Raw genomic sequence first — 61,532 nt, 5'->3', positions numbered from 1 at the left:
GGTACGCAGCATCCTGGTTACTTGGTGGACATGGGGGGTACTGGATGGTGACCAGCAGGCATACAACCTGGAGGGGCACCTCCCTCAGGTAAGGGTCTCTTTCTCAAGATGGGGTTCTCAGCTACTCCCATGTCCTGGTTATCTTGCTGCCTGAGTTTAGCACATGTGTCCATTCCCATTCCTTACATCAAATATAAATAGAGATCGTATTATTTTTATATAAAAGACTCCACAGGGAGTAAAGCTTAGGGAAAACTGCAAGTGGACTCTGAATTCTAACCCATGTGCATCTCAACACTGATGTCATGGACACTGATACACACGCAGACACACGCTGTCCTGCGCTAACAGTTCCCAGTCGCCATAACCCTGTACGGAGATCAGCTCAGTAGCACGAGGCAGCTTTGGCCTGAGGATGTTGTGAGTGGAATTCTCCTGAGACATTCTGTTCTCCCGGCCCTTTTATACAGTCCAAAACTCTTGGTTTGGAGCTCTCGGTTTGCTTCTATAACATGTCAATCAGTTGAGGTCCATTTGGCCACAGTTCATAACATGCTTTTATCATCTGCCTGGGCAAGGTCCCTTTCTTGTTCATTTAGATACTCGCTTTTATGCCCATTTCTCACTTCTACTCCCCTTATTAAAAAAAAAAACTCTCAAAATATTTTGACGTGTATGTATTCTTGCAAAATATGTGGTATTATTTTGTGAGCTGTACTTGTTTTTAAAGATTTTTTTGATGCAGACCATTTTTTAAAGTCTTTATTGAATTTGTTACAATATTGCTTCTGTTTTGTCTTGGGTATTTGGCCGGAGGCATGTAGGATCTTAGCTCCGCAACCAGGGATCGAAACCATACCCCCTGCATTGGAAGGCGAAGTCTTAACCACTGGACCGCCAGGGAAGTCCCTGTGAGCTGTACTTTTAATTTTCATACATGGTATTATATGCTGGACTTCGGTCTGTTGACTGCCTTTTCACCCAGCACTCTATTTTTAAGATCTATCTGTGTGTGTTATGTCATCTGTGCTTCTAACTTCTGCACTGTATCCCGCTGAGTGTCTCCTCCATGTTATACTCATCCACTTCCCCAGACAGATGGCTACATAGATTACCTCCAACTCTCCACCATGGCGGACAATTCCAAAACGACCATCCTTACACATGCTCACTTTTTTCTTTCTTTTTTTATTGAAGTATAGTTGATTTACAATGTAGTGTTAATTTCCGCTGTACAGCAAAGTGATTCAGTTATACATATATATACATTCATTTTTTTTTTTTTTTTTTTTTTTTTGCGGTACGCGGACCTCTCACTGTTGTGGCCTCTTCCGTTGCGGAGCACAGGCTCCGGACGCGCAGGCTCAGCGGCCATGGCTCACGGGCCCAGCCGCTCCGCGGCATGTGGGATGTTCCCGGACCGGGGCACGAACCAGTGTCCCCTGTATCGGCAGGCGGACTCTCAACCACTGTGCCACCAGGGAAGCCCTACATTCATTTTTATGTTCTTTTCCATTATGGTTTATCTCAGGATATTGAATATAGTTCCCTGTGCTACACAGTAGGACCTTGTTATTTATGCATTCTATACATACTAGTTTGCATCTGCTAACCCCCAACCCCCACTCCATCCCTCCCCCACCTCTCCTCCCCCTTGGCAACCACATGTCTGTTCTCTATGTCTGTGAGTCTGTTTCTGTTTCATAGATAAGTTCATTTGTGTCATATTTTAACTTCCACATATAAGTGATATTATATGATATTTGTCTTTCTTACTTCACTTAGTATGATAATCTTTAGGTCCATCCATGTTGCTACAAGTGGCATTATTTCATTCTTTTTTATGGCTGAGTAATATTCCATTGTATATATGTACCACATCTTCTTTATCCATTCATCTGTCAATGGACGTTTAGGTTGTTTCCATGTCTTGGCTATTGTGAATAGTGATGCTATGAACATTGGGGTCATGCCCAACTTTGATACCATGTGGGAGCTCGCTGAGATGGGTGCCCAGCACTCGGAGCACTGAGTTAAAAGGTGCTCTAGTCAATCTTCCGTTATTCACATTGTGTTCTTGTTAGGAGGAGAAATAGTTCATTGTATACATATATTCATAAGGCAAGTTCAGTACACGCCCTCTGGGCCATTGATATGCCTGAGACCTAGGAATTGAAATTCTCAAACTCACAAGATTTCTTTTGGTTTTGCTGAGGTGAAGGCTTTTATAACCAGTCCATATTTTACAGATTTGTGGAGTTTTGAGGCAAGTACACACATACAGATCAAGACTGTGGGCTCTCCACTCGCCCACCAGCACCAGCAAACATTAGCTACTGGGTCACTACCCATCATTAGGCCTCATTTATAAAGGAGCTGCATGCCAGACTTCTGCAACTTCTTTACAATTTGTTCTCATAATTGTCAGTATTACTATTCACAGTTGTTACTGTTATATGTCAATCCGTGATGCCTCCCACTGTCAGAGGCTGTCAGGATCTTTAGGGGGTTTCCTTTTCTTTAGGCAAGTTGCTCCTCCTGCATCCCTTATCCCTGCCTGGTGGGTTGGCCAGTCTTGAAGGGCATCTCCCTTTGTCATTGTCCCCTCACACCACCTGTGCTTATGACCAAACCATGAAAGATGCAGGACCAGTGGTGGCTGAGCTAGAGAAGAATGCGGGGGCCTACCCCCAGAGAGAACATGATTGGACTTTCCTGGGCAACTTCCTTCCAGGCCCACCATCTCGTCTGTTTCCCAGGAATAATCCAGAATAATCCTCTATGACCTCTAAGGCTTTTCCGCTCTGAGAATCCACCTCCTGCAGGAAGAGGGAGGTTTCCAGTGTTTGGATCAAAGCTGTGATTTTCTCCAAAGGCCTTTATCCTGGAATTGACAAGGTAGCAGGGTTTGGAAGGCAATGGTATTCTACATCCTACACAAGCACAGGTATCTGATTTATAGATGATATTTTAAAAATAGACACTACTGAGGTATAATTTTCATAAAATAAAATGCATCCTCAACATGATTAATATAATCAACACTGGTGTATGTTACATATAAAAGTTGTTACAAGAGCAAATCCTGAGTTCTCATCACAAGGAAAAATTTTTTTTCTTCTTCTTTTATTTTTGTATCTATATGAGATGATGAATGTTCATTAAACTTACTGTGGTAATCAAAAAAAAAGCATCCATTTTAAGGGTACAGTTGGATGTATTTTGATAAACACATACACCTATGTAACCACTGCCACAATCCAGATGTATTTAGAATGTTTCCATCATCTCCCCCAAATTCCTCTGTGATCCTTTGCAGTCAATACCATCCACCCCAAATCCTCAGGCAACACTGATTGACATTTTTCCCTATAAATGAGTCTCATGTGGTCTAGAATTTCATACGACAATATTTACTCTTGTGTCTGGTTTCTTTCGTTCAACGTGCCATTTTTGCCATACATCTGTGCTGTTGCCTATATCAGTAGTTCTTTCTATTTAGTGCTGAGTGGTATCCCATTACACTAATCTTCCACAAATTACTTTTCCATTGCACCTGTTGCAACAGTTATCAATTTGTTGCCTGTCAACTCCAAACCTACCCGCCAATACCTGCTCTGGGATAGTTGGATATCCCCCTTTTCGCGTTTCTCCTTTGCAGTGAGTACAATATTAAGCTGTGTCAGTAGATGGCGCTGTGGAGGGACACTGCAGGAAGAAGAAACTTTTCCTGGATCAAGTGTGCTTCTGTTTGCTTCTCTACCTCCACCTGCACTGCTGCCAGAGGCATGTCCATGGGAGCATCCATTAATGTTATGTCCCAGCTGTGTGTCCAGAACATGCCTGTGAGCTCACAGCCCCAGGCCTAGCCCCGTGTCCACCTCGCTGGAGCTTCCCATGGCGGACTCTGTGCACCTCGGGCACCGTCCTGCTGGTGAGCAGGCCTCTGATTTCCCTATGCACCAACCTGCCAGCCTCCATCACCAGCTCCCTGGAAGGCTGTTTCCAGTGACCCTCCAGACATGGGCACACACATCCTAGGACTTCATCACTCAGCCTGCAAGTAGGTTCCTGACTCAGACTCTCCAAAGGTGCTCCCTGCCAGCCAGTACCCCAGAGGGATGTTTCCTAATTGCCTGGAGGCTATGGACCAGGCCTGGCTTGGGCTCCCGGCACACCTCACATCGCATTACAAATTTTTCAACAAGGTTTGATTTCCTGATTGAAGGAGAGGGCCCCTTCCAGTCTGTTCTTTCCTTGGACACTCCCTCAGCTTTAGAATATTCTGTAGATTTCTCTTTAAAGCTTCTACAGTGATAGAGTTGATAATTTTTAACATTAAAATTTCCTTGTTCACTGGACAGCTACATGTAAAAGAATGAAATTAGAACACTCCCTAACACCATACACAAAAATAAACTCAAAATGGATTAAAGACCTAAATATAAGGCCAGACACCATAAAACTCTTAGAGGAAAACATAGGCAGAACACTCTATGACATAAATCACAGCAAGATCCTTTTTGACCCACCTCCTAGAGAAATGGAAATAAAAACAAAAATTAACAAATGGGACCTAATGAAGCTTAAAAGCTTTTGCACAGCAAAGGAAAACGTAAACAAGACCAAAAGACAACCCTCAGAATGGGAGAAAATGTTTGCCAATGAAGCAACGGACAAAGGATTAATCTCCATAATTTACAAGCAGCTCATGCAGCTCCATATCAAAAAAACAAACAACCCAATCCAACAATGGGCAGAAGACCTAGATAGACATTTCTCCAAAGAAGATATACAGACTGCCAACAAACACATGAAAGGGTGCTCAACATCACTAATCATTAGAGAAATGCAAATCAAAACTACAATGAGGTATCACCTCACACCAGTTAGAATGGGCATCATCAAAACATCTACAAATAATAAATGCCAGAGAGGGTGTGGAGGAAAGGGAACCCTCTTGCACTGTTGGTGGGGATGTAAATTGATACAGCCACTATGGAGAACAGTATGCAGGTTCCTTAAAAAACTAAACATAGGGCTTCCCTGGTGGCGCAGTGGTTGGGAGTCCGCCTGCCGATGCAGGGGACACGGGTTCGTGCCCCGGTCCGGGAAGATCCCACATGCCGCGGAGCGGCTGGGCCCGTGAGCCATGGCCGCTGAGCCTGCGCGTCCGGAGCCTGTGCTCCGCAACGGGAGAGGCCACGACGGTGAGAGGCCCGCGTACCGCAAAAAAAAAAAAAAAACAACTAAACATAGAACTACCTTATGACCCAGCAATCCCACTACTGGGCATATGCCCTGAGAAAACCATAATTCAAAAAGAGTCATGTACCACAATGTTCATTGCAGCTCTATTTAGCCAGGACATGGAAGCAACCTAAGTGTCCATTGACAGATGAATGGATAAAGAAGATGTGGTACATATATAAAATGGAATATTAGCCATAAAAAGAAACAAAATTGAGTTATTTGTAGTGAGGTGGATGGACCTAGAGACTGTCATGCAGAGTGAAGTAAGTCAGAAAGAGAAAAACAAATACCATATGCTAACACATATATAAGGAATCTAAAAAAAAAGATGGTTCTGAAGAACGTAGGGGCAGGACAGGAATAAAGACGCAGATGTAGAGAATGGACCTGAGGACACAGGGAGTGGGAAGGGTAAGCTAGGACGAAGTGAGAAAGTGGCATGGACATATATACACTACCAAATGTAAAATAGCTAGCTAGTGGGAAGCAGCCGCATAGCACAGGGAGATCAGTTCGGTGCTTTGTGACCACCTAGAAGGGTGGATAGGGAGGGTGGGAGGGAGGCAGACGCAAGAGGGAGGAGATATGGGGATATATGTATATGTATAGCTGATTCACTTTGTTATAAAGCAGAAACTAACACACCATTGTAAAAAAAAAATTTCCTTGTTCAAATTACTGTGTGGTTTCTATATTTTGATTGACCCCTCACAGATGCATTAGACATTTGTATTGTTTCCAATTTGGGGCTATTATGAATAAAGCTGCCATGAGCATTTTTGTCTTTGGGTGGACATAGGCCTTCATTTTTCCTGATAAACAGCTAGAAGTGGAGTTGCTGGGTCTTGGGGTAAGTGTATGAGAACTTGCCAAACAGTTTTCCAAGGTGATTAGACTATTTTACATTTCCATCAAATTGGCAATTGTGTATCTTCTTTCGTGACACATCTGTTTAAGTCTTTTGCCCATTTTTTCTTTGTCCTATTAAGTTGTCATCTTATTATGAGTCATAATGGTATCTTTCAGAGAGAAGAAATTTTAACTTTGATGAAATTCAATTTATCTTTTTATTTTTGGGCTAGTGCTTTTTTTTTTTTTTTTTTTTTTGCGATACGCGGGCCTCTCACTGTTGGGGCCTCTCCCGTTGCGGAGCACAGGCTCCGGACGCGCAGGCTCAGCGGCCATGGCTCACAGGCCCAGCCGCTCCGCGGCATGTGGGATCCTCCCGGACCGGGGCACGAACCTGTGTCCCCTGCGTCGGCAGGCGGACTCTCAACCACTGCGCCACCAGAGAAGCCCTGGGCTAGTGATTTTTATGTTCTAAGAAATCACTGCCTACCATAATGTTGTGAAGATTTTTTTCTATTTTCTTGTAGAAGTTTTTAACTTTCATATTTAGGCCTATGATCCATTTTGAGTTAATTGTTTTGTATAATGTGAAGTAAGGGTCACGGTTCATATTTTTCCACTGAAATATCCAGTTGTTGCAGCACCACTTGTTGAAAAGATTATTGAATGACTTTGGCACCTTTGTCAAAAATTAATTATTTCTGCAGTGTTCTGTTCCACTGATCTATCCTTATGCCAATACCATTGTTACTTTACAGTCAGTTTTGCAATCAGGTAATATAAGTCTTTCAACTTGGTTCTTCCTTTTCAACATTGCTTTAGCTATTCAATGTTCTTTGCATTTCCAAATAAATTTTAGTATCAGATGCCAATTTCTTCAAGAAGCCTGCTGGGATTTTTACTGAAAGTGCATTGAGTCTAAAGGTAAATTTGGAAAGAACTGACATCTTAACAATAGTGTGCCCTCCAATCCATGAGCCCGGTATGATTAGATCTCCATACGTTCAGGTCCTTAATTTCTGTCACACTGCATCTCTCTGCCCATCCTTCTGCAATTACATCTCCCTTTGACCACGGCTGGGAAGTTTTCCACTTTTAAAGACCCAGATCATTAGATTGGGCCCGCTCACATAATGCAGGATAATCTCCCTATCTCAAAGCCCTTAATTTAGTCATATCTGCAAAGTCTCTTTTGCCGTGTATTAACATATTCACATGTTCTGGGCATTAGGGTGTGGGCATCTTCAGGGGCTTCGTTATTCTGCCTGCCACACTTCACTGCAAATAATGCTACGATGAATATCCCTTGTACATGTCCTTTTTTTTTTTTTTTTTTTGTGCGGTACGTGGGCCTCTCACTGTCGTGGCCTCTCCCACCGCGAAGCACGGGCTCCGGACGCGCAGGCTCAGCGGCCATGGCTCACGGGCCCAGCCGCTCCGCGGCACGTGGGATCCTCCCAGACCGGGGCACGAACCCGTGTCCCCTGCATCGGCAGGCGGACTCTCAACCACTGCGCCACCAGGGAAGCCCTCCTTGCCATTTTTGACATTGTAAATCACTATTCTGTAATCTGGTTATTCACTTCTGTCCATAATGCCATTCATTAAATAGAAATCCTTACTTTTAATGTAATCACATTACACAGTTTGTAATGTATGATTTGTGCTTTTGAAATATTAAAAGTTCTTCCTTGTCCTTGGTTCACAAAACTATTTCTTTAAAATTTTTCTTTTATTTATTTATGGCTGCACCTCTCAGCATGCAGGATCTTAGTTCCCGGACCAGGTATTGAACCCATACCCCCTGCATTGGGAGCTTGGAGTCTTAACCACTGACCGCCAGGGAAGTCCCTACATTTTTCTCTTATTAACTTTACATTTTAGGGACTTCACTGGTGGTGCAGTGGATAGGACTCTGTGTTCCAAGGCAGAGGGCCCAGGTTCAATCCCTGGTCAGGGAACTAGATTCCACATGCATGCCGCAACTAAGAGTTCACATGCCACAAATGGGGAGCCCACGTGCCGCAACTAAGGAGCCACAAGCCGCCACCAAGGACCCCATGAGCCGCAACTAAGGAGCCTGGCTGCTGCAACTAAGACCCCGTGCAACCAAATAAATAAATATTAAAAAACAAATGAAAAACTTCTATGCCTTATTCCTTAAAAAAAACTTTACATTTACCTTTCAATCTTGGGTCTAAGATAAACTATCTAGGGCTTATCTTTGCATCTTGGTGTAGGAGAGTGTATGATCAGGCCAGTCAAGATGGCTGTTCTCTCTCTCTTTTATTTTTTTGGCCGCACTACACGGCTTGGGGGATTTTAGTTCCCCTACCAGGGATTGAAACTGCGCCCTTGGCAGTGAAAGCGCAGAGTCCTAACCACTGGACCGCCAGGGAATTCCCTCAAGATGGCTGTTCTCTTGCTCTCTGTAAATCCCCTGCTCGACCAGTCCCTGTTCACTCACGTGACTATCCAATCCACTTAATAGTAGGGCTTAATCAGTAACTGCCTACCTGCTTGTCCCTTGCTCCAGCCGCCGGTTTCCCTGGTAACTGATGAGCCAACCTGACATCAATTTCCCCTGTAAATGGTAGCCTCCCTCTTCCCTGAGAAGCGAAGTTTGCTGTCATGGCCTGCCTGCGTACCTGCCATAGTGGGGTGTTGCTCCAGGACTTTTTGCTTCGGACGTGTAAGATTCCCCTCCAATAAGGTATTGATGTCTCTGTCGCTGTCCCCAGGCTCTTCTTCCATCTCAAGGCTAAACAATTACAAGGCTTACAGGCCTGCGGGGCATAGCCCAACAATTGGTGAACCAGTCAGGAAGCTGATGAAACCCGTGAGTGCCAGGATGTCCGGAGATAAGGATGGGGAATGGAACATTGAGGGGGGTGATCCTGGTGGCAGTCCACTAGCATGTGGGGCCCTGTGGCAGCTGACTACCACGAGAGATGTCTTTTTCTTCCATTATGTTGATGATATTCTGTTAACCTCAGAGTCTCTCTCCAGTTTAAAAGTAGCAGTCCCGTGCTTGTGACTCATCTGACTTCACAGGGACGGCTGGTGAATACAGACAAAACACAAGGACCTGGATTATCTACAAAATACAAACATAACCCTGACCCACCACCCCTAAACAACTACAGACACAGGCTTTAGGGATATTAACTCAGGGACAGGCTTGCAAATTGGACGTGGCCAGTTACTCAGAAGAGTTTGGTAAAGGCCTGTGGCAACGGCAAAATAATGAGAGTACCCTTGGACTGCTGGTCCCAGCTGTGGAAGGGTGCAGAGCCACCGTATAGTGTGATGAGACAGCAGCTATGTTCAGTCTACAGCGTGTTACAACAGGTGGAGGACATCATAAAAAGCCTACCCAAGTCTTTGAATGATGCAAAAAAACCTGTTCCGGGTCTAGAACAGCTGTGTGTGACATCGATAGCAACCAAAGATCCCATTTTCCTGGCCATGAAGTTCAGGAATGGGCCAATAAAAATGACATACGCTAGCATTTCCACCTACCCTACAAGCCCACTGCTGCCAGGCTAATTGACTACTTAAAACAACAATTGAGACGGGATTCCTGCTCTCAACATGTGGACCAGGAGGCTAACTCAAGTCCTACGATCTTAACAACGCAGGAGCAATCATTCTAGTGCCCAAGCCACGTTAACCCAGAGGGAACTAGTCAACACCATCTGAGTTCAACTGTTGACCACTGAAGGACTGAAGGACCATTGCCAACTGTTGCTCAGGACAATAACTGACCCAGTCACTTTTGCCCTTATCACAGGATCTACCCATAGTGGGGGAATATGTTATAAAATGGCCCTGGGACTGGCAGGTAAGCCCCTGGTGGTTTGGGGTTGCTGCCCCGTGGGGAACAGGATTAGAAAGGGACTTACAGATTTCACCTGTCTTCTACCCAGCCCCACCTAAGACCACTAAGGTAATTAACCCAGGCCCCATACTAGAGAAAGACATCATTATATTAACGCTGTGGTTCGTTGTTATACCACCTCTCCAGTATTCGGCACTGGCTTTGGGGACAGAGGGTGGACAGGTGATATGGCAGACCAGGACAAAAACCACAGGCAGGGGTGGTATTAGCTCAGAATGCTCTTACTGCTTTGATTTTGCATGATGGTCATGATCTCCCATGGTGCCTGTTAAACATCTCACATTTCCTCCTAGCCCGAGTGGAGGGAATCAGTTCACGGACTGGGTGACAACCCACGTAGGGGCAACTGAAGACTCTCGCCTTTCTCCTGTCTTGCATACCAAGTGCCTGGCTCCAAAATCGCCCACCTCTTGGCAAATCCCTTTTATTTTATGGCCACATGAAGCACCGCATGGCATGTGAGATCTTAGCTCCCTGACCAGGGATTGAACCTGTGTCCCTCTGCAGTGGAAGCACAGAGTCTTAACCACTGGACCACCAGGGAAGTCCTGCAAATCCCTGTTTTTGGTGTAGTAGGTATCTTACACCTGATACTCTCTAGCTGCTGCTGTATTGCATTTGTGGTATCTGGTTGCAGTGCACCTCTACATACCTGGCCTCTACATACCCAGGGATATCATGGAAGAGGGGTGGACCAAGATTGTAAGGATTGTACAGGGTATATAGGGGTGGAGTGTATAGTCAGGCCACCCACGGCTGTTGTCTTGCTCTCTGTACATCCCCTGCTCAACCAGGACCTGCTTCACTCACATAACTATCCAGTCCTCTTAATTATAGAGCTTAGTCAGTAACTGCCCACGTGCTTGCCTCCTGCCCCAGCCACTGGTTTCCCTGGTAACTGATGAGCCAACCTGACATCAATTCCCCCGTAAATGGTAGCCTCTGTCTCCTCCCAAGTAGCGAAGATTGCTGCCATGTCCTGCCTGTCATATACAGTGGGGTGTCACTCCAGGACCTTTTGTTTTGGACATGTAAGATCCCCTGTCCAATAAACTGTTGAGGCCTCTGGCACTGTCTCCAGGCTCTTCTTCCCTCTGAAGGCTAGGCAACTACAAGGCTTGAAAGTCTGTGGGGTGCAGCCCAACAGTAGGGATTTTTTTTGTCCGGATAGTGAACCAGTTTTCCTAATACATATTTTAAACAATCCACTTTTCCCCATTGTTTTAAGGTGCCCCTCTTGTCATATGTTAATTTCCTAGGTATACACATGCCAATCTCAGAGTTTTCTCTTCTTTGAACAGAAGTTGATCCAACCATTCGTAGACTTATATTATTGCACATAAGTTGTAGAGTAAGTTTAGTTAACATACCAGCTGAAATTTTTAGATTATGTTGAACTTACAGATTAACTTGGAGAGTTAATATCTTTATATTAAACTGCCTTATCCAAGAATAGGGAATGTCTCTTCATTTATTCAGATAATCAACTCTTAGAGTTTGAAAATTCTCTCCATAGAGGTCTTACATATTCTTAAGTAATCATTACTTAATAATTTAAATTGCTTTTGTGGATAATATCTCATATTTGCTGGTTATAGATGTTACAGAAAAATGCAACTTATTTTTGTAGAGTGATCTTGTATCCAGCAACTTTGCTGAATGCTCTCATTAGTTCTAAAAATTTTTTCTTACTTAGGTAGAAATCAAATTACCTATACATGATAGCTTCATCCCTTTTTCAATCCTTTGCCTTTTTTTTTGTCTTTGTGGCTTTGTACAGGATTCCTAGAACTATTTTAAATGGTAATAATGATAATGGGCCTCCTTGTATTGATCTTTTTTTCCCCCTAAATATGATATGCCTAGGTATAGGCTTATTGGTATTTATCCTAATTGATATTCTCTGAGCTTCCTAGATCTATGGTTTGGTGTCACTAATTTTGGAAAATTCTTGGCCATTACAAATTTCAAATATTTCTGCTCCACTTTTTCTCCTTCTGGTATTCCCAATATGTACGTGGTACACTTTTTAGAAATCCCCAATAGTTCTTGGACGTTCCAGTCTGTTATTTTCACTTTTTTTTTTTTCCCAGTATGGGAAGTTTCTATTGCCTTATCTTCAAGCTCACTAGTTCTTTCCTTGACCACGTCCCATTTGAGACTATCAAGGGAGTTCTTCATTTCTGCTAGTTTATTTTTATTTTTACCATGTCTTTTGTTTTTAGAGGTTTCCTCTCTGTGCTTGCATTACTCACCTGTTCTTGCATGCTGTCTTTTTCATTAGATCCCTTAATATATTAACAATAGCTATTAACCGTAGCTATTTTAAATTCTCTGCCTGACAACTCCCCATTGTGTATAATATTTGACTCTGGTTCTGCAGCTTTTTCTTTTCAGGCTGGGTTTTTTCCTTGCCTTTAGTATGTCTAATATTTTGTTGAAAGCTGGACATCATGTATTGGGTAACAGGATATTGGTAACAGGAACCAAAGTAAATAGGCCTTAATGTGTGATTTTATTTTAGTCTGGCTAGGAGCTGGGCTGTATTTAGTGTAACTATATATGTCATAGATTTCAAATTCCTCTGGTGACCTTATTTTTATCTCCCCTCTTTTTTTAAAATAAATTTATTTATTTTTATTTTATTTATTTTTGGCTGTGTTGGGTCTTTGTTGCCACACGTGGGTTTTCTCTAGCTGCGGCAAGCAGGGGCTACTCTTTGTTGCGATGCATGGGCTTCTCATTGCGGTGGCTTCTCTTGTTGCGGAGCAGGGGCTCTAGGCACTCGGGCTTCAGTAGTTGTGGCTCGAGGGCTCTAGAGCACAGGCTCAGTAGTTGTGGCACACGGGATTAGTTGCTCCGCGGCGTGCAGGATCTTCCCAGATCAGGGCTCGAACCCGTGTCCCCAGCATTGATAGGCAGATTCTTAACCACTGTGCCACCAGGGAAGCCCCTTTATTTCCACCTCTTGATTTGGGGCTTCCCTCAGAGGCTGTGTCTGGGGCTTCTCTCAGAGGCTGTGTCTTACAGCTATTTCAACTGTAAGCCACTAGGTCCCTGTTCATATGGGGATAAGCTGTGGGGCAGAGGAAGCATTCTATAATATGATTGCACCTCAATTTTTTTTTTTTTTTTTTTTTTTTTTTTGCGGTAGGCGGGCCTCTCACTGTTGTGGCCTCTCCCGTTGCAGAGCACAGGCTCCGGACGCGCAGGCTCAGCAGCCATGGCTCACGGGTCCAGCCGCTCCGCGACATGTGGGATTCTTCCCGGACCAGGGCACGAACCCATGTCCCCTGCATCGGCAGGCGGACTCTCAACCGCTGCGCCACCAGGGAAGCCCGCACCTCACTCTTTTAATGGGTCTATTTCCCTGTGTTGTGATTTTTTTCACAAGTGTTTCTTAGCTTTTCTTCTCCCCTTAGGTGAGACAGGAAATCTAGAGGGCCCTAGAATGGGGAAAATGCCCTTCTCCACGGTAGGGTGGGCTCTGGTTAAGTGTTTTCCCTGGAGAGGAGGCTTTTGTCATGGAGGAGGCGCTGAATGTTTTTCAGAACTTTTCTTTTCCCCTCCCCCTGATAAAACCACTAGCTCTTTCTCAGGTCTTTACTGTAGGTGCCTAGAGAAAAAGTCCATCAACATATGCACCCCTTCCCAGCCTCCAGTTGTTTGTCATTCTCAAACTCGTCCACACTCAGCCTCCAGCAATTAGTTAATATTAACATTTAAGTGTTCCATCAGTGTTTCGCTCCAGTGGGTTCTCCTGGTAAGCATATACTAGCTCTAATTCTCTGTATATGCTTGTCTTTCCAGATTTCAAGGTAGCAGTTTGCCTTGCAACATCAGTTCTCTGACAGGTCCAAGAAACATCATTGATTCTCCTTGCATTGGTCTTAGAATATGTTAAGTGTTTTCATTAACATAATATTTACTACAGGTTTTTTGGTACATGTCTCCTATAGAATCAAGAAAGTTACCTTCTATTTGCCAGTAGTTTTATTACAAATAGGATTAAACCTTATAAAATGCTTTTTCTGCATTAGGATAATTATTTTTCTCCTTTAGTCTATTGACGTGGTGAATTACAGTGAATTTTTCTAATGAACCACCCCTGTTTTCTGGGATTAACACCAGTTGATCATGATGTATCATTTTTTAGTACACTATTGGACTTCATAGTTTGTATTTAGGATTTTTGAATCTACTTGGTTCTATTTCTATTTTCTTAGTACTTACTCTAGATTTTAGAATGGATACTTAAGGAAGATTGAAGTTATTCAATGTGATTAGCCTCCAAGAACGTTCCAAGGACCAATTTATGTGCTACTATTCTCCAATATTTTAGTATATTTAATTTTAAAAAGTAAGCATTATTATAGTTTTATAATGTATATATTAATATTTACTAATCTTATTTCTTTGCTCACTTTTCTTTCTTACATCTCAGCCTTTCCACCATTTCCTTTATAATAGCAAACATAATAAATGCTATGTGCCAGGCATGTTCTGAGCACCTTAAACATATTACCTCACTTGAATCCCCCCAAAACCCTATGCGGTATGTACAATATTCCTTCTGTTTGAAGAATTTCTCTGGATCTCAGTTTTTGTTGTCTGTCCCTCTTGTCTTTTCTTCCTTTTTTTGAAAATTTTACTGGCTAGAAGCACAGAAGTTCTTAAATTCATGACAGTGCATGAGATGTCTCCGAGAGCAGAAGTGGGAAAGAAGTAAAGACAGAATCCTGGGGAGCACCAGAGCTTATATATAGGTCTCATGGGCCTTACATCTAGAGGTGGGGCCCACTGGAACTGCAAGGCCAAGGGCCAGAGCCAAAGCAGTGGCGGTCACTCGGAAGGGCTCTTGGGATGGCAGATGTCAGCCTTTCCCCCGGCAAGCATGTGCTATGACGTTACTATACTTTGTCCATCTTCTGTGCTCCCAGACCCAGTCCTAGGAGGACAATGGCACTGCCCAGAAGTGGCTGTGTCCCTCCTCGAGGGAGAGGAAGGGGTGTTCCAGGTGTCACAGCACTGGAGGTCAACAGCTATGTTTACTGCTTGTATCAGGTGTGGCTGAAATAAGCAAGGGTACCCCAGCCACATGCCTGAGAAGAGCTACTGGACCCAAGAGCTCAGAAAGCAGCAGTGGGTCAAAAGCAGTGGCCTTAGCTCCATCTTATCTTTCCCTCTATTTGGCTCTGGGCATCCTCTGTGGAATCTGTGGGAATAGAAGGCTTTGAGGGCTTGTAAGCAGGGATCCTGGGAGACAGAGCCAGGAAGCTGCCTGGAACAGTCAGATTCCATGGCCCAATGACATCATTGCGGCAACAGATTTCCCAAACAGGAGTCAGAAGCCCAGGTCAGCCTTTTTCTGAAATGTACTTCTCTCTGCCTCTCAGACAAGGCATCTTCTTCCTCCTTGTTTAGTCGCCTGGAACCCTGTTTTCTCTCTCCTAGAATTAAGAACCATCTGCAGAAAGCAACACATGAAACCATTTTCAAACGGACTTTAATCATTTTTTGCTGCCCAAATACTGTACATGCAGAAGCCATGTGAAGAATTTTCTCCTCAAGGGAATTGGCAAGAGTGTTGTAAGAAACAGCCGGCAGTCCTTCCCATCCATCCACCTGCCACCTGGGAGCCACAACGAGTTTGGAAAGATGCTGCGCATAGAAAATGTATAGAGCACAGATAGAAAAGGCTAATTGCTTCTTATCTAAACAGTGTGCTTCTCAGTCCCTATCTGCTCTCTCTCTTTGCAGGATGCATTTAGAAATTCTAAAAAAGGGGTCCTTGCCTCCTATGAATTTACATTCTAAAGGAGTGGATGGAATAATCAGGCCAACTTTTCCTAAGAAAGCAGCAGCCACTCTGCCTGCTGAGATGGTGTCTGGTAAAAGACATTCTGGAGAAGAGTCATTTTTTGTTTCAAGAAGCAAAATACTTTGAAGGGAAATAAGTTCCCTCTCTCCTCCCATCAGAGAGCATCTCCCTTTAAAATTCTCCCGTTGTCTCATTCTAGAAGCAGAAATGAGGACCAACCCAGCCTCATCTGCTGGTGGGGATACTGACCTACACAGGATGCATCTGAGGTTGTGACATCACATCAGCACCTTGGGAAAAGTCCATTGTAGACAAGCCTTAATTATCTCATTACGTAAGAAAACAACAACAAACCCGGAAGAGGTGGAAGAAGAGTCTGTTAGGATTCCCAGAGTTCTTGTCAGAAGCAGCATCTGGGCATGGACGGGTGAGGACCTGCACCCAGCCTGGGCACCCGGGTCTGGAAGGAACCAGCCTGTGGAGCCAGGTGCCGGGTGCACCAGGCTCACGACCCTCATCAACTCCAGATTAGACTTAAAACCTGGAGGGAAACGTGGAGTAACTAGCAAATGCTCTGGTTTTGCACATGAGGAAGCTGAGGCCCAGAAAAGTGAGGAGTCTTGCACAAGTCTTGCCTGCATATAATAGCCTTTGATTCTCCGTAGCCAGCTGTCCAGGCCACTGACCATTGGGGCGGATGCTCTGTTGCCTTTGGAATTCCCAGGGCCCATTTCTCTTTGCCAAGCTCTCTGGAACCCAGTCCCAAGGACCCTTCCTGGCATCAGTGTGAGCTCCCAGGGAGGGCGAAGGCTCCTGTCCTTACTGGCCAAGTTTCCAATCAGAGCCCGGGAAGGTTTTCCCAGAGCAGTAACACTCACGCTTTTTGACGAGCATCCTCCCCAAGCCAGTCTGGGCCTCTGCGGGAATGCCAGTTTCCTTCACAGGCACAGCCTTGCTGGGCCCACAAAAGCCTGAGCTCAGGGTTTGGGGGAGGGGAAGTTGCTTTGCTACATGGAAAGATTAAGCCCTTTGTCAGAGAACAAGGTCCCACCATCGGGCATGCTGACACCTGAGCTGCACGTGTGCGGCTCAGCTGGCAGAGCTGGTGCCCGAGGAGGCCAAGTTGCTCTCTTTGGCATCACTGACGTCGCTCTGAGATGCTCAGGCACTCTTTCAAAATAACCCTTTCCCAGCCAGACTAGGCTTATCCAGCCCCCATCAGGCCTCACTGGATCGGGCGGGGTTCCCCTGCCCTTCAGTCATGATTGTTTTGTTTTGACCCAATTTCTTCTGACCTGAGTGAAAAGCAGACTTGAAGGAGAAGGCAAGGGATGAGTCTACATTCCTATCTCCTTCCTGATCATTCAGTGAACGGTAATCCAGTATAGGAAGCAGCATTTTAGAGAACCTCTTTCTGTGTCAGGATATTGGAGAAGAAAACTCCGGGGAGAGGAAGAGAAAGGGAGCAGTCGGCAGGGCAGCAGGCCTCTTCTTTTCCCTCTCCTTGCAGCCACTGCAGAAACCCTGCTGGACCACCGCCTGGCCCTGAAGAACACGCCACCTGTCTCTGCCACCAAGCAAAGGCGGCAACTGCTTGCACGGGCTTCGCACAGTGCAGGAAGTAATCAAAGAAGCGGAAGAGCAGCTTTCCTGAAGCCCTGATGCTTTCTGGGCTGAAGATGGGGAACCGGAGGTATCAGGAGCTCTGGAGCCCTGGCGGGGGAGGAGCACGGCATCTCCTGGACAGCAGGGTGTGGAGCAAGAACCCTGGTTGCGTGCCAGGGCTCCTGGTAACGCAGTCTAAGATTGTGCTACATTTCATCTCCAAAAGAGTACCCTTGGAGGGCTCTAGCGTCTTTGAAAGGGGTGTGAGGCTTCTGCTCTCCTCAAGGCTGGCAGTAAAGAAGAGCTCAGGCATGCTTGCCCTGGTGGGGGTCAGGCCCCTGGGAGAACCAGTGATCCCACGAGTGGTGAGCTAGAGGGACACCCTCTCTCTCGGCCCCCTGAAATGCTGGCAGTGCCTGGGCTTGCTGCATACTGACAGCCTCCTGAGGGCTCCTTTCCTAGGAGTGCTGGGTCGGGGGAGAGACTGGGTGGGGAGTAGTTTAGGAGATGGCTTGACAAAGGGGATATGATTCTTCAGGGAAGAACCAAGACTTGGCCCCATTTGCTGGAGCCCGATTCATACCAAAGGCCCATCACAGACTTCCCTTTAGGGAAGGAGTCTATGAAGGAAGTGGGACAGATTGAACAGAGCAGAAACGTGAAGACAGATGTTCTGAATCATCTGTCATGGTTCCTGCCCTCAGCCCAGCATCGCTGCAGGACCACTGCTGTCTCTGCCACATCTTCCACGAATCCTGCCTGAGCAGAGGAAGATGGAATGACAAAGAGCCCACCCTGTCATCAGCCCCAGGGTCCCCTGGGGTGAGGAGAGGGCATGTGGAGTCAGGACACTGCATCTAACAGTGTCTGGGGGGATCATGTTCCTTCCCTCCCTGCCATGCCTTCTTCAAGGGACAGAGGCTGCCCCCTCCAGGGAAGGGCAGCAGTCACACGTGTGCTCCCTCCTCTCCTGGGACAGGCTAGCTCCAGAACAGCTTTTCAAACAAGCCCCTGCATCCACGAGGCTGAGAGACAGACCCTTAAATCCAGCCACTCACCACCACCCATACGTGGAGTCTCACTCGACTTGACCCTCATGGGAGAAAAATCCAGGTGGGGATTAGTAACTTAATTTGGTACAAAGGGTTAAAAATAATTCCCCGACATCAACTTGTGTGGGGCATGACTTCCCACTATCGAGGTGCAACAGTGGCGTGGCCCAGCTCTTGGGCAGTCTTGGCAGCTGGGGGCCGTAGGCAGGTCAGCCCAAGTCACCGACAGGTCAGGCCCCACCTCTGGCTAGAACCTTCCCTGTGCCAGCCAACCTTCCTCAGAGGCAAGAGGCCAGCCGCCTTCAGCTCCCCAGCAGCAGCCTCTGCTGGTAGCTCCTTCTGTCTTCCTGCGCCTCTAGAGGAATGAGGGCGACACCCCTCACTGATACCCCCGTTCCCTGGGGGTAACCGCACGGTCCGCGTATGCCCACTCAGTGCCACATCGGCAAATGTCTACGCCGTCCTGTGGTCACTAATCATCCCACCACCCCGAAGGCGTCAAGGGTTTTCACCCATCCTGAGGGTGGCTGCTCTGCGTCACCCACAGGACACAGAAACACGCTTTAGCAAGCGAGTTCCCACCCCCACTCCCCACCCTAGGATCTAAGAGCACAGAGCCCTTTGCCTTATTTTAGAAACATGAGAAATGCATGCGTTACCCAGTCTGACCCTAGGAGAGAATCTCTGCAGAAAGAGAAAACTCAGCCTAGCTGTCTCTCTCTCCACACACACAAGCGTTCCCGCCATGATAATACAGGAATGGAGTCTCCAGCAGGAGTCAGGAGCCCAGCAGCTTATCTTGTCCTTACTGCCCTCACCCACTTTTTGTCTGTGGGCAGGACCAGTGGGGACCTGGCTTCTCCCTCTGGTTTTCACGGGAGGGAGGTGGCCAGGCCCTGGCTTCAGCCTAATGTGGGTCCTGCCAGAAAGGACCCCTCGGTGGGGATGGCTCTGTCTCAGCCTCTGTCTCCACCTGCCTGCCCCGGAATCCACCTCCAGGCCCGTCTGGCTTCGCTTATGGATGGAGTCCAAGCACCTCTCCACGGATCCCCACGTATGCAGGTTAGAGTCAGTGTAGCTCTCAGGGGTGATATCTGGGGAAGAGGCAGAGCGCGAGCCTGTCCCAGGCCTTGACCCCTCCTGCTGCCTCTTTCCACCCCACCAGACATGAACCCAAGGGCTGCTGTGTCCACCTCCTGGGCAACCTCTTGCCTTTCACGCTAGACCTGAGGAAGGAGAGGGACAGATTTGGGCACTCCCGAGCCAGACTTCAGGATTCCCAGCAGACATCTCACAAGGTCCAGTCCAGGCCCTGGTGCCCACCCCCAGGGCCCAGCTGTCCAATCAGGTCAGGGTTTGAGTGGCTTTGGGAAGCTCCAACCAGACAAGGGTGGAAAGAAAGCAGAGGCAGGCGCGGTGTCTAGAGCAGGCCAGGATACCCTCCAGAGGGCAGCGGCAGAGGGCAGGGGGCAGGGAGGCCGAGAGGGGGGAGTATTGCTTATACAGAGCTGGTGACCGTGATGGTCTAGAGTCTACAGCCAAGCCGTCCGTGGAGCCAGGAGGCTGAAGCCTCAGTGAATCTGAGCTCCCAGACATGGACCCTGGTCTGGAAAAGAGAAAAAAAAAAAAAAAAAATAGAGCCCCCAATAATCAACTTCATGCAGCTAATCCCCAAAGGTCGGACAGGCTTCACAGAGCAAGTCAGCCCCAGCCCTCCTCATTCCTGCCAGCAGCCCTGCCCTGGGCACATCCTCAACAAGCCAGGCCCCTCCAGGACGAGCCCAGAGGGGCACAGGGCCACCCTCAGGAACTGGGATGGACACAGGTGCCGCCAGGGGCTGCCCACTTTGGCAGGTAACGTCCCTATGAGGCCAACCTCTTGCATGTCAAGACCGTCCACTCCACACCACCTGGGGTCCGCTGGGAGAGCTCCTTTGGCATGTCGCAAGTGAGGAGGCTTGGAGGGAAACAGGAGGTGAACAATTCTAAGGGAGGTACCAGCACTTTCCTCCAAGGTCCCTGGCCTGCAACCCTGGGAACTGACACCTCCTTCAATCTCACTTGTAGGAAGGAGGTGGCGCCGGCCCGAGGGAGAAAGCGGTCTTTAAGCCCTCAGCTCCCCGGCATCGTCTGCCTCCCGGAGCCCTGGCCAGGGCGCTAGGTGAGATGCTACGTGCTGTGGATGCATTCGGTGGGAAGAGCAGCCGGAGTGCCCAGCGAAGAGGAGGGGTGTCAGGGTTCCCAGAGGGGCCTCGCTGTGGCCAGCTGCAGTGGACGCTACATTCCTCAAAAAAGAGCAGAGGCGCTGGGAGAGGCAGAGGTGGAACAAAGAACAAGACAGAAAACTAAGCAGGGACCACCAAGAACAGGCACAGGCGGGGACACGCAGGCTCTGCCCTGAGCCTAGGACCAGGTGGGATGGACCAATGGCTGCGTCTCCCACTTCCACCCCTGGACTCAAATGGAGTCCCGTCCACGCAACTCTCCTTTGGGTTTCTTCACAACGAGACACAGAGAGACGTGGATTTCAGCCCATATAGTCACTAAGACCAAATACACCCAGACAAATGAACAGATCTAACATGGTCACACACAGACACACACACAGACACACACGCACACATACTAGAGTCTCCACTGCCAGCTGGGACAGGCCCAGTAGCCAACAGGCATGCAGCAAGGCAAGGGGTCCAGAAAGACGTGAAGACTATGTACAGGGGAGGAGACGGGGGGTGGCAGCACCCCTTCCCACACTGCATCCAGGCCTCTTCCTGAGGCCCTTAGGAGCCTGAGGGGCTCGTGGCACTCTCCAGGGAGGACTGGGACAGGCGCCTGGTGAGGGAGCCGAGCGTAGAGTCTGCCACTGAGGACGTGGGGAAGAGTTTGTACCAGCCGGTGACCGCGGCACTCAGGTCCAGCTCGTCCAGCATGATCTGGGCCATGCCCATGAAGCACTTGTGGTCCATGCGGCCATAGTCTCCCCAGACAATCACCTGCCAGTGGGGAGGAAGAGAGAGGAGCTGAGCCACATCTCCAGCTCCAGGGCTGGGCAGTGGGTCCAGGAACCATGTAGAAGTTTTGCCAGGGCACAGATGGGACAGAGAGAGGCAGAACTCACACTGACTTTGGGCAGCAACTTACCGAGCACTTAAGATGTGCCAGGCTCGACCCTACAGGCTTTATATACGTTATCTCAGCTGTTACAACCATCTAGGTAGACGTGCTAGGTATTATTATTTCTACAAAAAGGAAATGTATCTCAGAGAGGTTAATTAACTAACCCAAAGATACACAGTAATTGGTGGCATAGCTGGGATTAGAACCTGGGTCTGACTTCCAGAGCTTCTCAGCATCCCAGATGACAACCTTCCTGAGTGGGGAGCAGACTGAGAGTCCAGGACCTGGGTCACAGCTCCCGCTCTGCTGCTGGATCACAGTGGGACAATCAACATTAGCACCAGGTGGAAGAAGATGGTGGTCAAACCCTGCTTCTACCTACCAGCTGTGCAACCTGGGGGCAACTGAGTTATTCCCTCGAACCTTGGTGTCCTTATGAATCGACAGGGAGAAAAACACCTTCACCAGGTTGTAACAAAAAATGGGTAAAGCATATTTAATGCGTCTGGCACAAGATAAATCATAAATAAGACAAATTTTAAATTACAGTCTTTGAGAGTTGCCCCGCCCCACTGGCCCCATGACACTCACCTGCAGCACCTTGCCCTGGGGCCCCTCGTCAAAGAGCAGAGCCTGCTGGTACAGGGGATCACAGGTCTTCTTGGCCACCTTTGTCTTCTTCTTGGCCAAGCAGGCCCCGTTCTCAAGTAGGTAAACCTTGATATAGGTGGCTGAGGGATGGAAGAGAGCAGGATGGGGAGGTGTCCAGGGGAGACTGCTGTGGCCTGCCCATCCCCTAACCTCCATGTGATCCTGGAGGGGAGCAGGGTGAGCTGGCTGAGCTGACCAGCAGACAGCAGGTGGAGAGATGGGCTCAACACCGACTCTTCCATCCTCCCCTCCCCCTCCCCCCACTCACTGGCCTTCCAGGCAATCCGTGACTCCAGTGTTGAGAATACTGGTTAGGCCAGTGGGGAGCTGGGACTCTCTAGACCCAGAACTCAGCTGTACATCCCTCCCTGGCAGGACCTCGTTTCCGAAATCCCTCTCCCAGCTGATCTGCTTCACCTGGGAGCGATTTGGAGCCTGGTTTGGGGGTCAGGCCCCGAGCCTCAATCACTTCCACCTCCAGCTGGCTGCTCCGGTCCATGATGGCAATGTGCACATCCCCTGCAAGGGAGAAGAGGGACAGTTCAGGCAGAGCCAGACCAAGGGGCAGGCCGGCCAGCCACCATGCAGCATGCCAGTCTGCAGAGGATGTTCCAGCGCTGGAAAGGGCACAAGATGGACAAAACTGTACGCGCCGGAGCTGCTCTCGGGAGACCACGTTAAAGCAGCTGAGAAATGCTTTGACAGGGCCCTTACGGTGGGATGGGGGCATGACCCTCAAGGGGCCTGTTTGGGGAACAACAAATGTAAGCCTGGTCATGGGCGGTGGAGGGGTGTTCTGCTTCACCGAGCAGAATAGCAAGTTTGGGGACAGAGCTTCCTGTGTCAGGAAGACAGAGGGGAGGCTGTGGGCTCAGTAGCTCTTCTTCACCTTCTGCACAGTGGTCATCAGCTACTCCCCTCAATAAACATCAAACAAATATTTAAAGGATATCAGTTTGGAGAGACGCTGAGATACAAGCCTGCCCAGGACATGAGGCACGTCCTGGAAATGAGGGCCTGCTCGTACCCTTGATAAAAGATGGGGGGAAGGCAGCAGATGTCCCGGGAGCACAGAGTGAGAACTCCTCTCTGTGCCCCACAAAATGGATTATCCAGCTGGGGCAAGTTCTGTGTGTGGAGTCATATCAGTCGTCTGACTTCTAGAACTCTTGGCTTTGTTTGACACAGGTTAGCAGAATTTGCAATTCTGCACTAGTCACTTGGGACGTCCTTCAAAGGGGTGCAGAATCATAAGCCTGATGCAGAAAAACTAAAATGGGCCAGACTTTGGGTTTAGCCACCCGTTTTAGATTCTCTGAGCCGTCATGCAACAGCAACTGTTTGTATTTGCACACTTTGGAAGATGGAGAATTATGACTTTCAGGAGACATCCTGGAATTCATCCCTCTCCCTCTAGCTATTCCTGAGCTCCCCATGGGGAATAGGGAGGGGGAGGTCTCAGGAATTAATCTCCACGTCTCACTGTAACATCTCTAACAAGGTGAGCCAAGGCAAACCTGTCCTTCCCAGTTTAGGACACCAGGGGGCACCACACACAAGTGTTCTAGGCTGTGATGGCGTATTAGCCTTGTGGAAGCGGCTGGTTCCTCTCACTGCCTCCCAGCCCTTGGCCCAAAGCAGACTATCCAAGCCCTTGAAAGCCTGAAAGCGGACTTCCCTGGTGGCGCAGTGGTTAAGAATCCGCCTGCCAGTGCAGGGTACACAGGTTCGAGCCCTGGTCCGGGAAGATTCCACATGCCGTGGAGCAACTAAGCCCGTGTGCCACAACTACGGAGCCTGCGTTCTAGAGCCCATGAGACACAACTACTGAGCCTGCGTGCTGCAACTACTGAAGCCCGTGTGCCTAGAGCCTGTGCTCTGCAACAAGAGAAGCCACCACAATGAGGAGCCTGCGCACCACAATGAAGAAAGCCCCTTCACAGCAACGAAGACCCAGCCAAAAATAAATAAATTAATTAATTAATTAAAAAAAAAAGTCTGAAAGCAAGGGCTGGGGATTAGCCAAATCCCACCCAAGAGCCCAGTGGGAGCTGACATTCACCCCTGTGGACCCCTCTTCCAGCAGACAAAGGCTCCTGTGTAAGCAGTTTAGAGGAAGACAGGGCAGTACAGTGGGAGGAGTCCTGGCTTGGAATGGAATGCCAGCTCCACTGCATGGTTCACAGCAGGGCACTGTCTGCACTCAACTTCCTCATTTGCTGTGAGGTCAAAGGTTAGACACTGTCTATGTAAGGGCTGAGGTCAGACTGATGGGGAAGGAAGGGTGGAGGTGAGGAGGCATCTCTGGGGAAGCTAGCCTGGGAGTTGCTGCTTGAAGCCAACACAGCCAGGATCTAAGGGAGAGAGAAAGGGAGGGAGCCAGAACTGCAGCTAAAAGCACCAAGAATAGACTGTAGGGAGTACTTCCTAGCTGCAGAGAAGAAGGATGAGAAAATTACTAAAAGTCTTCTAGGTGCCAGGCACTGTTAGAAGTAACAAGTCAAATCAGACACGGTTCCTAAGGCGTAAATGAAATATTTCATGCGAAGCATCAAATAGGGACTCAATACATTGTCTTTAGATCGCAGAACTATGGCAGGCATTATTATTCCCATCTTACAGATGAGGAAACTGAGGCTCAAAGAAGGGATGTGACTTGGCCAAGGTCCCACAGATAATCAGTGATGGAGCAGACTCCATGGATGTTAATGCCATGACGATTTTTGTTCACCATTTTATGCCTGGCACTTAGCACAGCTGGGCACACAGTAGGCGGTGAGAGAGTGGGTGAGTGTGTGGTGATGCGAGGGAGGGAATGTGCTGGAAAAGCTGCTGCAGGGCGGCTGGCGGAGAAAGGCTGGAACCCTTTCCTCTCTGTTGCGGGAGGGATTGAGGAGTGTGCATACTGACTCCTCCTCACTGGCACAAAAGCCTGAGCGAGGACCCCTTTCTGCTGCTTGCATCGCATCACGCAGGGCCCCCGCTGAGCTCACCCTTCCTGCTGCATGGCTGCTGTTGCCCCACTCACCCTGCCCTTGAGAAGACTCACCCATTGGTGGCGTTGCCAGCGTCTGTCGCCCAACAATCTGGGCTGGTCCCAGGCCATCCAGGAAATCGCTGAACTGGCTTTCACCTCCAAGCCGGGTGGTGGGGAATATGAACCTGGAGAAGGAGGCATGAGATGCTTGAGGGCATCTGGATGGCGGGACGCAGTGGTTCTGCCCCTGGGGCACTGGGCACTCCCTCTGTGCCTCAACCTCCCCTCTACAACGTGCGAGTGTACTACTATGGCTGGGGTCAAACAGAACTGTTCATCTCTGCACATTAAAGAAAAATACTCCGATGCCACTTGAGAAAAGAGACTAATAAACATACATAATCATGGTATTTAATCCTCAAGCGCCAGAATTTCTAAGGCGACCCTGAAAAGGCAGGGCTTGCTGGACACTTGCGTCCTCACCAGGGGGTGTTAATGCCAAGAACCAGAGACAAAGGCCAGAAATTTCAATGCCTGGAACAAGTTCTAAGAGCTGAGTTTTAGTTGACTATAAGTTTGAAATCCAAGTCAACAATGTGAGGTGGTATCCCAAACAGCAACTGAGACCAAAATAACACAATTACAGGTTTGAGATTAATGACAAGCAATGGTGGGTGGCCCATGGCTGTGGGGAGCCTGGAAATAGTAACAGGAAAAACTGACAGTGATTGAAATTTGGCCAGATGCCAACAGCACACTAAATGCTCCACTGTATCATTTAACCCTTACCACCACTGTGGTGGCAGGAGCTATTATCCAGTTTTACAGATGAGACAACAGAGGCTCCAAATGGTAAGAGGCTTGCCTTGCCTACAAAACAGAGATGAGGGGGCTTCCCTGGTGGTGCAGTGTTTGAGAGTCCGCCTGCCGATGCAGGGGACACGGGTTTGTGCCCCGGTCCGGGAAGATCCCACATGCCGCGGAGCGGCTGGGCCCGTGAGCCATGGCCGCTGAGCCTGCGCGTCCGGAGCCTGTGCTCCGCAACAGGAGAGGCCACAACAGTGAGAGGCCCGCGTACCGCCAAAAAAAAAACAAAAACAAAAACAGAGATAAAACCCAACTCATACAGGGTGATGGTGAGGATTCGGGCAGATGGCGCAGGAGCAGCTCCAGACAAACAGGAAACAATCAGCGGTAGTTACTGCGGCTGTTGGTGTGATCATCACGGGAAATGTGCTACTTTTGCATGTCCTCAAGCCTATGTTCTGGGGAGGCCAGCAGAGAAAGGACAGGTGAGGGAGGGCTGGCCCAGAACTGCCCAGAGGCTACAATGGACCAAAGAAAGTTCTAAGATCTCCTAGAATAGCCCAGGCTCCTGCCTAGAGAGAGAAAATGTTGTCCCAGAACGAATCCCCTGTTGGACCATTTGGCCTGAGTCCCTCTTGCCCAGAGACAGGCAGGAAGGGGAGACAGGCTACATACACTTATTGGAAAGGACATGTGTCTCTCCTCTACCAGCCTCAACCTTCACACCCCAGGAAGGGGCTTCAAGGCCCATCCATTTTTATTGGCCACAGTCTGCAATAGCCTAATATCACATTTTTAGGATAATGGGATCTGAAAAGGTTAAATGAATAGCCAAGATATGGAAGCAAACTAAGTGTCTATCAACAGATGAATCAATAAAGAAGATGTGATACATATATATATATCATATATATATAGATGTGACATTATATATATATATATATGAATGAATATGATGGAATATTACTCAGCCATAAAAAAGAATGAAATAATGCCATTTGCAGCACAACATGGATGGACCTGGAGATTATCAAACTAAGTGAAGTAAGTCAGACAGAGAAAGACAAATATGATATCATATTACTTATATGTGGAATCTAAAAAATAGTACAAATAAACTTATTTACAAAACAGAAACAGACTCACAGACACAGAAAACAAACTTATGGTTACCAAAGGAGAGGAAAGGAGGGATAAATTGGGAATATGGGATTAATAGATACATATTACTATATTAAAAAATAAACAACAAGGACCTACTGTATAGCACAGGGAACTACATTCAATATCCTGTAATAAACTCTAATAGAAAAGAATCAAAAGAATATATATACACACACATATATACGTATAACCGAATCACTTTCCTGTACACCTGAAACTAACATAATATTGTAAATCAGCTATACTTCAATTAAAAAAAGAGAGAGAGAAAGGATAACAACTATAACAAAAAGAAACGTAGACTCTTGAGGTCACAGAATTTCAGGAGCTTAGTATAGAGAGCGTGGAGATTGTGAAAAAAGGTTTTAGGGTCAAATGTCCTTAATTCAAATCCTAACTCCACCACCACTTAATAGCTGTGACCTTGGAAAGGTACCATACCCTCTTCCTGTGCCTCAGTTTCTCCACTTGTAAAATGGAAATAATGGTAGTACCAACATCCCTCAGGGTTGTTGTATTAAATGAGACACTGGTTTTGGCCTGATAGTGGCTGGTAGACCCCAGGGTAAGAGGCACTGATCTGAAGTGCCATTCTGCATACGGTAAATCCTAGCAGCTACTCACATTCATAGGAGCAGGCTCAGTAGCAAGACACGTGATCATAGAATTTAAATAATAGAGCCACAGAATCCTGAGATCACTGGGCCTTGATGAAGCTGATTCAGAAAATCTTAATCATATAACCATCCTTTCATAGATTTAGAAGAGATCCAAGGGGATATCTAACCCAGAGACTTTCCAGTTTTCGGCTGCAACACATATGCATATGTAAGAAATACACTTAACGTCATAGACCTACGTGCATCTATCCATCTATCTATCTGTTGAAAAGTTCACAAGGTAATTTTTCCTTCCTCCATGGGATACATTTGAATTTCCTATTTCCTTTTCTAATGCTGGTTTTGACCCACTCAACAGATTTTACTTCCTGCCTGTAAGTCATCATCCAGTTTGAAAAAGTGATCTAGTCCAAACTCCTGCCCTAAGCTCCAAGCAAGTCCACCTGTGAGAACTCCATTCAGCTGAGCTGTAACAACTGTTTCAGATTTAAAAGATTTTAGGATCCCATTTTCTTTTCCAAGCCTTTCCTCTGGAGCAGGATGGTATGGAGGTCTTGGGAGGTGGGAGGCATGAAACATACCGATGGGATGAACTGCTCCTGGGCCACTGGGGTATTCTGATGGGAGACAGAGGCCCAGAGCAATAGGAAGACTGGGGTCCAGACAGCGGGTGTCCAGGGGAGGGGGACAGAGGGAGGCGGGGATACAGAGGAACTCAGATAACTGGGCTGGAAACCCAAGCAGATTTTCCAGCCCTGTGCCTGTGACCAGAGGACCCCGGTGGAGGGTGGGTACACGGTGGGGGTGGGCTGAACGCACGTGCCATCGGAGCTATTGCTGTTGGTGCTCCCGTCCGTGGACTCCCGGCTGCCCTGGCGAGGGACCCGACTCCGCATCTCCACGGCAACACCCGTCTCCGTGCTCCGCCGGATGTTGCTGCGCAGTTTCTTGGTGGCCCCTTCTGTGACACCCCCAGAAGCACAGAGAAGGAACAGGTCAGATCACTGAGGAGGCTTCTCCGAGATCACTGCTAAAGTCATCCTCTTGGGAGGGGGCAGGATAGGCAGGGCCCTGACTGGAGGCAGGGCCACTGCTGCGATGACCTCTAGAGCCGGTCTGCAGCCTGACCCCTGGCCCTGCTCAGGGCAGTGACGCAGACAAAGCAGACTAGAAGGATGGCTGGAGGCAGAGTGGAGATGGTGGGGCTACGGGTGGGGAGTCAGCAGGCAGCGCTCAGCCCTGCAGCCCTCCACCCTCGGTCTCCTTCCTGCCAGGCTCCCCTGACCCACACCTTGCCACTCAATTTCAGCCCTTGCCCCAAAGGGTTAAGTTTCTTCTTCTGGAAAGTTTGCCTTCTCTGGAATTTCCAGATTTGCTTTTCCTCTTCCAGGTACTCTCCTGAAGCCTGTCACTCCCAGACATCACAACCCACCTCTGTGATACCCTCACAGGCCCTATAAAAGACAAACAAACCCATGTGAATCCTGACCACTGGCAAACTAACACCCATTCTCAAGGTGGGTCTGAACGTGGAGGGGGATGTGTGTGGAGAGGTGGAGAAGCCACTAGAAAAATAAGACTGAGAGAGAGACTCCTAGGCTGACCTGAACTGACTTTGGCTCTGAGGGAGAGGTCTGCAGAAGAACCTCAGAAGCTGTGTGGTAACAGCTCACCCCCAGTGTCTCTGTAGCTCCTGTTCGGGGGGCCCTCTACCCCTAGGTCCCCTCTTCAGCCTTGCATGGAACATAGGGCACTTTGCCTCTCCTAGCAGCGGCACCATCCTGCCTGGGTTTCCATGGCAACCTCCTCAGCATTGCAGTGTGGTCCCTTTAGACACTCTCTCTGCCTGGCAGGGGGGCGGACAGAAGACAGGTTGTGGGTTTTCAGGGACTTCCCCTCCTGAAGCTTGGCTGCCTGAGGAGCCTGACGGGGAGGGAAGTGACGCTCAGATAGGGACTATACCAAAGGAGCCTTTTGCTGTCACTGCTTAGAGGCCCAGGCAAATTAAGAGTGGAGTTGCTTACAGGGATGGGGAGAGGCCAGGGTGAGGCAGGCAGCACAGCCCCTGAAAGCAGCGGGGAAGGGGGAGCTGGTTACCTTGGAAATTCGCTCTCCCACTAACACCCAACGGTGGGTCGGGAGGGGATGTTTGAGACCCCAGCCTGGGAGAAGGGGGCCTTTATTCCTCCTGTTTTGCCCTACTTATCTTTCAGGAAGCCCCATCGGGAGAGGAAAGGCTGAGAGGACGGGATGGGGGGACTGGGAGTGGGGTGCTGTAAGGAGGAATGTCTCCTCTGGAACCACCCCAGCTTCTGGGATATTGGAACAGCTACTAACCAGCAATCAGTGAGACCATCAACGTGTCTGTCTCTCTTACACACACCGCCCCCCCCACACACAGAGTCTTATTAGCTCATGCATATTTCTTTCGCACAGGCGTAAGCAGACACACATGAGTGCCAACAATCACATATGTTTATACAGTGATCTCACATACAAGGTCGTGTGCATGTTATAACAGTCACACAGCCACAAATGGTCTTACTGAGTCTTAGTCATACGTACACATGACACAGCCTGCCACACACATGTGACCTCCACACCATAATAACACCAGGAGCTGAACCCATCCGCTCAATCACACACACAGATGCAAACCTACAAATGGTGTGTGACCCACCACACGCAGAGGGCTGGGCAATAATTGTGGGTGGGGTGGACTTGCCCTGTCCCTCGCTCCTAACTGCCACATCCTCTCTAATCCAATTAGAAGACAGAAGGGCCTGTGGGGGCCACACTTCACCATCCTTCTCCGCAAACCCCCCCAACATACACCCTGAGCTGAAGTCAGAGCCTCACCACCTCGTGACCCCAATCCCCCGTCTTCTAGAGCTTAGGAAAGCTTTGACCCATTTGGGAGAGAATTTACCTTCTTTGATCTGCCCAACCTACTGTGAGCCCCTGGGTAGGAAGTTAAAGAATCCTGAAGTGCCATTTCCCAGATGGGGAACCTAGAGTCCAAGCGCCCATAGAGCTGGGGCTACACCCTAGGCCCACTGACTCCCAGTTCACTGATATGCTACTCTTCACTCCCCTCCACCAACTCCACATTGTTTTGAGATGTGATTCAGCAGAGATTAAGTTCCATGTCTCTGGGTGAGGAGGAAGGTCTTGCAAACTCAGAGAAAATTCCTCTACTGGTTTCATACCTGTCCAGTCTCTGAACTCTGTCGATCTGGGGAGTAACTTCATGTAGCCTCTCTCCCTAGAGAACTGGACCAAGTTGCTTGCAATAATTCTGTGGTCCTTGGAGACCAAAAGACTCCAGGGACCATCCCATCTGTCCCACCATGAACAAGGGAGAGGAAAACACAGCCTCCAGCAGCACTCCCCATGGGATCTCCTGCAATGATCCTGAGCCCTCGCCCCACCCCGGTCCAGGGCCCAGAGACTAGGAGGGGAGAGCCACTGTCCTTGGTACTGAAAAGAGAAGTTCCATTTGGGCAAAGGCAAGGACAGCCCAGGATGGCCCTGTGTAGACCCAGTCTAAGGCCAGGCCAGAACCCACCTGTGTCCTGGGAGCCCAAAGATCTGACCCCACCTTCCTCTCTGCTCCCGCAACTTAAAGAATGTTAAATCTAGAAGGAAGCTCCATTTTACAGAAGAGGAAACTGAGGCCCAGTGGGAAAGTGACTCTGCCAAGGTCCCATGAGGAGTTAGAGCCAGGACTAGTCCTCTAAAGTTTCAGGGTGAGTTTTTGGAAGGCCATTCTAGGGCAACATAAGGAATAAAATGGAAGGGGCAGGCAGAAGGCAGGGGAACTAGAGGGGAGGCTGGCGCAATAGAACAGGCTTTGAAACAAAGCGGATAGGATGGGTGAGGCTCAAGCCAATGAGCAGTATGGAGGACCTGGGAAGGGCAGACTCATAGCCCAGGAGACTGGGTCCTGGAGAGGAGTTCCTCCCCACTGCACACAGCCCCGCCCTGCAGGGAACTGAGCCATCCCGCCGGGGGCAGCAGGGTCACCCTGCTAGGATCTTATTCCAGAACAGAGTTTCCGGGGCCAATGCCCTCAGTGATCGGCCCCATACCTCCCTCTGAGGCCAGACCCAGGATGGCGCTTTAAGCTGGGACACTGGCAACCTCAAGGCCTGGGAGAACAAAATGGGGACAAGTAACTATGAAGAGGAGAGGAGTATTCTACGAGCAAGGGGCAGAGCTGTGGAGGCCAGAGAAGTCACTTTTATTTTTTAGTCACTTTTTTTTGGCCCTACTGTGTGACCATGGGTAATAATAACACCAACAATTTACCAAGTGTCTAGTACGTGCCAGGCAAGAGGCTGGGTACCTTTACACATCCTATCTCATTCAATCCCCTGGACAACGCAGCAAGGCATGTATTATTGTCCTGATTCTACAAATGAGGAAGCGGTCTCAGAGAGGTGAAGTAACTTGCCCAAGTCGCCCAGCTAGTAAATGACAGGGTGTATCTCTGAAGGCCAATTTGAAGTCCTCCTCCAAAAAAGTACCTTCTAGTCTCCAGGCTCAGATGCCTCATCAATAAAATGAGTACTCAGACCAGAAGATCTCCAGATCCCCAGGGCCCCTTCCTGCTCTGACATTTGGCAACTGGATGATTCAGAGAGCCCTTTGGTTAGAAGGGCAGTGGGCAATTCCCCTGGCTCCCCAGGCATTCAGCCATGCCCTTGCATACTGCAGAGACAAGTGATCTGGAAGCCCCATCAGCGTTCATTTCCCCTCAAGGCTGGAGGTCATCCTGGTGTCTGCTCCAATCCCTGCCTGCTGACTGTGGAGCCTAGGTAGGTGGACAGTCTCAGGCAGAACACTGATATTCTCACAGTGACTCAGGCACCTGTCCTGGCCCTGGAAGACCGTCCCTCCAAATCATTTGGGCATGAAGAGACCTTTGGGTCTGAAGCTGAAACAGCCGATTCAGCCAGAGATCAGCAGGGCTTGGTTTCCTGAGGCCAGACTCCTGGGGGCCCTCCTAATCTTAGTCCCCCAACCTTAACGCCACCCCATTGGTCCTGTCCCAGCCCAACTCCTGGATTCCTAGATCCCCATCTTCCGGACTCCCTAGTGTCAAGCATATTCACAGGGGCCATGCTCATCCTGGGGCACTCATAATCTCAAGCCCCCTCCCCGTCCAGCATTTCTCTGAGCCAGAAACCATATCGCAGCTTGATTGCTGGAAAAGACCATCCCACATGCTCCTGTGGAGGGCTTTGTAAAAGTCTACTTTAAGGCCTGGAGAAGTCCCCCAGCCCCAGCCCCAGCTGGGAGTCTTGATGGGCATTCTCCCCGGATCCTCCAGTGCCCCACACCTCACCACCCCCATCCAGCTGCCTATTTGAAGGTTTCTTAGGGAAGTTGTCACTCTGAGCAGAATAAGCAGGAAGAGGTTTTAAAACAAAACCAGCTGGTGTCTGGGCTGATGCCACAAAGTGAGGAGGTCTTGGTGGGGGGAGCTGGCTCCCCTGTGACGTGAGCTCCAGGTGTGACTGTGTGTGACAAGGTGGGTTACCCGGCAGGCTGAGCATAAGTAGGATGCTATAACCAGGTGTCTGAGAAAATCTGCTGTATTTATCAGGAGGTAGCTGTGAAGGTAGTGTGTGAATGTGGCTTTGTGAGGTATATGCATACACACATGTGACGTGTTTCTATGACCACAGGCCACTGAGTGTGCATGTGCGTAAGGGTAGGTTTCCTGAGCAATCGAGCATGCTATTCATGTGATTATGCAAGGCATGTGTCTTTGTATGTGTGTGTCTCTCTCGTGGCTTTGTAACATGTCTGCAGCTACTTGTACTTAGGAAACTCGAAGATTATAGGTGAGACTGAATCTCGTGGATGTTTCCGTGACGCTGTGGTGTCACTCAGCACAGTGCCAGGAACATGATGGCTGCTTAATGAATAACTGCTGATAAGTGTGTAAGTCTGTGCAGAGGCAGCAGAGTACCAAGGTTAGGAGCACGAACTCGGGAGCCCAATGCTGGGGTTTGAATCCAGACTCTACCACCTACTAGCTGTACAGTTTGGGGCATCTTACTTCCCTTCTCTGTGCTCCAGTACCTTCCACATAGAGTTACAGAAGGAGTCAGTGAGCAGGACACGTACTAGACCCAGAACAGCACCTGGTACATGGTAAGTGTGACATAAGGATTTGTGGGGGTAGGAGTGCCCACCCGTGAGAACTGCCCCTGGGCGCCCGGTCACTGTGAGGGGCCCACACCCCTCACCAGCCTGGGGGAGCTGGAGTGTGCCCCTGCTCCACTGGGTCAGGCCCACGATGGCCACCATCTTGGCCCCGAGGCTGCTGCGCCGCTTCTTGGCCGTGGTGGTCCCGGTCCCGTCCCCAGCCTGCTGGGGTCCGCAGATTTCGCCGCTGATGCTGGAGCTCCGCACCACGTTCCTGGAGGCCGCAGCTGAGGCTGGAACTGGCTCCCCGTTAAACATGATCCACGGGGCGGCAGGGCCTCAGGCAACCCTGTGGGGCAGCGGGAGAGACAAAGGGATCCCACGTCAGACCCTGGGCCCCTCTACCGCCGCCCCACCCCTTCCTAGCTGTGTGACCTCGGGCAAGGCGCTCAGCCTCTCTGAGGTTGTGGGGATTAAATGAACAAGTCAATGTAAAGGGTGTGCCCAGAATCTGGCTCGATGAACGGGACTATTCTCATTAGCATGTGGCTGCCCTGACAAGTGACCTGGTTTGGCGGTGAAGGCGGAGGCTGTGCAGTTATGTGACCCACTCTTGAATTCCAAAGACCTCTACCCACTAGCTGTGTGACCTCACGACCGAACATCTTGGGGTTTCAGTGAACACCTCAGCAAAATGAGAAATGAAAGCACTTACCTCGTAGGACTGTTGTAAGGATTAAATTAGCGCAGGTCAAAGTGCCTGGAACGGTATCAGGCACGGAGTAAATATTCAGTAAGCGTGACTGTTGTTTTCACAGCCAAAAATGAGAACAGGCAGAACAAAACTGGCTCCAGCCTGGGCAGACTGTGGAAGGGGTCCTCCTGCTTGAAGCGGGTGGGACAGAAAAGTGTAAAGAAGCAGGGAAAATCACCCTTACTGGGAGGCAGCCACTACAGGCATCTTAGCCGATTTCCTCCCAGTCTCTTTTTCACACATTTCAAAAAATAACTGAACTCATACTGCCAATACAATTTTATATCCTGCTCTTTTTCATTTAATGTTATATCAGAAGACTCTCCAATGTTATTAACGCTTTGTAGAAATGTTTAAATGCCACCAGTATGTTCCATTGTGTGGAGGCACTATGACTGACTTAAATATTTCAATACAGCTACTGCTTAGATCAAGTCCAACTTTCTCCTCCCTCTCTCTCTCTCTCTCTGTCTCTCCCTTTCTCTCCTGTCTTTTAAACAACACTGCAATAAAGATCTTTGTACACTGATTTTTTTTTTTTTTTGCGGTACGCGGGCCTCTCACTGCTGTGGTCTCTCCCGTTGCGGAGCACAGGCTCCGGACGCACAGGCTCAGTGGCCATGGCTCACGGGCCCAGCCACTCCGGCGGCATGTGGGATCTTCCCGGACCGGGGCACGAACCCGCGTCCCCTGCATCGGCAGGCGGACCCTCAACCACTGCGCCACCAGGGAAGCCCTGTCCACTGATTTTTATCTGCTTATTTCCTTAGGATCAACTCCTGGAAATGAGGTGACTGGGCTAGCGAGTGTGAACGCCACTGGTAGCTTTTCACTTCCTGCTTCCTGACGGAGCTCTGGTTTTGTCCACCTCATCCCTTGTTTTAGAGGCAGATCTTGATTTGTTTAAAACAATCAGTGAGTGGCATTCACCTTGGTAACTCTTACTGGTCCAAGGGTGGGCATGTGACTAAGTTGGCCCAATCTGACTTAAGGGCATTGGATTCCAGGCTTACAAGAGAGGTGGGTGCTTCTCCCTCTGTCTGTCTGTCTTTTCCCTTCCTCCCTTAAGACCTCTCTCCCGAGAGAGAGCCCACCCTAGGATGAAGCCAGTGCTGCTGAGGGTGGCACAGCACAGAGACAGAAAGGACCTCAGGCCAACCTGGAGCCTGCCTTCTCTGGCCTTCCTGCTACGTGAGACAATGTGTTTTCCATTGCCTAAGCCAGTTTGACTCAGGGTTCTCTGTTACATCCAAAAGCATCTTACCTAAAACTGAGAGCATAAACATTTTTCTGATTCTTGGAATATGTTGCCAAATTCCTTTCCAAAGTAGACAAATTTTCTCTCTAATGCTGCATTCAACAAATACCTAAAGGGAATATAGCCAATATTTTATAGTAACTATAAATGGATATTATCTTAAAAAATTGTGAATTACTATACTTTACACCTATATAATATTGTACATCAAGTATACTTCAATTAAAAAAGCTATTCCAAAAATAAAATGTCAGTTATTCCTAAATTTATCTATAGATTCAGCACAATCCCAGTCAATATTCTAACTGGCCTTCTTGTAGAAACTGGCAAGTGGATGTCCTAAAATAATCAAGGCAATTTAAAAATTTTTATCTATTCATTTTTAAAAATTAAAGTATAATTGACCTACAACACTATGTTAGATCCAGGTACACAAGATAGTGATTTGATAGTTCTATACATTACAAAATGATCACCACAAGTGATCCCAAGTTTTAAGTATTATATTTATGCTAAAGGTCATCATTTTACTTAATAATATACTTTAGAAAGATATTTTGGGGGGAATTTACTGGTGGTCCAGGACTCCGCGCTTCCACTGCAGGGGGCACGGGTTTGATCCCTGGTTGGGGAACTAAGATCCTGCAAGCTGCATGGTGCGGCCAAAAAAAAAAAGAAAAATATTTTTTCTCTGAGTATAAAATTGAGGAAAAAATGTTAAAAAAAATTTAAACCCCTAAGATTCCAAGGCCTCTGCTGAGTGCCACTGATACAGTAGTGAGCCAGGCCAACTTCGTCCTGCCCTCCCAGAGCCTCCAGTCCAGGAGAGACAGACAGTGAATAACTAGTTATGCAATTAAATATTTAATGGCGATTCCGATGAGTGCTAGGAAAGAGGACAGAGGGCGCTGGAAGTCACTCTGGGGAGCAGGGCAGCAGGCGCCCGTGGCTCTGTTTACTGCAGAGGTGGGATCTCGCGCTGTCGCCCTCTACAACTTGGCTGAAAGTCCTAGGCTTGGACAGAGTACAGGAGAGACAGCTGCAGGCAGGCTCCGCCCCCAGCCCTTCCCAGCTCTGCTGTAGCCCCCAGTGCTTTCCCCAGGGCAGCTCCCATCCCAGGGCTCAGAGCCCCATCACCCTGAGGAATCCGACTTTTCAAAAGGACATAGAAAGGAGAGGGGAGATGGGGGTGGGAAGGGAAGGCACCACTCCAGCTTAAGAGGAAGACAGTCCCCAGACAGCCGAGAATGGCCACCTGGGCTCCTGATCAGCACGGCTCCCGCCGGCCTGGTGAGTGAGGGCTGACAGTAGGGATGAGTTGAAGCCATGTTTTGACTTCTTTGTGGCTGTCTAGACTGTTCTCGCTGGCCCTGTGATGTACGCAGAGTCTCAGATTGTATTTCTCCATCCATCCCCCATCAACCTTGCAGCTAATGGAAAGTCCCCCTGGACTTGGGCCTATGATGATCTCTTTAGTTTCCAGTTCTAGTGCCAGTTTGTGTGTTTTTTTGGGTATGTGCATGGTCTTTTGGTGGACGGTGGGAGAGGGCTTATCTGATATTTTGAACCAGCTAGAGCAAAAGCCTAATTTACTCCTTAAAGTATTTCTGTTACATGTGTAGTTATCTCCACGTCACAGATGAGAAAACCCAGTCTCAGAGAAGTTAAGGGCTTGCCCATCCAACTCAGCTAAGAAGTGGCCAGGCCTGGACTCCTGTTTCCGGGTTTCCTGTTTCCACGAAGAGACAGACACGCTCAGCAGCCCCTACTCCTTCACCCCAGAGCTCACCCAAAGAGGGGGGCCCAGCCCTCCTGTTCAGGCTTTGCCCCGGGTCTCCAGGTTCTTTGAGAAAATTGTAAGCAAAGTATCTGTGATGAGAAAACCCACTCTGGCCCAGGTTCCCACGGCTGGCGTGAGCATCTGAGGGGCAGCAGAGATGCCACTCAGACCACAGCTGGAGAAGCAACTGCTTCCCTGGTGTTGCCGACAGGAAGCTCAAGAACACTGCTCCCAGGGGAAGAGAAGGAAAGAGGGTAAGGGACAAAATTCTTGACCTTGCCAAGCCAGGGGCTCATGTTTCCTCATGAATAATGAATGGAACCCGACAAGCAGATGGTTTGACGTCCAGGACTCTGCACCATCCGCAGCCACATTCTCATCTTTAACCACCCGGGGATCACCCAGGGGGCCTGGAGAGCTGACGAATGTTTAGGAGGGCCCAGCAGGCAGGGGCTACCCCCACGGGGACAGGAGGAGCTGAGACTGACCCAAAGCACTGGACCCAGGCCTTAGGGCCTGCCCCCCGGTCCCAAGTCCAGGGTAGGGCAGTCTGGGAGAGTTCAGAATCAGGAGGTGGGATTAGAATGTATACTGTATAGATTAGATTCTTTGTGTGACCTTCTCTGGGCCTGGGTTCCTCATCTGTGTGTAAACTGAAGGGGTCAGATGACGTGCTCTCTAGAGTCCTTTTGACACGCATGGCAGCAGCAGGCTCAGAATTAGGGCTCTGGTTGATTCTCTGGCAGCCAGCCTGGCTCAAGACGGGCAAGACAGAGAGCCAGTCAGAGCCAACTACCTGGCCCCTGTGAGGAAGGCAGTCGTACTCACAGCAGCGCCCCCAGCCATCAGACCACAGGGATGGGAAAGGGGCAGCAGGTGGATATGGTGGCAGAGTGGTGAGGGGCCGGCAGGACACAGAACACAGCACTTCACATCCTGGTGGTTCTAAAAGATTGCTGAATGAATTTCTACAAAAGTCACTTCAACAATTCCCTGCCTCTGAGCAGGACTGTCCCTTTCCCAATCCAGGTCATGGCTCCTGATGGAAGGAAACCCTCCCATGATCTTGCTGGGTCACAGAAACCTTACTCTGAAGTTCTCCCTGCTGACTCCCATCTATTGCTATAGCAGCATCTATGGCCACAGCTTGGACGTCCCCTCCAGGGATCCCTTCCTACTGCCCCCCACTCCTGCCAAGCTCCATGCCAGCAGATACCTTCCAAGTTCCCCAAGGAAGGAGCCTAGCGTTTTCTTTCTGGCCTTCAACGTTTGACCTCTACCCTGGGGTCTCAGTACCCGAAAAGCTCCCAAAACCTCTCCTGACTCCTGACAATGGCAGGACTCCAGGCTCTGCCTGGCCACCCTGGGCCCCTTGGTCCTTTTGACCGTGTGTCTAACCAAGTTAATAAACCTTTTTTGCGCATCAGTAAGGCTATCCAAAAGCCCAAGATGAAACTAGCTACCCACCCTTTCAACAGAAAAGACCAAGGAATCTGTCACAGAGTGATGGGCTGTTAGGCTATAAGGGATGGCAAATTCCTAAGGTTCTTACCACCCCCGCCTATCCTCTGCACACAGCAGACATCACTAATCCTTCTCTCTTTCTCATCAGGGCCAGATTTAACCTTAGAATCCCTCTTAACACAGTGCTGCATCACCAACTGATGAGAACCAGCTCATAAGGTCAAACTGCCTTGCCTCCCTATTCCAACCTGCGCCTTTCATTTTGCAGAGGAGGAAATCAAGGCTCAGAATGGGAAAGAGTAATGGAAAAACTGATAAATTCATAAAAGTGCTAACAAAAGATCAAGATGAAAAAAAATTAATTACATGGGACTGAGTGAACTGATGAGGATGATTATAATTTTTGTGACTTTCTGTTTGAATAAAAAAAAAATCCCACAAGGAGTCAGAGGCAAAAAATATACAAATCAATTTTCACTGCAAAGTAAAGGAGCGGGGCTTCCCTGGTGGCGCAGTGGTTAAGAATCTGCCTGCCAGTGCAGGAGACACGGGTTCGAGCCCTGGTCTGGGAAGATCCCACATGCCGCGGAGCAACTAGAGCCCGTGAGCCACAACTACTGAGCCTACGCGTCTGGAGCCTGTGCTTCGCAACAAGAGAGGCTGCGATAGTGAGAGGCCCGCGCGCCGCGATGAAGAGTGGCGCCTGCTCGCCGCAACTAGAGAAAGCCCTCGCACAGAAACGAAGACCCAACACAGCCAAAAATAAATTAAAAAAAAAAAAAAAAAAAAAAAGTAAAGGAGCTGTTGCAGTGGAGGATTACTGGACTGAATGTCAATATTACGACATAGTATGAGTGTGTTTCGTGTTTGGTAATTGCAGTCATTGTTGCTTTTGTTGTGGTCATGCATTTACAATGCTTGGTGTCAGTTTATTTATCTCTTGTAAAAATAAAATAGAGTGTGTGTGTGTGAAAAAAAAACCAGAAAGCTAATCATGGGGAAAAAAAGATTATTGTGATGATATGACATTATAATTTTAACATCTTAAAAAAAAAAAAAAGAGAGAATGGGAAAGAGACACACCCAGGGTCACAAAGAAAGCTGTTGACAAAACCAGAGCTACAAACCAAGACTCCTAACTCCCAGGTCCTACATCACCTGTCAGGTGCTTCCTCCCCACCTCTCACCTTGAAGACAACCCAAACTCACCAAACTGATGAATCTGAATGTGGTGTTCCCATCACAGGGGGCTGTGCCCCTCCCAACAGCACACACCTAGGGCATTTACACAAGCCTTCTGTTAACTTCTGAGACACCAGATTTCAAGAAAGGAGGTGAAGACAATCAGGGTAGCTTCCAGGAGGAGGTGATGTGATAAGAGTCTGGAAGGAAAAAGGGGAGCTTAGAGGAAGGGCTAGAGAGGACATGTGTCCTCCAGTGATTCTAGTAGCTTGCGGAGTAAAGATACGGACTTTGGAGATAGTTGTGTGACCTTCAGCAAATCATTCCAACTCTCTGATGCTGTTTCCTCCTTGTCCAAACTCCTGGGTCCCCTAATCTGCCTTTAGGCACTTTTTTTTTTTTTTTTTTTTTTTTGCCTTTAGGCACTTTAATGTTAAATTGCTGGTGCTAAGGCCAAGGGACTCATCCAGGTCCAACTGCTAAGGAGCTCAGACCCTATTCTTCCTCTGTCCTCTCCCTGACCGATGGGGTCTGTGTCCCTCCCCAGACACAATGTGACACGACCATCAGTCAGGAGTGTGTGTATTGGGGGTGTATCAGGGGGCCAACTCCCGGCTCCACCCACAGTGTGTGACCCTGAGCAGGTCATTCAGCTTCTCTGAACCCTCATCTCCTCTTCTATAAAATGAGTCTACTGGCCATCTGGACCCAGCCTGACTCTCCGGGCTGGACTGGGAGTCAGATGGGTTAATGAGGAGCAGGAAAGCACAGTAATTAAAAGCACAGGCTTTGGAGGCAGACAGACTTAGTTCAAAACCTAGACCTGTCACTTACAAGCCATATAACCCAGGGCAATGTCCTTAACAACCCCCCGAGCCTATAGCTCCTCATCTTTCAAGTTGGGATAATAATGCCCACCTTAGGATTCTTAGATGAAATATTACAAAAATAAGGATTGGTACATGCTAAATGCTCAGCAATTATATTATTACCATTTATAATGTGCCTTTGTAAATGGTAAAGGACTTCACAGGTGTTGGTGCTTATGAGTCTGGATTGCAACCAGGTGCAACCACTTCCTGGGAAGGCTCGGAGACGAATAGGATCACCTCCCACTCCAGCCCTGGGCGCAGGATAAGTGTGGGATCTGGGTTCCTGCACCTCTCAGTTGAGGTGGGAGCTGACATGTGAAGCTGTGCTTTTCCCTGCCAGCATCTCAGCTCCTGGTCCCTCAGCAGATGCTGCATCTGGCATTGGAGACCCCTGCCCCAACCCTTATCTAGCACTAGGGCTGCCCACCACGTTGTTCATGCCAATCTGTGCCCATGTCAGAGGCCAGACTTAACCTCAGAATCCCTCTTAACACAGTGCTGCCTCACCAACTGAGAACCAGCTCATGAGGTACTACTGGTTTTCTTTTACCTGCATCTACAGAAGGTGGGGGTATCCCTTGTTTCTAGCCTTCACTCTCCCCCTCAGGGAGAGACAGGTGGGTGACAGAGCTGGTGCATGGTGGGGGAGGGTAAGCTGGACCCAGGGAGCACACCCAGCCTGAGTAGGGAGCACTCTGCCAGCTCCTCTCCTGGTTATGTGACTTTTATCTCCTCCAAACCAGGCTCGCACACACACTACACATAACCGGGAGAGGCACAGGGCACAGAATTTCAAGTGTGTGATTACACACCATGCAGACCCACACAAATGATACACACTTAAAGACACAATCACATGTGTACACAGACATGCACACACACCCCTAAGATACTCATCCACACAAAAGCACACAGAAGTAGCCACACTGACAGCCACAGGCAGGCAGACAGACACACACACACACACACACACACACACACACACACACACACCCCCTCCCCCGGCCCCCAGCCCCTGCCCAGCTCAGAGGCATGAAGAGCCCCATCCCTTCAGTGGGCAGGAAAGCAGGAAGTGTCTTACTTGGATCTGTGGGGTCCCTTAGCCAGACATGCACACCAGCTCTGAGCAGGCGCTTGTGTGAGCTTGCACACACACACACACACACACACACACTCATACCTACTCTGGCCCCCAATCTCACCCCTCTGGCCCCCATCCCCACAGGCCGAACAAAGGATGTCATCGTGAGGTCGGTGGCGAGGAGATGAGAAGGCTGGCTGGGAGCAGCTGCGGTCGCCATGGCTACTGAGCTGACCCACTTCTCCTCCACCCAGCCTGGCCCACTCAGCCCAGGCAAGAAGGGACAGGCAGCTTTGGGCAGTGGGGGCCTCTCCCATCACACACAGTAAAGGGGCAGCCCTCTGAGTGTGTGGTAGGGATGGGTTGAGCAGATAGACTGGGTCCCGATACAAAGGCAAGAACCAGACATCTCCTGAGGAGAGCAGGGTGCTCAGGTCTCCCCCAGCCTCAGGGCCTCTGGCCTCAGGGGCCCATAGGGGTCACGCACTTGCCCTGGACACGTTCTCAGACATAGTCCTCACAGCAGGGCAGGGGCTTGGGTGGTTGGGCCCAACCTGTGTCCTCCAGACTCCAAGGACTCGGGACACCCAAGGGTGAGGCAGACCCAGAGCTGGGTGAGCCCCGTCTCCTGTTCAGAACAAGGCTCCTGAGGGCAAGGTTCGTCTTCCCCACTTGGACTGAGGGCTGCTGGGCCATGGCCAGGCCTTCCTTCCTCAGACGGGGCTGCCGTGTGTCTTCTCTCAGCCAGGGGGCTCCTGAGGACATGGCCGCAAGTCTTCCCTCAGAACTGGGTTCACAGAGGAACGACTCAGCCTTCAGACAGCTCAGTCTTGTGAGGAGATGGCTCACAAGGCAGAATGAATCCCTCCTGTGGGACGGCCTCCCGTAGCTCCCCGTTTCCTTCAGGAGAAAGTAAAAACCCCTCACAAGGCCCACAAGTGAAGTGACCCAGCTCATCTCGCACTCCTGCCCCTCCTCCGTATCCCAGCCACACTTGCATTTTTTTCATTCCCCAAAAGTGCCACTTTGTCTCCTGCTAGCCTGGAAAGCTCTTCTCCAGTCCGTCCCCACCCTCGTGTCCTGCGGACCTGGTATGTGTCGCACCACCTTTGGGGGCTAATCCCTACTCAGCGCTCAGTCCCAGGCTGGATGGCATGTCCTAGGAGAGTCTTTGCAGACAAGGTTAGTCCCCCTGTCATGCTCCCCCAGACCCTATACCATCCTTGCCTGTTGTGCGTTGAACTGTGCACCGCCCCCCTGCAAAAAAAAAGATACGTTGAAGTCCTAACCCTTGGCACCTCAGGATGTGACCTTATTTGGAATACATTAAAATAACAGACATTTCCACCAATGCGTAGTTGTGAAGAGGGAAAAGTTCTGCTCTCTGCTTGATAACTGTCTTTTTATTGATTAACTGATTCCTCCTCCTGTCATTCTAGTGGATTTACAGAGCTTGAGCTCCAGAGCCTTGTGGGGCATAGATTCCAGGTGGAAGCATCCAGGAAGAGTGCACATGCTTCCTGACCATCTCCATCACCCAGCCCCTCTCATAACTTGTGGCCAGATGTGGCAGCTGTTGCCTGACAGGGGCTGCTAGACTTGGCACTTGAGAATGCCACTAGAGAACACCCTGGGGCTGAAGGCACTCCCGAACAGAAGCAAGATGCCGCCCTCAGTGGAGGCACCAGCCGGTGCTTCTCAGACTTCAATGTGCACACAAATCACCTGGGGATCTTACTGACGTGCAGATTCTCATTCCATGGGTCACAGGAAGGTGGAGGCTGAGTGTCTGCATTTCAAACAAGCTCCCAGGTGATACCCACGCTGCTGGTCGGAGGACCACCCAAAGCACTGAGAGGTAAAGATAAAACACCCTGGCTGTTCTGCAGAAAGAGTGAACACTTCAGGATGGGGAGACCAGGGCAGGCATCACGGAGAAATTCTCTGCAGAGCACCATGAAAGGTGGGTGGGATTTAGAGAGGTACAGGTGGCAGGAAAGAGGTGGAAACTAGCTGGGAAGGTCCAGAGAAAGAATGGTATGTTCAGAGGCTGGTGAACAGAGCAGTGCAGTTGGAGCAGGACGTATGTGCAGCTGTGGAAGAGAGGGCTGGGAACATAGGCTGGGAACAGCCAAAGAAGGGCTCTGAATGTAGGGCTAAGAAGTTTGGCTTTAATCCTGAAGGGAGTGAAATCTGACATGGTTTAGATGTAACATTTTACAGAGATCAATCCAACACAGTGCAGGATCAGAACAAAGCCCGACAGCAGGAAGAGCAGTCAGGAGGCAGGTAAGAAGGGCTGCCCTGCTTCAGACAGTGCCGGTGGAAAGAGGAAAGGGGTGCAAGAGTCGTGGGAGGGCTTGGGGGATTGCCTGGAGTTAGCGATGGGACAAGGTTAGGGGAAGGGCAGAAACCAGAATCCAACATGATTTACAGGAAGGGTGAGCAGGAGCCATCCCCACAGCGTGAGGTCCTGGAGGGAAAAGTTGGCTTGAGGGAAACATGAGTCCCTATTTTAGATATGATGAGATAATTTTGCAACTCCCATATGGAGGTGTTGGACAGGTAAGCAGATTCCCTGGAGTTCAGGAGAGCAGTGTGAGTGGGCAGGATTTGGGTGTGTTCCCAAAAGGGAAAAGTGAGGTGTGGAAAGGAAGGAGAATGCCCGGAGGAGGGTACAGAGTGAGGAAAGGGTGGGAGGTAATACCTACAGTTAGGGCTAGGAGGAAAATGGAATCCACCGGAAGAGGGAGAATCAGCAAGTCAAAGTAGGAGAACTCAGAGAAGATGTCGTGAATACACAGATGGCCAACCTGGAGGCCCTACGCACCCTGACATCGAGACCAAGGAGAGGCCTGCCCAGCCCAGGACGTAGGAGGGCAAAGGAAGCCCAGGCCTGAACAAAAGCACAGCCTGAATGGAAAGCAGAATTTGGACTGGTAGAGAAGGGAGCTGGATTCCCTGGGGAGGGTCTGGGTTGCAGCAGGATCCCAAGGGGCCTGGGGCTCCCAAGCCCTTATTCCAGCTCAGCCCAAGCACAGGAAAGACAGTATCCCCACTCACAAACACACACACCGCACTTTGCACACCCACTGACTACAGAACCCCCAGGGGCAGAGCAGAGAAGCAGGGGAAGAAGTCTTTGGGGCAAAGCCTCATTGCTGGGGAGCACATAATTTATCATGCAATTAGGACTCTTTCAAAGAGTGAACAGAGACACTACTAACAATCACACCAGAACCACAAGTGTAAGTTAGGACTGTCCCAGGCAAACCCTAGCCCTGAGGGATACTGGATCCCCTCCCCCGCCAAATACTCACTTGGTCCCTGTTTCCCCTTCCTAGAAAGGGTGGTAGAACTGACAGATAGGTGAGAGGGACAGGCTAGCTCATCCTCAGAGGGAGGGGCCCCGCTGAGGGTGTTGGTGGATGGGGAAATCTCACCCCCTCCCAGTCCCGCCCCAGCCTGAGCGCCAACGCCCCCGCCGAGGGGGAAGCGGCAGCACCACGGACAGCGGCCGCCCCCCCCCCCACCCCACCCCGCTCTCCCTGCTCCCTGCGGGTCTGGCCTTATTTGGCCAGGGCCGCCGCTAGGCAGGATCAATATTTCATGGGGGAAGGGGCTCCGGTTACCAGACCCCGCGCTGAGCAGGAAGGCGCCGCCCTCGCCCGCCGCCCACCCTGGGGACACTCCCGGGAAGCCAGCATACCCTCGGCCCCAGCCCAGACAGACACTGCCCTCAACGCACTCTGCCTTCCCAGGCACGCCCCTGGCCCCCACACCCTCTCTGGAGCACAAAGCCCCAGGTGCACGCCACACACTTGCACACTGCCACTCGGACACACCACAGAGCCAGCCACGCTCTACAAAGACGACGACACAAACAAAACAACAGGCACACACCACACCCAGCGTGCAAGCCACCAAGACGCACAACACACACACATACACACACCAGATGCCTCACAGACACACATTACACAGAGACGCATTCACCACAGACCCACATGCACATCACACACAAGACACCCTGCCACACATGCCCAAACTCACAACGCACAGAGCCTCCCCACGAAGACCCTCAGACATATCACTCAGAGGTCCTTTCACCACGGACACGCACGTACGTACAAACTCTCTCTCTTACACACGTGCACACACACACACACAATATGCCTCCACAGAGACCCTCAGACGTTCACCATGGATACACAAGCACACGCCCCACACTACCCAGGCCCCCCACCCCTCGTGGAGCCAAGGCCTGCCCTCCCGCTGTGGACATGGGAGTGGGGAGGGGCAGGCAGGACTTTCCTCCTGCCCACCTGGCCCTGGTCTTGGGCCCTGTGGATAAATCCTCTGTGTCCTCTGAGGCCCCCTGGGGCTGCTGCCCCATCTCCAGGGGCAGGTAGTGAGCGACACAAAGAGGTGGGAAAGGGGAGAGCAAGGAGAACAGGACCTCTGAGACCCCAAAGTCTCCTGGCTTTGCCGTCCCTGGGCCCCAAGCCCTGGGGACAGCCTCACCCTCACCCATGGCCCCCATAGCCTCTGCACTCCCTGGGACTCCTGCCCTCTGGGAGGCCCTAAGGCCCATGTTGTGCATGGGTACCTGGAGGACTGTGGAGTCTGCAGCTCCTGCCCCCCCCCCCCCCGCCGCAAAGCCCCCACCCAGGAGTGCCCAAGTCCTGCCTCAGAGGCGAGAGGCATCCTACCCCCATCCAGACACCCCAACTCCAAAAGCTCCCCTCTCAAGCAAGCAGCCCATGTTCTCCTATCTACGGGACAATCACAGCATGAGTCTCTGAAAGCAACCCAAGCCAGGGTACAAGGTGAGGAGAACGGAGTAGGCTGGTACAGCATAAGAGACCCCCAAATTCTCCAGGGAGGCGGAGGGGATCTTAAAGATTATCTAGGTCCACATCCCTGACGTCCCTGTACAACGTCCCAGTTTTGCATTATCCACATAACATTGTGTGTCCCTCAGTGGTTTACGCCAAATCTCCATAGGCCTGTAAGGTCCATCAATTATTTTCTTAAAATTGGCACTTTTAAGTTAAATGCATTTATTTTAAAGAGAAATTTTGTGTTACTACTATAAATGGAAAGCCAATACCAATTTTAATAAATGGAAAATGACAGGAAAATAAGTACAGTGAAAACAAAGCTATATTATTAAAGTTTAGCTACACAGAGCTGCCAGTCACGATCTCTGTGGTTTTCCGGTTTTTTTTTTTTTTTTTTTTTTTTTGGCTACACCGCACAGCTTGCGGGATCTTAGTTCCCCGACCAGGGATCAAACCCAGGCCCTGGCATTGAAAACGCCGAGTCCTAACCACTGGACCACCAGGGAATTCCCCAAGATCTCTATTTAAAAGCAAGGGCAGGGACTTCTCTGGTGGGACAGTGGTTAAGAATCCGCCTGCCAGTGCAGGGGACACAGGTTCGATCCCTCGTCCAGGAAGATCTCACATGCCGCGGAACAACTAAGCCCATACGCCTAGAGCCCATGAGCCACAGCTACTGAGCCCTCGGGCTGCAACTACTGAAGCTCACGTGCCTAGAGCCTGTGCTCCACAACAAGAAGAGCCACTGCAATGAGAAGCCCACGCACCGCAACAGAGAAGCCCCCGCTCGCCGCAACTAGAGAAAGCCCGTGTGCAGCAACAAAGACCCAACACAGCCAAAAATAGAATAAATAAATAGATAAATAAATAAAATTTTTAAATTAAAAAAAAAAGAAGGGCAGCAAGTGTTGGAAAGTTGTTAAAGACACACCAGCATGGCACTGACAACTTCCTTCCTGGGACAAACTTGGACTTGATAGAGTTGAAAGGGAACCAACTTTCTCAGTATGTGAGCCAATGCCATGCAGTGGCATGTGCACGAGCCACTGAAAGTCATCTCAGGTCTCACTGAAGGGACCATGCTCACGCTGGGAAGGAAGTTCTAGGCTTGCCTGCCTCCTGTAGGAGCTTGGATGGCACTGGTGGCAAGCTGGCACCCTGTTGCCACATTCCATTCCCATAATAACAATCCTTAGAAATTGCTCAGTTCTCTATTTACAAATTGTCCTTACATCTACCATCTAATAGGAGTCTCACAGCAGGAACTACCATGCATGGTTCTTCACTGAGAAAAGGAAATGAGCTGAGTCTTAGGAGATGAATATGATTTTGGCAGAGAGAACTGTCCTGACAGCTCACGCCCTCCTCATCCCTCTCTCCCCCACTCCAAAGAGAGGTGAGAAAATCAGGGTCTCATCTCCCTAACTCTCTGCTCAGGCCTCTGAATGACATTTGACAGGCTCTTTGGAGCCTGCCCTGGGTGCTACTGCCCCCGGAAAAGACTCCTCTTGAAGTCACGATGCAGGTCTGTTTTCACCAGGTGCCGTCCAGATGGAAGGCTGGGACCAGGCCCACCTGGCACTGTAAGAATTATAGCAGATGTCTTTTGAAGTATAATACTTGCCCAGATTACAAACAAACAAGAGCCATGTCTGCATGTCTGACTTTGTTTTCCTTCCCTGCAGGCTGCAGTTGATTGGACCAGGGTGGGTACCTGACCCCCTCAGAGCCAATCAGATCCTCTCCTGGGAGTTTGGACTTGGATCTGCCAAGCCCTGGGTTCTATCTCTGAATGTAGTTGGAACTGAGGGATGAAATACAGGAACTATAAGTGGTCCATTATCTGGAGAAGCTGAGAAAACCCAGTGTGTGGAGACAGAAAGGTGAAGGCAGCCAACAAGGTACAGAGAGCAGCTGCTTCAATTTCTCCTGGCCTACAGGTCTCACCTTCCAGAGACTAACGATTTTCCTACTCCTCAGTTCCCCCAAACCCCCTGTGTTCTCGTAATAAACACTTCCTTATTACTGAGGCTGGCTTGAGTGGGTTTCTGTATACAAGCAAAGACCTAACTAAGGACAGGGGAGAAGCTGGGAGCTGGAGGCACAAAGATGAACAATCTCTGTGCCTGCACCAGAAGAGCTCAGTTTCATGGGACACAAGGAGGAAAAGATGTAGACTCTGTGTGGATGTGGCTGAGGTGGCGGGGGGCGCCAACTCTGCCCAGGGAGGGCCGGGAGGGCTCCTCAGAGGCTTCCCAGCAAAGGTGGCAGCCGAGCTGGTTTTGAAGAATGAAGGACGTTCTCCAGGGAGACTAAGCAGGGGTGCGGAGGCATTATAGGCAGAGGGAACCACGAGGGCAGAGGCACAGAGGCACAAAACAACAGCCTGATGTGTTAGAAGAACAGGAGTTCAAAGTGTGGGGAGGGGGTAAGCAGGGGAGATGAGGCTGGAGGGGCTCTCGGGTGCAGATCATAACGTGCTTTGAATCCCATGCTAAGAAGCTGAGGCCCTTCTTGCCCTCAACGGGGAGCTATTGAAGTATTTTAAGTAGCAGGGTCAGTTCTGTGTTTTAGAACTCTGGGGCTATACAGAGAAAGGACTGGAAAAGGCAGGCCTGGAGGCAGGGAGGCTAGTTAGGATGCTGCAGCAATGATTCACCTATTCCTTTCATCCACAGAACAATTCGTTGTTTACCTACTACGTGCTGGGGCCAGGCAAAACTGGATTCCTGACCCCACAGAGTCCACAGTCCAGCAAGAAAGAGAGATGAGGAAAGGCCAGTCAAGTGTGACGAGTGTCGTAAAGAACACAAGGTCCTATGGAAGGGGCTGATGTTTAGTTTCCAGTTTAGGCTTCTCTGCAGAAATGATGTTCAAGCTGGTATCTATCTGAAGGAGATAGATAAGCAGGGGAAGGGCATTCCAGGATAAGGGAACAACATGTATGAAAGTCCTGCAGCTCAGGGAGAGGGCAATTGGTACAGATGATCCAAAAAGGTAGGCAAGGACCAGATCCCACAGGGCCTCGCAGGCTACGTCAGTCTGGCTTTTATTCCAAGAAATCTTGGAAGGGTCTTAAGCAAGGAAATGACACAATCAAACGTTTATCTTTAGAAGATCACTCTGACTACAGTATGAAACCTGAAATGAAGCCGGGCAAAAACAGAAATGTAAGGAGACCAGTTAGGAGGCTGTCACAGTGGTCCAGGTGAGAGCTGATGCTGGTCTGGAGTGGGGCAGTGGGCAAGGAGAGAGATGACGGACTGGGGAGAGAGATTCAGGAGAGCCAACAGGACTTGCTGAGGACTGGCTGTGGAATGTGGGGGTGAAGGAGAGGGAGGTGTCCAGGAGGACTTCCAGCTTTCCAGCTTGAGCAAGTGGGTGGATGGTGGTGGCAGAGATGAGCTAGGGACACGAGGCAGAGCAGGTGCCAGCAGACAGAGCTGGGACCTGAGTTTGGACCTGAGACTGATCATGAGACATCTAAATGTGGTCCAAGAAGTAGTTAGATTTGCAGGTCTTGAGCCCGGAAGAGGGCATTAAAGTCAGGTAAGTGAGATTACCTGGGAGTGGGGGAAGAGTAGGCAATACAGGGCAGCTCTGAGGAATCACGGCTGCAGCAGGGCCTGGGCACAGAGTGACCGGAAGCTCTGAGCTGGGAATAGCAGAACCGTGAAACCCAAAGGCTTCCTCTCTCAGCCCTGGAAAGCATCTGGCTTTGGCTCCACCCCTCCTGGCCGAGTATCACTCCTGAGCACAGGAACTTCCGGGATGAGACAGCCCTCCCTTCCCCACACACCTCTTTCCTCCTTGGCAAACTCCAAGTTATCCTTCAGACCCACCCAGCTTAGGAGGTGCCTCATCCTAGTGAAGTCCAGGTATGTCCAGGACTGGACATGCCTCGTCCAGGCACGTGCTCTCCCATCTGACAACCTGGGTTTTATGCACTTGATGGCTGTGTGACTTTGGCCGAGAACCTGAATCTCACTTTCTTCATCTATACGATAATATAGATGAATAATAGGAAATAATAATCGTACCTACCTCATAAGGCTGTTTGAAGAGGAATATGTCAAGTGCTTAGCAGAGAACCTAGCACACAGTAAGCACTAAATAAATGTTACTATTATTAACATCCCACCCACCTTGGGACAGTTAGTCATGCCCTCCGTCTTACCCCTCCTCCATCTGGGGACTATGTGCAGGTCTGTGTCGCTCCCTGCCTCTTCCTATTCCAACCCAATTTGTGGGGCCATATAATATGCAGGGCCCAGGGCTAAATGAAAAAGCAGTATCCCTTGTTCAAAATTATTAAGAATTTCAAGATGGTGACAGTCAAACATTAAGCGTGGGGTCCTTCTAAGCACAGGTTGCCCTGTGCAACCACAGACTGGTGAATCTCACCCTGCCTCCACCCCCAGTCAGCCCTAGGCCTGGGCCTGGCCCAAAGGTGGTGTCAACCCCCCGGCAAGAGAGTTAAAATACCAACTGACATTGCAATAGGGTTTTGTGATTTCTATCTGGAATTTCATTTTATCCTTCCCATGGACAGATAACATCAACCCCCTTTTATAGTTGAGGATACTGAAGTTCAGAGACAGGTGTGCCTTGCCAGAGGTTACCCACCTCAGAACCGCAGAGCTGGGATGTGAATATAGGCCTGGCTGGTGCCAAAGCCCTGCCTCTTGTCCTCTGGCTCCCCAGAGAGGTTGGGAGAACCTGGGCCCAAGAGATAAATTTCATCAACAAGACCCAGAGAGAGGGAGCTGGAGGGACTGGGACTGGCCTCCTCCCTCCTGGGGTGAGTCACATAAACAACCTGCTCCCTGGGCACAGGGAAGGGGGGACGAGAGGGCAAAAGGTCACTCCTGAGAAGGATCTGCTTGAGGGCCACAGACCCCAGCCCACACTCTCTGGAAATCAGCCCCTGCTGCTTCTGCTTCGAATCCTTCAGAGGCTGCCATCGGCTTCAGGATAATTCCCAAGTTGAAAGTATCCTGCTAGATAGACCAGGAGATCTGGCCTGGCTGTGCTGACTCCTGCCCCCTCTCTTCCCTCTCTCCCCGACTCCTGCCCTCGCCACCATACCAGTCCTGTTCCCGCCATCACCAAGGCCTTAGCACACCCAGTTCCCTCCTTCTCTGCCTCCTCAACGCCTTGTCACGCTACCGTCGCTGCATCTCTCCTTTCAACACATGTCACATGCTCTGGGCCGTCTCCCAGCTAGAATGCCCGCTCCATGGAGGCAGGAGCTGCCTGACACACAGTGCTTAGCACATCAGGCGTCTGAGCACATCATCCTGCAACAGAGGCAGGAGGGCCTTGCACTCTTTCTCCCCTTCTCTCCACTCCTCCTCAACCCTCCTTTTCTTGTCCAGGCATCTTGAACTCAAGGTGTGAGGAGCCCAAACTTGCAAAGGGAAGAGAATCATCACGCAGCCTGCACCCTCCACCTGCCAGTCCTGGGCTGGGTGCTGTACATCCAGTTATGACATTTAATCTGCCAAGCACCTTCCAGATGGGGGTGGGGCAGTATGGGTGTAAATTACTCCTATTTTTCCAGAGGTGTCTGAGACCTGAAGTATAACAGAGTGTGGAGGTGGAGGATGCGGAACTTGAACCCAGGTCTCTCTGGTGCCCAAGAACCTGGAGCCCTCTCTGCCGCTGTGACTCACTGTTCCCAGGCAGCTCACCTCCAACCAGAGAACAACTGTTTCTAACCCGTGGCCTCCGTTCACACACAGCCCAGGCAGCACAGCTCCTTTGTTGGGTCAGCAAAACACCAGTGCAGGAAACAGCTCCACCGTCAGTAAGAGGCCAATGTAGAAGTCATTCCTCCCCAGGGTCAACAAAATGCCAGTGGGGGAGAAACAGTTCCCAGGTCAGACAAATACGAGTGGCGGAGACACCCCCATGGTCAGCAAAATGCCATTACAGGAGGCATATCCTGCAACCCCAAGTCAGCAGAAGGCCAGTGTGACAAACACTTCCCTACAGCCCCCTCTACGTGTCATGGGCGTGCACAGAGTCCTCCAAGGTGATGCCCCCGGGGTGGGGTAGGGGAGGCAATGGGGCTGGGCTGCCGCCCTGGGGAGAAGGCGGCAGCCTGGGAGTGGGGCAGACCTGGGTGAGAGTTCTCACATGGCACTAATGAAATCAACCACCAGCCTGCCCCCTCCTCCCCAGGGACCCTCCAGGCTCCAGCTGATGCAATGCCCAGGCTGGATAATTGTTTTCTTCCCTCCTTAAAGGGCCAGCTGCTGCTGCAGCTGCAGACATCACCCAGACCCCTGACAGACCCCACAGAGCTTATCACCTGGTTAGGAACAGGGTGAGCCCAGAAAGTAGCAGCTCAGCCCTGGGCTCAGCAGAGTAAAACCCAATTATGTGCAGAGACCAGATGTGTCTGTGAGCAAGGAGGGAGGGAGAGAGAAGAGTTCAGGCCTGGCCCGCTGAGACCGCATGCCCCGAGGGATGGGACCTTGGTCCCTGCTGGATGCTCAGCCCCTGGCTCCTGCCTGCCCATCCGTCAGGTCCTTGGCACAGGGGGTGCTCAGGAGTTCAGCAGTTACCTACTGAGGTCTCCTGAGTGCCAGCCTCTGTGCTAAGCAGCTCAAATCCACCATTTCATTTACTCCTCTCAGCTGACCTAGAAGGTGGGTCTGTTTCACGAAGGAGGCTCAGAAAGGGGAAGCGATTTCCTCAATAGTGCATCGCCAGAAAGTGGCAGAGCCTGGGTTTGAAGCCAAGTTTGCCTGACTCTGCACTTCATACCTGCAGAAGGTTGGGTAGGTATCGAACCCCATGGCTGGAGGTCCCTAAGCCAAGCAGCTGGCACAGAGGGCGGAGAAGGGGTCTGTGGGCCCTAAACAAGCTCTGAAGGGCACGAAGCTTGGATTGAGCACAGGTTTCACAGACCCCTTCCCCCACCCCCTCACCTCCACCAGAGAATGCCCCATTAGTCTGCCCACATGCCCCTAGGGACAGTTGGCAGCTGTCTGATTACAGACTAATTGGTGGCTGGCAGAAACTGTGGGGCTGGCTAGTTAACCCCTTGGTGACCAGGCCTAGCCCAAAAAGGCCCTCTCCTCACCACTTCAGGCCCCAAACTCAAGGAGCCCAGACAGAAGAAGTCATCACAGGCAGAAGACAGGACCAAAGAGGCAGCAGCCTTCTTCTCTACATCCAGACAACACCCCTGGGGCTGGGGCTAGACACTGATATATTCACCCAGCTCCCCACCCACGAAGGGCCACATCCAAACAGCCCCCAGGTGGCAGTGCAGCCAGTGCCTCTGTTCTCTGGCCTTGGTATGGCATTGCCCACCCCATCCAGGACCACAAGAGCTATGGGCCTTCCCTGGCCTTCCAGGGTACTGGGAAGAAACCCACTCCTCAGGGATGGGTTATCCAGAAAAGGTGATGTGGACATGGGTCCAGGCAGCCTGGGGGCCAGCAGGTGAAAACACCCTCCCCTTGCATGAGAGGGTGCCCAAGTTGCCCCCCAAGGGTCTTGCCAAACCTCCCTGAACCCTGGATTTCCCACCGTTGATTGACCAACTACCTTTCCCAGCTTCCCAGAAGCCCCCTCTCCCCACCCTAGGGCTGGAATGGGCATCACCCCTTTTCTTTCATAGGGTGGGGGGTAGGGGTCCTCTGGGCACCACAATGGTGCCTCACTGGGAGGAAAGAGTGGCCAGCTTCTCAACCAGGGCACAGGCAGGAGAGAGAAAGGGAGGCTGCCTTCCAGCTCCCTTTCCAGGAGAGATTCTAAGCACTTTCCAAAAATGCCATGGGAGACAATGCTGTTGAAGATCAGGGCCCCAGGTGCTCCGAGCATCAGCAAAGAACTCAAGACTCTGGGGCCTTCTACTCCATTTTCCGGGCTTCCCCAAACACCTCATGTTCCCTTCTCATACCTTAGCCCCCCAGAGTCATCACACACACTGTGCTCCGCCCCCGGGCCCCCGCAACCGCCGCCCCAGACCCTGCACACTTAAGATCCCTACGTGGCGCCTCACGACCAGAGACCCCTCCCCCGCCCCGTGGTCCCCCAGACCTCCGCAACCCCCTCCCCACGTCCACTCCCAGGCGACCAAGGCCTACTGACTTACCCGAAGGTGGGGCCGGGGTCCAGACACGGAGGGGTCTCCGCTGGCCGAGGCGACTCCGCAAGGCGGGGCAGGTGCTCTGGGACCCCGCCCCGCGGACCCGGCGGAAGGCGCGGCCCGGTCCCAGGCGCGCTGCGGCCTCCGAGGGGCAGGGGCGCGGGGCGGGGAGGGGCGGCGAGAGAGGCTCACGGGGGCATCGCCCGCAACCGGGCCGGGCAGCTCTGCTCCGCCCGCCTGCGCTGCCTGCTCCGCAGCCGCCACGGTTCTCAGCCACCGCCGGGTGCAAAGCCCAAGCCCCGGCTGGCGGGAGGCGAAGAAGGAGGCGGGGTCTGATGGGGGCGGGGTCTCGGTCGGGGGAGGGGCCATTGGAAGGGGCGGGGTCGGTGGGGCAGGGCCTGTGGTGGTGGGCGGGGCCTAAGGGAATCTGGAGAGTCTGGGTTTGCCTGGTTGGGGGCGACCTGTGGTAATAAGGCCTCGAAGGGGCGGGGTGGAGAGGATGCCCGAAGCCTCTCCAGGTCTCCAGAACGCTCCTGCTCATGCTTGCCCCCCTCTCCACCTCTACATCTATCTGTTCTTTCTCATCTTCCTTCGCTCTGGGGGACCTCCCAGGACCTCACTGGCACCGCGGTACCCCTGTCACACCCTGGACCAGATCCAGGAATGTCAGATGGTGAGAGAAGGGGGAAATGACATACAAACATCAAATCCATTTACAGATGGAAAACCTGAAGCCCAGAGAGGAGAAAAGACTTGCCCAAGTGACTGCTATGAAGAAAAAGACTTTACGGTGTTCCTTTCAGACAGAGGGTACGGGAGTAGAGAGTGTCTTGCCCTAAGACCCATGTTAACCTCCCTCCCCTCACCGCCCCTCTTCTCCTAGAACAGTGGTTTCCAACTTGGGGTGATTCACCGCCCCCCACCCGGGCCCAACATTTGAGAGTGTCTGGAGACATCTTAGGTTTTCACAACTGGGGGTTGCTACTGGCATCTAGTGAGAAGAGATGAAGGGTGCTGCTAGACATCCCTCAATGCACAGGACACCCCAAAATGTTGCTAATGCCAAGGCTGAGAAGCCCTGCTCTAGGACCTAGCATGTGCCTAAATGGAGCTTCCAAGTGGGTTCCCTGAGCACTGGGACTTGAGGAGGATGCTGTATAAAGTCTCTCCTAGAGTTATGCCTGCCCCCATCTTTCTGTACTTAACCTTGCTCAGCTGGTCAATTCCACTTTGGGGCTCCAGTGTTCTTAATTCACTCATTTACAGAGGGGACAATACTATTACTGTTTGCCTTCCTAATTGTTTGCTGAAGGCAAGCAAAACAAGTAGTCTCCCTGCTGAGGGCATAGATTAAAATGTGAATGGGGAGTGGAAAGGTGTGGGGGAAAAGGAAAATAATTGAGATTATTTAATAAAAGCGACCCTCCTGGGGATAACTAGCTGTACCTTCTACATACCCCTCACCCTATCTCACCCTATCTCATCCCTTCTCACCTGGTCTGTGAGAAGGGTAAACTGTGACCCAACAATGTGGTGAGCCTGAAGCTGGGTCCCAACAGCTGGCCAGTGGTGGAGCTGGGACTCACAATTTTATTCACTTATTAACTAAACTTCTGTTATCATCAAAACTACATCAGGCCTACAACTAAGGCCTGTGATATAGAACAACGGTTGCTCTGGAGCAGCAAGGAGGATTAGATTTGGGGAAGGGGGACAAGATGGAGGGCAGGGAAGTAGCTGGAACAATGGTGGAGGTGAAGGATGAGGAGAGCAGAGCCTGTGAAGATTTGGAAGAGAAGGGAGGAATCAAGATTGCTCTGTGCTCCTCCCATGCACCCCATCACAGAGACATGTAAACCAGTGGCTGCCTTGGGAATCAGGTTCCGCTTGCACATCTGATGAAAACTTGGACTTTCCCTCTGGAGAAATGTGCAGACGACACTTCACATATAATTTCAGGGGTTCCAAAGCTCCAAAACAGCTTCCAGAAGGATTGGTCAGGGGGTTAGGGGTAGGGGTAGAGGTTGATTCATATATACGTGTATATATATATATATTTTTTTTCTTTCTTTTTTTTGGCTGCATCTCATGGCTTGTGGGATCTTACTTCCCCAAACAGTGTTTGAACCCAGGCCTGGCAGTGAAGGTGCTGAGTCCTAACCACTGGACAACCAGGGAATTCCTGCGCCTTACCTGATATTAAAACGTATTATAAAGCCAATGTATTTAAAGCAGTATGGTATTGAGGCAGACCTAGAGGAATCAGTGAAACAAAATGGAGTACAGAAATGGACAACCAGGCAAGGGAATTCCGTGTAGGATAAAGATAGCACTTCAGGTAAATGAGGGGAAATATAGGACTTACAACAAATGGGTGGAATATCGAGCAAGTTATTTGGTAAAATAAGAGAAAGCTGTGGCCTTACCCTACATGGGAATAAATTCCAGGTGGAGCTCATATTTAAATTATAACACCATAATGTACGAGAAGAAAACATTGAGTAATGTTTTCACAATCTGGGGGATGGAAAAGACTTTCTAAGCCTGATGAAACCTGGATGCCAAAGGGAAATCATAAATTTGACTATAAAAACTATAAAACTATAAAAACTTCTACAGAGAAGTGATCATACTCAAGTTTGAAAGACTTGAATGACAAACTGGAAGGGATACATCGCAGTTGCCCTCTACTTTTGCTTTTTCTGGCCCGCCAGCCCCTCCCCCAAGCCGCGAAGGGCATGAGCGGAAGGGACGGCCGTGGCTGTGACAGTCAAGGCCGAGTACATCGCAGAGGCTCCTCCCACGACACCCTGGCCAGCGCCCACCTGTTCAGGGGCCGGGAAGCCCCGGAAATCCCAGCCGGGCCATCTGGGTCCACAGCAGGTGCTTTAGCAAAACGGAGCCAGAGTCCGCGCCGAGGCTGCTCACCACTTCGCTCCTGTGGCCATACTGGGAACTGCAATCCTCGGTTCAATTCATGCAGCTTCCCAGAGTTAAGGCGGGAATATTTTTCTTAATATAAATAAGGGTTAAATTTTTGAGGAAGCTAACAATGTTCTAGGCATTGTGCGAAACACATAAAATAGAATATTTCCATTGACCCTTAAAACAACTCTTCTAGGTGGGGCCACTGTATTATCATTTGACAGATGAGGAAACAGGATTTGACAGAAGTAACTTGCCCAGTCTCTAAGTGGTGGCGTAGGGATTCAAGGTCCGACTCCTCGCCCCACTTTTAATGCAAGAAAGCCAGGTTCTTGGCGAATTCAATAAAACAAAGTTTTTTTGAAGTTAACCTTGATCAGGCCTCATCCCAGGTGCCGGCAATTCAGAATTGAGAAAAACAGCCATTAGGAGAGACAGGCAGAGAAATAGTTCTGATTCAGTGAATCCCGGAAACAGCAGAGAACATGTTAATCCTGGTAGGGGTGGGGGGAGAGGGCAGGGATCCCAGAGATGTCCTTGAAGCTGTGGAGTTTGAGGGAGGGGGAAGGAGTGGGGTAGAACTTACAAGCCCACTGCAAGAAGGAAGAGTGGAGCTTTGGGGAGGAGCAGTGGTTTATGTGCCCTGAGTCTGGGGTAGCTGGGGATGAGGCTGGACAAGTACACAGGACCAAGCTAGAGTTTGGGTTCAGAGGAGTTAGGGCACAAAGATTTTGAGAACTTTTCCATGTTTCTGTTGACTTGGTCTAGGGACCACCTGCTCTGCCAACCCAGCCTGCCTCGTTCCTCCCAGATGCTCCCCACCTGGGGTCAAGGTACCAGTTGCCTAACCCAGAAACCTGGGAGTCACTCTTAACTCCTCCGTTATCCTCACCTCCATCCAGTTAATTATCAGGGCCTGCCCAATCTACCTCTTAAATACTCTCCAGGTTCACTGTCTGCTCTCCATCCCTGTGGCCACTCCCCCGCTCCAGATGGCCTTCCTCACTCCTGAATCCAGCTGCTGGCTGTGACTAGGTCTCACCACCTCCAAACTTTCACATAAGAGAAATCCTTATAAAGCAATTCTAAACACATTCCCTCACCTACTGAAAACCCTTTCACTTTTATATATAGAATGGATTAACAACAAGGTCCTACTATATAGCATATGGAGCTGTATTCAGTATCCTGTAACTATTACTATTATTATTATAATTAACACTTATGGAAAATGTATTATGTCCTAGGACCTGTTCTAAGGACTTTATACATAGTAACTCAGTTAATCCCCATAGCAGGAAGCATGGGTGATGTTCTTCACCAGATCAGGGGAGCCCAGAGGAGGACCAGGTGGGGGAGATGCTGGACATGTTCAGATTCAGGTACGGTGGGGCATCCAGATGAGGGGCTGCAGAAGGAGCTGATTAGGTCTGGAGTTCAGAGGAGAAATTGTGGGTGGAGACATAAGATTAAAATTGTCAGGACTTCCCTGGCGGCGCAGTGGTTAGAAATCCGCCTGCCAATGCAGGGAACACAGGTTCAAGCCCTGGTCTGGGAAGATCCCACATGCTGCGGAGCAACTAAGCCCGTGTGCCACAACTACTGAGCCCGCACGCCTTGAGGCTGTGCTCCGCAACAAGAGAAGCCACCGCAATGAGAAGGCCGCACGCTGCAACGAAGAGTAGCCCCCGCTCGCTGCAAACAGAGAAAGCACGCATGCAGCAACAAAGACCCAACTCAGCCAAAAATAAATTAAAATAAATAAGTAAATTTATTTTAAAAAAAAGAAAGAAATTGTTGGCAAATACATGAAAATGGGACAACAATCAACCCGTTTGGAAAAGGTAGGAGGAAGGAGATAGCTAGATGATTTTTAAGGTTTCTCCTGGTAGAAGAACATGTGTAGGATTCCAAGTGTTGAGGTTGGTAGGACCCCAGAGACAAAGAGGAAAAATCCACGTGGCCTGACAAACTTGACACCTGCTCCTTGGAGGCTGTCTGTTATTCTTTCATCTGACTTTCTTTTACTGAGCAGCTACTATGAGCCAAATGCTCTGCTGTAGATGGAAGGGTCAGAAGATACAACCCCTGTCTTCAGGGACTCCACAGTCTGGCAGGCAAAGGACAATACCAGAATAGGAACCCAAGTGCCCTAAGGCAAGCGTGGGAGACCTAGGGATGCGTCCTGGAGGACGTGACATCCAAGACAAGAGCAGACGGTCAGCAGAAGAAAGCTGTGTAGGGAATCTGGGCAGAGAGGATTGTTCATGTGGTTATTTTAAAGATTCTCATTCCTCTTGGATTTTCCACTTTGGACTCTAGTCATGTGCCCTGAGAGTCTATTGCAGGTGCTGGGAACCAGACAATAGTACTTGCATCTCCTAGGCTGTGTTGAATTTGCCGTCCTCTCCTGGTTCCTTCTCCTCAAAACTCTTCCTGCCTCAACTCTACCCTTCCTGTCAGGGCTTGGATGAGGGTGGGGCAAGAGAGACACCTAGGGCACAAATTTAGGGAGGCACTCACTCTCAGGGGCACAGCTCCTGGCCCTGCACCCTGCTCACACTGGTACTGTTCACACATGTGGCTCCCTCTGTTGACAGTGACCCTCCACCCACCCCTATACGCTCCAAGGCTCGGCTATCACCTCCTCCTGGATGGCTGCTGCTCTCCCCAGGCATCCCTGCCTCCTCCCTAGGCCAGGGTGGTCCTCTGTGCTCAAACAGCATGGTGAAGGCTGCACAGCACAGTGCTTGCCAGAGCAGGCTTTGGCATCAGAGCCCTGCTGTGCTGTTTATTATCTGTGAGCTGCTCTCTGAGCCTGTTTTCACATGTGTCAAACGTGGTGCCAACTCCACAGGGGAGCTGTAAAGATTAAATGAGAAAACTGTATGTAAAGTGATCAGCAGTGATTGGTACAGGGTACTGAGTAAGTGGTAGCTATTAGGACTTTGTTTATACTTCTAAAGCACTCATACACTTAAAGATGTAATCTAGTTATTTTCCTGCCTCTGTCTTCACTATATCATAAGTTCCTTGGGGCAGGGAGGAGAAGGAGAGGAAGGAGAGGAAGGAGGAGGAAGAAGACCTTCACGATGACATTTAACAGGCTTGTCTGCTACATAACTCAAGGAAAGAAATGACAAATCCTCTGGGGAAAGTTTTGGGCAGGAAATCTGGAGCTTTGGGCTCCAGTCACGTGGTCCCAGGGACGGCACCATGCCTGCCAGACTCAAATCCACTTTGAAGAAAAGCTCCCCAGACCACAAACACAGTTGGGGCCGTGCTTTAG

General features: G+C 50.1%; 1 protein-coding gene across 9 annotated transcripts; it reads right to left on the bottom strand.

Annotated features, from left to right (window-relative positions):
- Window positions 1–20,099: 20,099 nt before the first annotated feature.
- RIMS3 (regulating synaptic membrane exocytosis 3) lies at window positions 20,100–55,462 on the bottom strand. Of its 9 annotated transcripts, none has more exons than XM_070045483.1 (10): window positions 55,325–55,460; window positions 40,442–40,614; window positions 35,995–36,097; window positions 34,692–34,861; window positions 34,078–34,325; window positions 28,637–28,778; window positions 25,299–25,411; window positions 22,667–22,768; window positions 22,190–22,329; window positions 20,100–21,474 (listed from the first exon to the last, which is right to left on the bottom strand). In XM_070045483.1, exons 5-10 carry the CDS (start codon window positions 34,292–34,294, stop codon window positions 21,262–21,264), a joined length of 927 nt encoding a protein of 308 aa, XP_069901584.1. In that variant the 5' UTR covers window positions 34,295–34,325; window positions 34,692–34,861; window positions 35,995–36,097; window positions 40,442–40,614; window positions 55,325–55,460; the 3' UTR covers window positions 20,100–21,261. The 9 variants fall into 9 exon arrangements, with proteins under 9 accessions (XP_069901584.1, XP_069901582.1, XP_069901583.1 ...); XM_070045481.1 differs by having other exon boundaries at window positions 34,692–34,858; XM_070045482.1 differs by lacking the exon at window positions 35,995–36,097.
- Between the last annotated feature and the right edge of the window lie 6,070 nt (window positions 55,463–61,532).

This window comes from Globicephala melas, chromosome 1, assembly GCF_963455315.2.
Source record: "Globicephala melas chromosome 1, mGloMel1.2, whole genome shotgun sequence".
Lineage (NCBI taxonomy): Eukaryota > Metazoa > Chordata > Mammalia > Artiodactyla > Delphinidae > Globicephala > Globicephala melas.
The sequence above is the reverse complement of the archived record's forward strand: the minus strand, read 5'-3'. Positions and strand labels throughout refer to the sequence as shown.

Coding starts and splice junctions, on each gene's coding strand:
- RIMS3 (XM_030867810.2), bottom strand. CDS start 34,294: ATGTTTAACGGGGAGCCAGTTCCAGCCTCAGCTGCGGCCTCCAGGAAC. Junction 28,779..34,077: donor ACTCCAGCTCCCCCAGGCTG/GTGAGGGGTGTG, acceptor GGGGTGTCACAG/AAGGGGCCACCAAGAAACTG. Junction 21,475..22,189: donor CCCAGGGCAAGGTGCTGCAG/GTGAGTGTCATG, acceptor CCCCACTGGCAG/GTGATTGTCTGGGGAGACTA.